The 71,499-nt window shown below is 45.3% G+C and overlaps 2 protein-coding genes across 2 annotated transcripts in view; both read left to right on the forward strand.

The window, feature by feature from the left end:
• Nucleotides 1-5,671: 5,671 nt before the first annotated feature.
• Nucleotides 5,672-40,244, forward strand: LMAN1 (lectin, mannose binding 1). Its single transcript, XM_056849067.1, has 14 exons — nt 5,672-5,882; nt 12,642-12,796; nt 12,881-12,988; nt 15,499-15,560; nt 18,134-18,233; nt 20,069-20,192; nt 20,730-20,788; nt 23,259-23,391; nt 24,731-24,924; nt 25,046-25,116; nt 31,734-31,887; nt 32,798-32,919; nt 36,031-36,059; nt 40,015-40,244. Exons 1-14 carry the CDS (start codon nt 5,681-5,683, stop codon nt 40,242-40,244), a joined length of 1,743 nt encoding a protein of 580 aa, XP_056705045.1. The 5' UTR covers nt 5,672-5,680.
• Nucleotides 40,245-50,246: 10,002 nt separating this feature from the next.
• The window catches only part of CPLX4 (complexin 4), a 21,444-nt gene continuing 191 nt past the window's right edge, over nt 50,247-71,499 (forward strand). Inside the window, exons 1-3 of the mRNA XM_056848807.1 lie at nt 50,247-50,413; nt 55,389-55,476; nt 71,432-71,499. The exon at nt 71,432-71,499 is cut by the window's right edge and continues 191 nt beyond it. Coding sequence (XP_056704785.1) covers nt 50,247-50,413; nt 55,389-55,476; nt 71,432-71,499 — 323 coding nt within the window. The remainder of the gene's footprint in view (nt 50,414-55,388; nt 55,477-71,431) is intronic.

Here is a 71,499-nt window from a genome sequence, read left to right on the forward strand (position 1 = left end):
TATCTCCCTGCAGATTTAAACTGCAGGCTTATGCCGGACATAAACTGATGTAATATGGAATCGAGCACTAGAGGGAGCAAAACATGTGCAGAAGGGGAAACTGGCAGAGGCTCTTATAAATTAACATACTTTAATAAAGGCAAGCCCTGACCTGAATCGCTCAGGCTAGCCTGATCTCATAAGATCTCAGATATCTTCCTTTTCAACTGAATCCAGGGTGTAGAATAAAGTCAACTGAAATACAAACGTCTTTCCCAACAATGACATGACAGCAGAGAATGTGGTGGTTACTTGGGCAGGCAAACCTCCTGGGGAAGACTATTCCATCATAGTGGGGCTGCAACTGAAAAGACCCTGCCCAAGTAACCACCACATTCGTTCAGCCGGTAGGGGCACCCAGAGCAAGGCCTGTGATGCATATCTTAAGGCAGGGATGGGGAACCTCAGGCCCGGGGGCCGTATGCGGCCCCCAAGAACATTTTTTGTGGCCCTCGGGAGCTCTCGGGCCCTGCCGCGGAGGCGTGGTGCAGGGTGGCCCTCCCTGAGGGTGTACCTGGGGCCACGGCTTGCAGGGGTGCTGCAGCACCCTTTGGACCTCCTCTTGCCGACTGACGGCTGTTGGTCGGTGAAAGGAGGGGGAGGGATGCTTCCCCCAAGGTTGCCCCCTATAGCCGCAGAGTGCAGGAACGCCGGGGCACACTGTAAGCCCCTCTCGCTGCCTGTCGGCGGTTGAGCAGCGAGGGGGGGGGAAAGAGGCTCCCGGCTCCCGGCAGCAGAGCATGCGCGCAGGAGCCGATTGGGCTTCGGGGGGGTCCTTTTGTGGACTCGGGCGGGAGGGCATGGAGCCTGGGGCCAGGTCATGTGGGGCCGGCGTGTGTGTGTGTGGGGGGGAAGGCTTTTCTCTCTCCTTCTCTTTCGGTCTCTTTCTTTGTCTGTCTCCCTCCGTCCTTTTCTTTCTCCCCCTCTTTCCATTTCTTTCTCCCTCTCTCCCTTTTTCTCTTTCTCTGTTTTCCTTCCTTCCTCCCTTGCCGATCGACCACGTGCTGCGCCCCCCTGGCGCCTCGTTTGCTCGGGCCCACCGCTGGCTGCCCTCCCACCTGGAAGGGGGGAGGACCGGGGGAGCGGGGGCACCCTCCAGGCCTTCTCTGCATGGCCTCCCCTGGGGTTGCCAACCTCCAGGTGGTGGCCGGAAACCTGGCAACCCTAGCCTCTCTCCCCCCAACAGGAGATCTACACCTGGAATGGCCCCTGAATGATGTTATAAATGTGCAAATGGCCCTTGGCAGGAAAAAGGTTCCCCACCCCTGTCTTAAGGAATGAGTCAGGCTGTTTTGGAAAACAGACAAGGTACAAATCATAGGACATTTATGCATAGGAGGTTTTGCCTTGGATTTGCCGCTGTCTAGATGCACATTTTCCCCGTCCAAATTCTCAAAACTCAACAATAAGCCCCCATGCAGAGTTTTGAGAATTCGGATGGGGAAAATGTGCATCTAGAGAGTGGCAAATCCAAGGCAAAACGTCCCATGCATAAATGGCAATAGGCAATATGCTGCACAGTACATGGGGAATTTTAATGAACACCACACAGGAATTTCTTTAGGAATTTTAATGGCCATCACCAGATGGACAGTAAAGAGATCCCTGGGTTGGCCGTTGTTCCTTGGGAACTGCAGTTCAGGATAACTGAAGTCACGTATCATGATCTCCAACCAAAGGTTCAACATCGATTTGCTTCACCTTCTCCGGTTCCATTGTGTGCAAAGGCTGTTTCTACATTTCCCCAGGAATCATATAGGAAAAGCATGTGGTGTATAATAAACACCAAGACAAAGTAGGAGGCTGTTGTCCTCGAGCTCGTCAAATTACATTTCTGGGTCTTCTTTTTTGTTGTCCGACAGAAGGCAGCCCTTGATTAAAACCAATGCGATCGGGATTAAACAATTCCTGAAAGAAAGTCTGGGATTTATTTGCTAGAATCTGAGCCAGCAGCCAGTTGACCTTCAGGCTTGGAACAGGGAGGTTTTGTTTCTTGGGATGGTTCCCATTTTTAGACAAAATCTAAATTTCATATCAGATAATGGAAGTAAGAGAGCGCTGTGGCTGAGTTTCTGATACAGTACCTGAAGGTATGAAATGCTTAGAGTCATTTGCTTCTGGATCCAAAGATCTCTGTTTGTTCAGATGATAACCAGGGTTGATCAAACTTTTCTTGAATTATTATTCCGAATACAAAGGAAAATATTTATCCCCCCCCCCAAATAAAGCTTGATCTAGACATGCAGCAGGAAGAGGTGGGAAGGAAGAGACAAAGTCCTGAGATGGTTGAATAGACTGCACCAACTTGACCTATGATTGACATAGGTCGCGGATTGTGTGACCAATATACTTTTGTATTTGTATTTGAAATCATAGTAACTGTCATTGTACAGCAAAAAAAACTTTTTGTTTAAAGTGTGTGAGCGTTGTGCTGATTTCCTATTTCTTCAGCCTCCAGGTATTAGCTGGAGATCTCCTGCTATTACAACTGATCTACAGCCGACAGAGGTCAGTTGGACTCTATGGCATCGAAGTCCCTCCTCTCCCCAAACCCTGCCCTCCTCAGGCTCCACTCCCAAACATCTCCAGGTATTTCCCAACCCAGAGCTGGCAACCTTACCGAGGATGAGAAGGGGAGAGATTTTTGCTTGGGAATAAACCCCCACCAAACTCAGGGCTGAACTGTATTTCTGTGGGGCCAAGTTTGACAAGAGTGTCAGAGTAACAGAAGAAATAGGAAATTTCCTCAATTCTACACACTCCTGTAAAATCACACACACACAAAGAATGACACAGCATCGCGGAAGTGAAGACCCATCACCACATACAAAGTTAACTAACAATTATTGACCTATTTATTTAATTAGATTTCTACTCTGCTCTCTTCCCAGCAAAGCCGGGCTCAGAGCAGCTAAGTCACTGGAGAAATCCAATAGCACATATTAAAATTTTGATATGATACAATACAGATTAAAATCAATAAAATTTAAACAATCCAACAATAAACAGAGTAACTATTATTACATTGGGAGCTTTCCATAGATTTTGAGTCAGTTTAAACTGCAACCTTCTATAACGGATTCTTACTAAATCAGATTCTGAGGGGGAAGTGATTAACCATTGCCACTAATTTTGGCTATGCCTCTATCGTACAAAGTGCTTAAATTATGGTGCTACCATCCCCAGCTATCACCCACAACAAAAGCGCTCCACGAATCTGAAATGAGCGACGTGACAGATGCTGGCCGCTTGTAAAGGTGCGGGGCGGGGGGTCACCACACCTAAAAAAGGATATTGCAGAACTTGAGAAGGTGCAGAAAAGAGCAACCAAAATGATCAGGGGACTCCAGCAACTGCCCTATGAGTTGTGGTTAAAACACTTAGGGCTGTTTAGCGTGGAAAGAAGGCAGTTATGGGGAGGCATGATAAGAGGTCTATAAAATTATGCATGGAGAGAGTGGACAGGGAGAAGCTTTTCTCCCTCTCTCATAATACTAGAACGTGGGGTCATCTGCTGAAGCTGAAGAGTGAGATTCAAAACAGATCAAAGGAAGTATTTCTTCACACAACGCATAGTTAAATTGTGGAACTCCCCGCCGCAGGATGTGGTGATGGCTGCCAACTTGGAAGGCTTTAAGAGGGGGGTGGGCACTGTTATGTATGCAGCGGGAAGCTGGAACCATGTTGAGCTTGGAGTTTCTCCAGGCTCCCGGGCATATGTGTTCTCATTGGCTCAGGGGTTGCAGCCGCCCAATCACAGACATGGGGCGGCGTGGCCCCGGGCAGCCGAGCGGGCATATAAGTGGGGGTTTGTTGCACAGTTCTCCAGTTCTGTTCTTGTTCACCTAATAAAGCACTTGCTGTTGGAACTCTGTCTCCAGGTCTCATGTATCACCCACTGATACATAATAGACACGTTCATGGAGGACGGGGCTATCTATGGCTACTAGTCAAAATGGATACTAGTCATGGCGCATACCTATTGCAGAGGTTCCCAAACTGTGCTCCGTGGAGCACTTGGTGCTCCATGAAACATCTCCATGAGGAGACTGGAAAGAAAAATACTACTGTCATTTGGTTCAGTGTGTAGGCGTTAGGTGAAAATTAGTGCTCCATGACGAATTTCTCTCCTGACAATCTTCTAATGTGATTTATGCCATCACATGCCAGCAATGCCCTTCCACAATCTACATCGGACAAACAGGTCAGTCTCTTAGACAAAGATTTAAAGGACATAAGTCTGACATCAGAAACCACAATATTCAAAAACCAGTGGGAGAACATTTCAACCTTCCAGGACATTCTGTTGCAGATTTAAGAGTAGCAGTTCTCTTACAAAGGAATTTCAAAGGGAGATTGGAAAGAGAAACTGCTGAATTACAGTGGATATTCAAACTAAAGTCAATGCATTGACCTGGGCTAAATAAAGACCTTGCATTCATGGCTCATGACCAATGCTGATTTCTCCACCCCCATCTCTCCCCTGGACATCATAGACTCTTCTGCATACCACACCTAATCCCATCACGCCTGCTATTCACATTTACATACTGTTAATATTTACATACTAATGCTTGTCTGAATTCACTCTCCTCTACTTAAAGACAGATGGATTCACATTCTAACTGTATCTGAAGAAGTGAGCTGTGGCTCACGAAAGCTCATACCCTGCCAGAAAATATTTTTGTTAATCTTTTTTTTTTTTTTGAAAATTTGTATTGGTTTTTATAATATAAATTTTCCATGTTAACAAACAACAATGAAAGTAATATGAAAATCTAAATCATAACTAATGTTGTTATAATTATTTAAGTACTTAATAAAAAAAAATATAGGAAAATTTTTTGACTTCCCCATCACCTCCGTCCGCCTCTTAATAAAGAATTCTATCCCATCGTGATCCGATCTGATCTGAATTGTTCTTATATCTCAATTAAGTTTCATTTACAATAATCTGTTAATATAATTAATTACACTTCTTTATGTTAATAGTGTCACCAAGATCAAATTAAAAGGTACTCTTCCATTTTCCCCAGTCCTAATTCAGTATTAGTCTTTAAGGTGCTACTGGACTCTTGCCCTTTCCTCCTGACAGGTGCTCTATGACTCAAAAAGTTTGGGAACCTCTGCTCTCCAAGGACCAGAGGAACATGCCTATTATATTAGGTGCTGTGGAACAAAGGCAGGACGGGGCCGCTGCAGTTGTCTTGTTTGTTTGTTTGTTTGTTTATTTATTTACAGCTTTTGCCAGGACATGTCCTGTTTGTGAGCTTCCCAGAGGTGCTTGGTTGGCCACTGTGGGGACAGACAGCTGACCATAACAGACTCGCCCAGCAGGGCCTTTCTTATGTTCTTACGGACAGTCGCCCGCCGCTTTTATAGGCGCGCGGAGTGTGGGGGGGTGGAGGCTGTGGGCGGGGCCTCCGCAGAAATAACCGTTGCGCGCTTCCCCCCTCCCATCCCACGACCGTTGCCTCAGCCCCGTGGGGAGGGGGCGGGGACAGCCGGGCCACGCCCCCTCCCCGCCTAACCGCCACGCTCTTTGCCCTTTGCCCGCGAGGCCGGCCCCTCCTCCCCGCCCTCTCGGCCAATCAGGGAGCGCCCTGTTGGCCGAGCCGGGCGGCGCGCAGCGCAGTCCAAGATGGCGGCGGTCTCGGTGCTGAAGGGGAGCCTGCTGGTGCTCTTCTGCCTAGGCAGCCGCTTGCTTCACGCCGCAGGCGCCACCGGCCAAGCGGGAAAGGGGCCTCCGGCGCCCCACCGGCGGTTCGAGTACAAATACAGTTTCAAGGGGCCGCACTTGGTGCAGGCGGACGGGTCGGTGCCTTTCTGGGTGCACACGGGCAGTAAGTACTGAGGCAGCAAGGTAGACTTCCTCTGAATGTGGAGGATCCACTTAAGTATTTGGGCCTAGTAGTTTGTGATAATCTTTTCCCCTTTCTGTAAATGTACTGTAAATGTATTGAGATAGCAAGGGAAGTCTGTTGCTGGGCAGGATAACTGTGTGTGAAGGCAGGGGGTGAAATGTCATGCTGAAGTGTCAGAGTGAACGATCAACAAGGATAGGAGAAACTGGATGAAACGGCAACTGTACTGAGTCGCCTTTCTGCCTGTAATACAATCAGATATGCATAACTTGTTGATGCGTCGTCATAACTTGAATTTGGATAAATATCTCTTCCCCAGTATAATCTTCCCCAGTATAATTTCTGCCCATTAGGGCCTCTGACTCAGCAGCTGCAAAAAAACTGTTTTCTTCATAACGATCTTGGGTCTCTCTCCCCCCCCCCCAACCCCCAGTTTTGTCACATCAGTACCCACAGGTGGGGAGGGAGCTGTGGACCTTTGGCTCGCTCTGAAAAGATGGAGTACAGCGGCAGAGCCCATTAGGCTGTGGCGAGACTGGCCCGCGAGCATGTGCCGAGTGCAGCGCGCTCGCCGTCGAGGCCACTGCGCGCCTGGCATTAGGGACTGAGCTTTGCAGGTCAGCGGGGTGTTTGCTCCCCTTGCCACTGACAATGTCGCCTTGGGGTCCCTATCGCTTAGTAAAAAAGGCATTATGTCAGTCACAGAGGCATTGGGAAATATAGTGCGATCGAAGTTCCTCGTAAAAGCGGCATTCCAAAAGGGCATGGGCTAATGAGTCAATGGAGCCAGAAGAGCAAGGGCAGATCCTGTCTGAGTATGGTATATTCAGAATTCTGCCCTGCGTTACCATAGAAGGGTTAGCATTCAATCTAGCCAAGCAAAAAGCTCTACAGAGACGAGGAGTTGTCAAATAATATGTATAGGCAGGCAGACCATGTGGAGGGGCTGCTTGGCATGCAGAAGGTCCCAGGTTCAATCCCCAGCATCTCCAGCTAAAGGCAAGTAGGTGATGTGGAAAGTCCCCTCCCTGCCTGAGACCCTGGAGAGCCGCTGCCCGTCTGAGTTGACAATACTGACTTTGATGAACCAAGGGTCTGGTTCAGTATAAGGCAGCTTCATGTATTCATGTGACTGCCTTCAGAAATGAGCCATGACAGCCTGGTAGAGGAAGGTTTTGGTGGGTAGAGAAGTGAGAATATCTGACGTGGGGCCAATTTCCTGGCTTCCTTTTCTAATAAGAGACTGTCACATAAGTTCTCCTTCAGTTGGATAAGTGTCTGTAGGAATCCTCCCCAGTATCTTGGTATTTGCGCCTTCGCGCTGCTACTGCGTTAAGTACCCAGTAATTTCAATTTGCGATTGAAAACCACACGGGTGGACAATGGAAATGAGGATGATATTTCTGTAAAAAGCGTAGGCCATGCAAACCTGAAGTCAGCTATTCTATGGCAGAGAGAAGGTGGCAGCTCACAGAAGTGGTCTGGGTTGGGGCATGGCCTCATGGGCACAGACACCTTTGCATTCTCTGGTGTGTGGGATGGTGACAGTGAGCCTGGAGCCCTGTCATACCTTAGACAGTCTTAACCCAACTAATCACTTTGAAGATCTGCCTCTTCATCTTTGAGGGAATGGCCTTATAAATGTAAGACCCTTGTGCCATTACAGTTTCAGCTGCTGTCATTTTATATAATGCCACCATTGCTTGAAGTGATCTATACGGGTGACTCAGCAGCTGCATGGAGAAATTTGAGTTTGAAGATAGCAGAATAGTTTTATAAATTGTTCAGCGTTCCCCAACTACCCCTTTTTCCTTATGGAGATGATACTTAAAAGATCCTGTCCATTATACATGGGGGAGCACATTTTATTTATCTGACCTTCTGTTATACTAGAACATGACATCCACACCCATTGCTGCATATAGACACAGGTACTCATTCTAAATTTTGACGTACCTCAGAGTGCAAAAACCTTACATATGCATCTTCAGTTCAGCAGGTGCATTATCTTTTTTGCATTTTGTAATACCAAACAAAGCACTGGTAACAACATAACTGTGGACTTATAAAGTTATAAGCCTTTCTGTAGGAGCGGTCAGACAGGATGTGTATCTTCTCTAGTGATTTAGCTTAAGTAGTGGGTATGTTTCAGCATGTTTCCACAATCTTATAGATCTTAGAGGCTGTGACATTGGTTTATATTGCCTTCTGATACAGAGCTGTTACAGAGCTGTTTGCTGCTGTTCATCAGTGTTGTGTTGCTTTTCCGAGATAGGTGATTAGTGGCCTCTTGCTTTACCAAGAAGTAAAACACACCATATGGTGAGTGGGTAAGCTGCAAAGGTACCCCAATACCAGGTTAATTCTTCAAATGCCTTCTGACAAGCTAGCTGCTCTCTGTTGGTCTTGTTGGTTTAGGGAAGCCCACCCACGCTCTTTAAACCATTCTGTCATGCACATGTCAAGATATCTAAAGTCTTCAGGATTTTCTCATCCTTTTTCACTGGATATTTTATGGCCACTGAGGATTTTAATGCACGTGGGTGATAGTGACTGTGGTAGAAGAGGATGCTTGTAGTTCCGTATGTACTTGCATAGAATACAGGTGTGATTTGCTGCCTTATCAAAGTTACGAGCCAATTGTAGGGCTGAGATGTTTCTGGAAAATTGATTTTAGTGATTTTATAACATTCCTTGATTTTCTGTAGGTAATGTATCTTATAGTTAAAGGTCAGGTATTGGACTTGTGCACAATTGTTTTAACTTGAAGCCTAAAGTATGGCTTGAATGTACAAATATGTTTCTTCAACATAACGTGTGAACTTTATTTTGGGCTGAAGTTACCTGTGCCATTTATCTAGCTACATAGTTCTCACAGAACTGCTTGCATTCTTAGTCAAATTACACTGTTGAAGTATAGGTAAAAAAGGTAAAGGTCACCTGTGCAAGCACCTGGTCATTCCTGACCCATGGGGTGACTTCACATCCTGACTTTTACTAGGCAGACTTTGTTTACGGGGTGGTTTGCCATTGCCTTCCGCAGTCATCTTCCCTTTACCCCCAGCAAGCTAGGAACTCATTTTACCGACCTTGGAAGGATGAGTCAACCTTGAGCCGGCTACCTGAAACCAACTTCCGTTGGGATCGAACTCAGGTCATGAGTAGAGCTTGGACTGCAGTACTGCAGTTTACCACTCTGCGCCATGGGGCTCTTTCTTTTCTTTGAAGTATAGTGGAACTATTATTATCCTTATGATGATGTGTCACTACTCACAGAGGCAGTCTTATAGTACTTTCCATCTTGCCTACCAGCATCCCCTCCCCTTGCTTAAAATCCTGCCAAATGGTTTTCAAAAACCTGCTGGGTATTCTGACTTTATTTTGGTCCTAAATGTATCTTGGCGCTATGGAGTTTGATTTTTTTTTTGAGGTGCCCCAACAGGTGTTTGCAACTTCTCTGGTGCTGTGCTGACAGTTCCATCATTGGTTAAACTTGTGTTTGAATCATGAAGCAAGCAAGTAACACCTAATATTAAGTCAAATGAGGACTATGCAAAAGCTCAGGTTTAATACGGTGAGATTGAAAACCAGGCTAGGGGAAATAATAGAAAAAATATTAGAAACAACAATAGAAATAATTATGTTCTTTTTTTTAAAGAATGAACATAGTATTTCAGTTCATACCAGCTTCTTAGTATTATAGTGTATCACCGGGTACTGACTTCACTGGTGGAAAACAAAATGAGGGTTGAGAGTAAAAGAAAGAGTTTCTTAATATGAACATTTATTATAACGAAAGTGCATGATGTCCCTACAGTGACTGACAGTGACTGACACAGGGGGTGTTGCTCAGTGGTAGAGCTTTTACTTGGTATGCAGAAGGTCCCAGGTTCAATCCCCGGGTTCTCCAGTGAAAGGGACTAGGCGATGTGAAAAAGACCTTGGAGAGCCACTGCCAGTCTGAGTAGACAATACTGACTTTGATGGACCAAGGGTCTGATTCAGTGTAAGGCAACCTCATGTACTCATGTGACATTTGGCTTTATGACGGTTGTGCTTATTTACCATGTGAAGCTTTTTAGTATCTGCTGTCGGATGATGGCCTAGTTCAGAAAGTGCACTTTCTCTACTACATGTGGGGATCTGGCACACTGGGTTCTGCTTGCATTAGGTATGGCCTGTGTGTGTGTATTTGCTGGGATCATCCTGAGACTCCTGGATGTGTCTTCTGGGTACAAAGAGTCATCAGAAATGAATCTGCTGTGAAAGGGTGGTCCTATACATTCTCGCTTAAGGGCGATGATGAAGAAGAGTTGGTTTTTATATGCTGGCTTTCTCTACCACTTAAGGAAGAATCAAACCTGCTTAAAATCACCTTCCATTCCCCTCCCCACAACAAACACCCTGCGGGGTAGATGGGACTGAGAGAGCACTAAGAGAGCTGTGACTAGCCCAAGGTCACACAGCTGGCTTCATGTGGAGGGGTGGGGAAACTAACCCGGTTCACCAGATTAGCGTCCGCCACTCATGTGGAGGAGTGGGGAATCAAACCCAGTTCTCCAAATGAGCCCTCTGGCAGAGTGCTGGGCTGTGTCATGATGTGCCAGTGAGATGTAGTGGTTAAGAGTGTCAGACTAGGATCTAGGAGACCCAGGTTTGGATCCCCACTTGTGCCACGGAAACTCGCTGGGTGACTTTGGGGCGGTCACACTCTCTCAGCATAACCTACCTCACAGGGTTGTTGCGGGGGTAAAATGGAGGCGAGGAGAGTGATATAAGCTGCTTTGGGTACCCATTAGAGAGAAAAGTGGGGTATATGTTAATTGCATAAATATAATTGTACTTAATTCAGCCCGTGAACAATTTTCTTTGACTGTAGGAGCCAGCCCAAAAATGTAGGCGCCAAACTCACTTTTTACCCCTCGAGGGTTTGTGTTGTGATTTCTATATTTTCTAATTATTGCTATCACAAACCCTAATCTTAAGCTCTTGACAAGTGCTATAGTATATAAATAAATACAGGTAACCTTAGTTGTTGTCACCACAACAAAAAGCTAACCTCTAACCCGAAACCAAACTTCCCTCCAGTTTCTCATTATTTATTTTCATTACAACTTGTGAAAGTTCCACTTAATTGAACATCAGAGACACCATAGAAGTAGTTAATCTACCACCATTGAATGGGGTGGGGTAAAGTTAACCTATAACATGAACATGACATGAGCTTCATGTATGTACATTTTTGTCATGCAACCAGTTTTTTTTAATGTGAAATGATAATAACATTTGTACTTCTGCTGAGGATCACAGAGAGGGCTGCACTGCTGAACATAATAGGTGCCACAATAAAAATTTCTAGCTGCCATAGCAACCTGGCACCTAGGATTTGTTGAACCTTTACTTAACTGATGTTAATAATACTGGGACAGAGGGGCTTATGAGAATGTAAGCAATCTCTTTATTAAAAAAAAAAAAACAAGACACCATTTTACAGAAGTAGAACTTCATTTTGGGTTTTCTGCTTTGTGCATCAGGTGGTAGATGTCCGTGGTTTGTGGCCAGAGTTACCCCTATCTGTGGACGAACTTGTAATACCCTTTCTGCTGCCACATCAAAAGTTTTATTATGTTGCATTTTTTTTTAAAAAAAAATATGCCTTTGTATGCCTAATGAGCTCCAGATCAAATGTTGAGGCTGGAATTGTATCCTGTGTGCATGTAAGAAAGAGTGAGGTGTGCAGAAAAAGTATTGCCACAAGTTCTCTTCAGATTGTGGTGGCTCATAGGGAATCCTCCCATCTCTTAAGAAGAAGAACAGTTGGTTTTTATATGCTGACTTTCTCTACCACTTAAGGAAGAATCAAACCGGCTTACAATCTCCTTCCTTTCCCCTCCCCACAACAGACACCCTGTGAGGTAGGTGGGGCTGAGAGGGCTGTGACTAGCCCAAGGTCACCCAGCTGGCTTCGTGTGTAGGAGTGGGGAAACAAATCCAGTTCACCAGATTAGCCTTCGCCACTCATGTGGAGGAGTGGGGAATCAAACCCAGTTCTCCAGATCAGAGTCCACCGCTCTTAACCACTACAGTTTGTAACATGAGACGAATCCATAAAAATGGCAACCATTGTTTAGAGAAGACGCAGATGCATACAATCATCACTCTTTTCAAAGCATTCCTGCGAATATCACTGCTCGTTGTATTCAGCGCTGCATGTGGGAGATATGTGCCTTCTACTGACAGAGTTTGTGGCGGGTTATCTAAATATGGTTGTATCTCCTAGGTATATGCCTCTTCACTGCTGGGGGTCTCAGCTAAGCAGACAATTGGAGCCTGCTGTAGTTTAAAGCGGCAAATAGGGCTAATGTACTTTGAAATAATGATGATTAAATACTTACCCTTTCTCCCCGCGCTGCAGCACTGTCTTTATCCCCCACTGCTGATCTATGAAATGTTGCCTCCTTCGTTCTGCTTAGATACTCACTGAGTGATCATTATTTCTCAGCCTGGCCCACTTCACAGGGATGGTTGTGGGGACATAAAGGGTGTGTCTGTGGCATTCAGTTCACCATTCTGTTCTTCTTATAGTAAGGACAGGATTGAAGATGTAGTAACTTATTCCAAACATTTTTGGAAGAATCAGTTCAGCAAATGCAGAGATGGCTGCGTTTGCAGCATTGCATGAATTCCTATGGAAATAATAACATTTTAAAATAATAAGTTACTAATGTTCCTTTCTAGATGCCATACCCAGTGCAGATCAGATAAGGATAACTCCGTCATTGAAAAGCCAAAAGGGATCAGTATGGACAAAAAACAAATCTATATTTGAACACTGGGAGATCGACGTGACCTTCCGAGTGACGGGCAGGGGACGGATAGGAGCCGACGGACTGGTACGTTGAACTGTTCCCTTCGCAAACAAATCCATTGTATGAAACTGAGTACCTTAAATCTGGTGTTTGAATTTCTCTGAACAGGCAATCTGGTTTACCGAAGGGCAAGGTTTAGAAGGTCCTGTTTTTGGAGCAGCTGATAACTGGAATGGTATCGGCATCTTCTTTGACTCCTTCGACAACGATGCAAAGGTTAGTGGAAAGCCTTGCAGGAGGTTTATACCAGGCAAAATGTTAGGAAGTGTGAGCTGCTCTGTTTTGTCAGAGTCCTTATAAAGTGAGCAGCATCTGGTACGGGCACACAAGTTGAAACACGCATGTTTTATGGCTGGTTCCTGTGCCCGTTTTCTCAGAAGTCCCACTGAGTTCAAGGTTTCAGATATTATTCCTATGTAAATGTATTTAATTGAATTTGCTGATCTGCAGATCGCACGTAAATCTTCTCTCAAGTGAATGTACAAATAGGCTATCACATTACCGTAGTATGTGAGTAGCCCTAGCTCAGTGGTAGAGCATCTGCTTGGCATGCAGATGGTCCCTAGTTCAATCCCCAGCATCTCCAGTTAAAAGCATCAGATGACATGAAAGACCTCTGCCTGAGACCCAGGAGAGCCGCTGCTGGTCTGAGTAGACAACACTGACTTTGATGGACCAAGAGCCTGATTCAGTATAGGGCAACTTCATGCGTTCATGTGCTCCTGCAGCTTGGAACATCTGCATCAGTGCAGAAGCTCAAAAGATTAAATTGTAAGAGGTGCACAGATTCTTAAAGATCTCTTACCTCTTACATTGGTATTCCATCCCATGTATTAGGGTGGTAGAATTTTGAAAAATAGAAAATGGGATTTTTGTTTGTAAGGTCAGTAAATCATCTTGTCTGTTGCATCTCAAAAATTAGCCTGTACTTTGAAAAGGGTGCTTTTTCAGTACCATGAGAGGTACACACTGTCATGGACTAGGATTCAGTGGTTAATGTGCAGTTTTGGTCTGTGCATAACTGCCACCATCTGCAACACCTGATGGATTGTATGATGGGTTGTATGCAAATGTGAAGTTGGCTTCCAGCCCAAGTGTTGTAACTTAAGAGCCAGCGTGGCGTAGTGGTTAAGAGCGGCGGACTCTAATCTGGAGAACCTGGTTTGATTCCCCACTCCTCCACATGAAACTAGTCACAGTTCTCTTATAGCTCTCTCAGCCCCACCTATCTCACAGGGTGTCTGTTGTGGGGAGAGGAAGGGAAGGAGATTAAGCCGGTTTGAGACTCCTTAAAGGTAGAGACAATTGGTGTATACAAACCAACTCCCCCTCCCCTTCTCCTTTGTACATGAAAGAGGATGCTGTCGTGAATTTCCCACTTTGCTCAAGTCATACAAATGTTGGGAGATGTGCATGTACCTTGCGCTGCTGTAGCTGCTTCCATGTTGCATTGTGGCTGATGGTGGTGATGGCAGAAATTGTTTTAATCATTTAAACATTTTCATGCCGCTTTTCCACCCAAGCAGGGTCCCCAAGGCGGTGGACATAAAACAAATCATAACGTTTGAACAATTAAAGGGTACATTTAAAATTGTAAAACAGTTCAGGTGGTAAAACACACCAAGGAACAACCCCAGAATCAGGAAGGAGGGCTAGTGATCATTATTGGGGATATGCCACACGAAACAAAAGAAGTCTTCCCCTGCTGGTGGAACACACCGATAGAGGATGACAGACAGATCTCCCTAGGGAGGGCTCTGAAGTTTTGATGCCCGTGGGATGACGTCACATCCCGATGTTTACTAGGCAGACTGTGTTTACAGGGTGGTTTGCCATTGCGTTTCCCAGTCGTCTGCACTTTACCCCCAGCAATCTGGGTACTCATTTGACCGACTTCGGAAGGAGGGAAGGCTGAGTCAACCTTGAGCCAGCTACCTGAAACCAACTTCCGTCGGGATCGAACTCAGGTCGTGAGCAGAGCTTGGACTGCAGTACTGCAGATTACCACTCTGCGCCACGGGGCTCCCATGTGCTCAGGGGCCCCCTTAATATGGCTGCTGCCATCAAGTGTGCTACATAGCACAAAACCGTTTTGCAGGAATTCTCTCTCCTCCCCCCCCCCCAATCCAGTTTATAGATAGTGGTGTTGACGAAGTCCTTGGCTTTGATTTCTCTAGCTGTGTTTAAGCCCTTTAGTTTGTTCATGTCGTATTTCCGAACAATGCCTTTCATTGTAATCTGCTTACTGGCTAAGAATGAACCACTAAATGCTTCAGCTCAGTGTTTTATTATCTGATAAGGCATGGAAAAACTGCATTAAATGTTAATTAGTGATTGAATTATGATTGATGCAAGACTTTTTAGACTGGGTATTTTTAAGTAATAGTTTCTCGTGCAGTTGGACTGTTGCCTGGTGATATCATCTTGATAGGTAACTTACACATGAACCTACCATATGCTGTTGACATATCAGACTCAGTATTATCTACTCAGACTGGCCACAGCACTCCAGGATTTCAGGCAGAGGTCTTTCACATAACCTACTATCTGATCATTTTAACTGGAGATGGCAGGAGTTGAACCTATGACCTTCTGCATACAAAACAGGTGCTGAGCCACTGAGCCGCAACCTCTCCCTTTCTCAATATCTCAAGCTTGTACAGTTCTGTGTTAACGTTATCTTTGAATTTGAGTGTGTTCTTTCCTGTATTTGCATTTTCCTGCAGAAAAACAATCCGGCAATAGTTATTGTTGGCAACAACGGCAAACTGCATTATGACCATCAAAAGTAAGTTTAGTGTTGGTTGGATCTCTGTTGATTGTGGAAACTAGTTGGAAGAATTTGTCTACTAGGAGGGAATAGTTTTAAGAATCCTTCCTTTGGATTGTTTTTTTTTTTAAACCCACCTCATCCCAGAGTCTTCAAGTATATTAGAATTAATTTAAACACAACCAAAACAAAAGTTCAAAAGTAGACACTGGAAGCCAGCCTCTACCCCATCCGTTTTGTTCTCCTCCATCTGTCAGAAAAGTGAATTCTAAACTGGAAAGACTTGAGAACATAAGAAAGGCCTTGCTGGATCGGACCAAGGCCCATCAAGTCCAGCAGTCTGTTCACACAGTGGCCAACCAGGTGCCTCTAGGAAGCCCACAAACAAGATGACTGCAGCAGCATTGTCCTGCCTGTGTTCCACAGCACCTAATATAATAGGCATGCTCCTCTGATAGAGAATAGTTATGCATCATAACTAGTATTCATTTTGACTAGTAGCCATGACTAGTAGCCCTCTCCTCCATGAACATGTCCAATCCCATCTTAAAGCCTTCCAAGTTGGCAGTCATCACCACATCCTGGGGCAGGGAGTTCTACAATTTAACTCTGTGTTGTGTGAAGAAATACTTTCTTTTATCTGTTTTGAATCTCTCACCCTCCAGCTTCAGCAGGTGATCCCATGTTCTGGTATTATGAAAGAGGGAGAAAAGCTTCTCCCTGTCCACTCTCTCCATAGCATGCATAATTTTATAGACCTCTATCATGTCTCCCCTCAGCCGCCTTCTTTCCAAGCTAAATAGCCCTCAGCGTTTCAACCGCTTCTCATAGGGCAGTTGCTCCAGTCCCCTGCTCATTTTGGTTGCTCTTTTCTGCACCTTCTTCCTCCTTTTCGCTTCACTAAACAGCTGAGGGCTTCTCACTGAAAACCAGGCTGGTGCCCCTTGCCATGCTCTGACTTTGTTTGCAGTAAAGATTGCAATTCAGATAGTACAAAAAAGTAAAACTTTGGGCCTCTTGCCACCTACACTCCCTCCCCTGAGGTTAGTGCGTTAGTTCCAGTGTGGCTAAGCATAAGCACTTGTTCCTTACAATTGGGAATGCTTGTTTGCTCTCGGGAGCACATTCTTCGTGTGCCTTAATGGTGATATAGCACAGCGACTTTCAAGTTGTCTCACTTCAGGGAACCCTTGGTCATGAACATTTAAATGTCAGTCATGGAAACATGGGGTTTAGAGGTGAGGGGGAAAGTAGAGCATAAAGTAAGAGAGCAGGTTGTGGGAATGTTCCAAGGGGGTCATAGGTAGTGTTGGCCAGCGTGGTATAGGGGTTAAGAGTGGCAGACTCTAATCTGGTGAACCAAGTTTTATTCCTCACTCCTCCACATAAGCAGCGGACTCTAAATCTGGAGAACCAGGTTTGATTCCCCACTCCTCCACATGGAGGAGGGGTTGGTTTTTATAGGCCAACTTTCTCTACCACTTAAGGAAGAATCAAACCGGCTTACAATCTGAATTGAACAATGCATCTTTGCTAATGGTTCTGGTGAACCTTTCTGTTATGGGAATGAGCCCTTTGAGTCTTCTGGCTTGCACTCTTCCTTCACAGGTGGTTTGCATATTGAAGACTTAATGGTTCCCTTACATACCATTGTTTGTTGTGATGTCAGAGCTGGAGGAAACGACTAACTGTGGCTTGCTTTCTTGCCTAAAAATAAAGGTTAAACTGTGGTTTGGAATCTGGTCTTAGAGGGCAAGCCAAAGTTTGTTGCCTCTTAATCAGAAGGTAAAAGCAAGATCCTTGGGTTTTCCCTTTCCAATGTGCTCTCTTGTGCTCAAGGGTCCACATCTCCCAGAAACACTACTTAGGCGAGACTGGAAGTAGCCATATGAAGGAGCAAATAGCAAGAAGAAGAGTTGGTTTTTATATGCTGACTTTCTCTACCACTTAAGGGAGACTCAAACCGGCTTACAATCACTGTCCCCCTCCCCACAACAGACACCCTGTGAGGTTGGTGAGGCTGAGAGAGCTCTGAGAGAGCTGTGACTAGCCCAAGGTCACCCAGCTGGCTTCATGTGGAGGAGTGGGGAAATCAACCCCCTTCGCCAGATTAGCGTCCGCCGCTCATGTGGAGGAGTGGGGAATCAAACTCGGTTCTCCAGATTAGAGTCCACTACTCCTGCTCCAAACCACTGCTCTTAACCATTTTACCACGCTAGCTGCTGTCTTTCCACAGAAGAACCCCTGTTAGCAGGGTTCTTTGGAACACATTTTGAAAATGGTTGGTCTAGTGTGGGATGCTCACTGATTCTCCCTAGCCAAAGTTTGAAAAGCCACTTTGGGTCCTGGTCCAGAGGCTTTTTCCTATGGCACATTTTTCTCTTTTTAGAGGAAAGATTTACTGTTAATGGACTTCAGTTAGGTTTTCTCTAAGTGTTTCAGTTTCTGAATAAACCGCTTGCCCTTTTTTGTTTATGCCTTTAAAATCTCTTCAGCTGTTCTTTCTGCTATGTTTTTTTTAAAAAAATCTAAGCCAAGCAACTTTTCCTTTCCGGGCTTTTCAAGCTGGTGTTTGTTCTGTCTCTTTTCAGCGATGGTTCCACGCAAGCGCTGGCCTCGTGTCAGAGAGACTTTCGTAACAAGCCTTACCCTGTCCGAGCAAAGATCATATACTACCAAAAGAACTTGCACGTAAGCTCTCTGAGTTCTTGGGCTCCCCTGCGCGTGTGTGTATTTAACCTTAGAATCTCTCTGACTGTGCAGGCTTTCTGGTGACTTCAATTTTTGACCGTTGGGAAAGGAGAGATAAGGCTGAGTGAGATAAGACCTGTGCAGATACCAGGTGGGGCTAGTCACTTTTGTCTAGTATGCTTTCAATTTGTGCACTCATTGTGGTGGTCTGTTAACAGGTCTAGGGTTGCCAAACTCCAGGTACTTGCTGGAGATCTCCTGCTAACTACAACTGATCTCCAGCCGAGAGAGATCAGTTCACCTGGAAAGAATGGCCGCTTTGGCAATTGGACTCCGTGGCATTGAAGTCTCTCCCCTCCCCAAACTCCACCCTCCTCAGGCTTCGCCCCAAAAACCTCCCGCCGGTGGTGAAGAGGGACCTGGCAACCCTATGCACGCCCCGCTCACATAACACAAACACACACACCCAAAGCTAGGCAGAGATGACCAGGGGGTGGGTGATTGCGCAACACTGAAAGACTTTACAAATTAGCCGTGTTTGGTTGGATCGGTACCGTGCAACTTCAGATGCATCCCATTCCTTCATTCAGTGTGGGCGAACCATTGATTAGAATCGTAGACTTGGAAGGGACTACCAGGGTCATCTAGTCCAACCCCCTGCACAATGCAGGAATTTCACAACTACCACACCCCCAGTGACCCCTACTCCATGCCCAAAAGATGGCCAAGGTGTCCTCCCTGTTATCATCTGCCTAAGGTAATAGAATCAGCATTGCTGACATAGCCATCTAGCCTCTGCTTAAAAACCTCCAGGGAAGGAGCACTTACCACCTCCCGAGGAAGCCTGTTCCACTGAGGAACCGCTCTAACTGTAAGAAAATTCTTCCTAATGTCTAGATGGAAACTCTTTTGATTTAATTTTAACCTGTTGTTTCTGGTCCGACCTTCTGGGGCAACAGAAAACAGCTCGGCACCCTCCTCTATATGACAGCCGTTCAAGTACTTGAAGATGGTTATCATAACACCTCTCAGTCTTCTCCTCTTCAGGCTAAACATACCCAGCTCCTTCAACCTTTCCTCATAGGGCTTGGTCTCCAGACCCCTCACCATCTTTGTTGCCCTCCTCTGGACACGTTCCAGCTTGACTACGTCTTTCTGAAATTGTGGTGCCCAAAACTGAACACAATACTCTAGGTGAGGTCTAACCAGAGCAGAGTAAAGTGATACCATCACTTTGCGTGATCTGGACACTATACTTCTGTTGATACAGACCAAGATCGCATTTGGCTTTTTAGCTACCGCGTCACACTACTGACTCATGTTCAGTGTTTGGTCTACTAAGACCCCAAGGTCCTTTTCGCACTCACTGCTGCTGAGACAAGTCTCTCCCATCCTATAATTATTTAGTTTATTTAGATTATTTAGTTTTATTTATTTCCTTTTAAGATGGAGATTTGGAATCTGAGGTGGTGCAGCTTGCTCATGAGCGCTCAATAGATGTGGCCCCTGTTGTGTGTTAAATGACAACTTCATCACAATTTGCAAAGTGTACTTGCCGTACCAGTTCCATGGAATTTTAATATGTGGCATTTCTTGAGGGTGGGCATTAGAGGGCTATGTGTACGTGTCCGCGCACACACAGCCCTCTCTCAAGAGAGAGGTTGGTATGGTCTAGCATCTCTGTTTCAAGGAGGCCGAGTGGCAGGGATAGGAGAAGAACTTCACTTGAAACCTTTGACGCCGCCTCCCGTTAGAGTAGACAGCATGAGGCTTGGTGGGCCAGTAGCCCTGATTCGGTATAAGGCCGCTTCATGTGTTCCTGTCTCTCTCTTCAGGTATCGATAAACAATGGTTTCACTCCAGACAAAGAAGACTATGAATTTTGTGCCAAAGTTGAAAACATGGTGTTACCATCTCAGGGATACTTTGGGATTTCTGCAGCAACCGGTGGTCTTGCGGGTCAGTTCTCACTATTTCACTTGTACCTCCCTGTGTTTTTGTGTTGGGTTTTTGTCAGTTTTTTTTTTTCTTTTGAGCAAACTAAGCTTATGTCAACTAAAAAAATTGGGGTGGGGGGGCAAACTCCATAAGTAGCATCCATTACTGGTGCTAAGCAGTTCCATTCTTGGAAGGCTGCAGCAAGAAGGAGTTAAGTGGACACGGGGAACGAGTTCAGTTGTTGCCTTCAAGGGCTTTCCTTTCATTTGGCCAATGATCTGTCTTTAAAATACATGCACTCATGGTCACTAATTGGGCCAGGTTTCGTGCCCACAAGTATTGTTTTTGCCTTTGCTGAATTCACAATTGCGATGGGGGAAATAACCAGCGTTAATCTGCAGTGTTTGGCGCTGCGCTTCTCACTGCCCCAAGAAATGACATCTTCGGGCAGGCCAGGTGATAGAAAGCCTAGCTTCTGCATTAACAAAAATTCTGTTATGCCAGGACGCCTCTCATGAATAACTTTATGTGTTTGGGATTTTTTTTTTCCTCCCCCAGATGACCACGATGTCTTGTCTTTCCTGACTTTCCAGTTGACAGAGCCTGGCAAAGTAGTGGTAGGCATCCTTTGACAGTGAAATATCTTGCTTGTGGGTGATCCTAGGATGTGTCTTGGAAACAAAGGTTTTCCCTATTCCCATTACCTGATAAAGCTACTCCTGCAGAACAAAGGGCGTTCTCCAGGGTCTACAAAAAGGTGTTGTGTAATTTACAACTGGAGGAATCTTTTTAAGAGAGGCTGGATCCTGAAACAATCTCTCTAGTTCTGTTTAGTAGGCTTTGTTTGTTTTGATTTCTGGGTGTTATTCTGGTGTTGTGGTTAGAGCGTGGTGTAGTGGTTAGGAGCAGTGGACTCTAATCTGGAGAACCAGGTTGGTTTCCACTCTCCTCCCCATTAACCCTGCTTGGTGACCTTGGGCCAGTCACAGTTCTCTCCAAGCTCTCTCAACTCCACCTACCTCACAAGGAGTCTGTGGGGGGGAAGGGAAGATGGGTGTAACCATTTTGAGACTCCTTAAAGATAGAGAAAATCGGCATATAAAAAACCAACTCTTCTTCGAGAGAGAGCAATGCTCAGTCCAGTTAAGAAGAGTATATTTAGTGCTAAGTTGCATGTCCTAGTTAAAAGGCAAGCTATTTATTTAAGATAGTTATACCCTGCCTCATTGCAATTTATACATTTGCATTATATATTTATCCCTAAGACAGCTTCCAGCAAGACTTTTAAAAACATGAAATAAGCAGTGTAACAAACGCCGGAGGGTGGGCTCTGTGGCTTTATACCCTGCTAAGGTCGCTTCCCTCCCCAAACCTCACCTTCCCAAGGTTTCACCCCCAAATCTCCAGGAATTTCCCAATCTGGAGCTGGCAACCCTAAACAGAGAATGCAACGGGGAAAGGAGAGGATCTTTGGGGGCTGTCAGGAAAGGGAAAGAAGAAATAATGGGGGAAGGGGAAATGAAACGCCGCCTGCAAGTCCTTGTGGGTTACCACTTGTTTTTCTTTAATAAGGATGGGCACACACAAGGTGGCCCCTGTCCAATGACCTTAGTGGCTGTGCATGTTCTTATGGGAGGAGATAGTTGGTGGGGGGGAGGTAGTTGTGAATTTCCTGCATTGTGCAGGGGGTTGGACTTGATGACCCTGGTGGTCCCCACCAACTCTATGATTCTATGAGATGGTCTTTTTTAAATGCCACGTTAATGAATTTCAGGTGAATACCGCCCATCCCCTATCACAAATTAAGGGAGAGCAGCCCATGATTTTTTTTAGAGGACCATCTTTGCTGATGTTACTTGCCTCACGCATTTAGGAATATTTCGAGTTGCAAATGGTACGGCTGGTGGCCAATCCCCATTTTGAAACTTTAGCTGCTCCTTCACCCCACCCCACTCCCCCAAAAATGTCTTGGGAATTTTGCAAAACGCTTCCTTAAGCCCAGAAGCTTCAGTGCATACACAGTATTCGCATAGTTAATATTAATAGTGCCTTCCTAGCACTGATATGGCAATTGGCCTGAATTGTTTGGTACAGAACATAATAATGTGGCCATCTTTAGGTGGTGGTGGTGGTTTATAGTCAGCATGGTTGAATGGTAGTAGAAGTGGGTATTTTCCATTTGTTTGTGGGAATGTGTGTGTTTTTTAACTCGTTATTATAAAATAAACTTAAAATAAAAACAAACAAAAAATCCAACAACAGTAGGTTAAACATCGTACAGTTGAGATATGTTTCAATACTTGGTTCCAATATATGTTCCAATATTATACATCAGTATTTTTTACAGAAATAATACCATTTGTTGTATTCGTTTAGCAGAACTTAATAAATGCAAATCATACGATAGTTTCGTGGCCATCGTTTACTTCGTGATGCCCCCTTTCCCACATATTCTAGAAAAGGCAGCCATCTCTTCAAAAAGTTTGTAGAGTAAGATAAGTTATTTGCTACTTTGAGTTGTGAAGATATTTTATCTAAAATTAAAAGGTTCCACACAGTGTTTTTAACGGAGTGGTGACTAATCCACGCTTGTGTATTAACATATGAGGACCAGCCTGACCCCAGAATAACAACAGACTAAAGACTGATTATTCCACAGCATTTTTAAAGAAAAAAAATAGTTCTGCGGACCTTTCTGGCAATTAGGTGCTGGGGCGGGAGTATAGTCCTCATGCCAAGAATCCTTGGCAGAAACATTTGATGATGCTTCCTGTACATTATCCAGGCTGTGTAACCGTGGTCTTGGTATTTTCTTTCCTGACGTTTCGCCAGCAGCTGTGGCAGGCATCTTCAGAGGAGTAACACTGAAGGACAGTGTCTCTGAGAGACTCTGTCCTTCAGTGTTACTCCTCTGAAGATGCCTGCCACAGCTGCTGGCGAAAAGTCAGGAAAGAAAATACCAAGACCACGGTTACACAGCCCGGATAACCTACAAGAACCAATGAACTCTGACCGTGAAAGCCTTCGACAGTATTTGATGATGCCCTCTTAACCAATTTTTCCCTCTTAAAACCTTTGTTTTTATAGCCTCCTGCTGACACAGAAATTCCCGAAAAGGACAAAGAAAAATATCAAGAAGAGTTTGAGCATTTCCAGCAAGAGCTCGACAAAAAGAAAGAGGAGTTCCAAAAGGACCACCCCGATGTGGAAGGGCAGACAGGTAGGTAGCAATGTGACCAAGTAGAAGAGGCATGTTGTAGTGGCCAAGTAGAAGAGCCAGCGTGGTGCAGTGGTTAAGAGCGGTGGTTTGGAACGGTGGACTCTGATCTGGAGAACCAGGTTTGATTCCCCACTCCTCCACATGAGCGGCGGAGGCTAATCTGGTGAACTGGGTTGGTTTCCACACTCCTACATAAGAAGCCAGCTGGGTGACCTTGGGCTAGTCACAGCTCTCTCAGCCACACCTACCTCACAGGGTGTCTGTTTTGGGGAGGGGAAGGGATGGTGATTTTAAGCTGGTTTGATTCTCCCTTAACTGGTAGAGAAATTTGGCATATAAACACCAACTCTTCTTCTATGTGAATCTGCTTGTCCTTTGAAGCATGAAAACCTTGATACGATCTGAATTGAACAATGCATCTTTGCTAATGGTTCTGGTGAACCTTTCTGTTATGGGAATGAGCCCTTTGAGTCTTCTGGCTTGCACTCTTCCTTCACAGGTGGTTTGCATATTGAAGACTTAATGGTTCCCTTACATACCATTGTTTGTTGTGATGTCAGAGCTGGAGGAAACGACTAACTGTGGCTTGCTTTCTTGCCTAAAAATAAAGGTTAAACTGTGGTTTGGAATCTGGTCTTAGAGGGCAAGCCAAAGTTTGTTGCCTCTTAATCAGAAGGTAAAAGCAAGATCCTTGGGTTTTCCCTTTCCAATGTGCTCTCTTGTGCTCAAGGGTCCACATCTCCCAGAAACACTACTTAGGCGAGACTGGAAGTAGCCATATGAAGGAGCAAATAGCAAGAAGAAGAGTTGGTTTTTATATGCTGACTTTCTCTACCACTTAAGGGAGACTCAAACCGGCTTACAATCACTGTCCCCCTCCCCACAACAGACACCCTGTGAGGTACGTGGGGCCGAGAGAGCTCTAACAGAGCTGTGACTTGCCCAAGGTCACCCAGCTGGCTTCATGTGTAGGAGTGGGGAAACAAATCCAGTTCACCAGATTAGCTTCCGCCGCTCATGTGGAGGGGTGGGGAATCAAACCTGGTCTCCAGATCAGACTCCACCGCTCCAAACCACTACACCATGCTGGCTCTGCGAACAGAGTATTATTCATGATTCTTTAGATGCACTCTGGTAGGTGGTGAGTGTGCCGCTGTGAGTATTTGAAGCCTTAATCTTGGATGCATTGTCTATTTATTGAATTATTGCTCTTATATTTTGTGATGGTTGTGTTACATTATCGTAAACAACTTTGAGCATGTGCTAGAAAAGTGGGATATTAAATATTTTCAAATTTGAAGCGGCTAAAATACCTTTTTTTGGAAATTCCTTCTTCTAGCGGATGATTTCTTTGAGTCAGTGGGTGACCGTGAACTGAGGCAAATATTCGAGGGCCAGAACCGAATTCATCTTGAAATAAAGCAGCTCAACAGGCAACTGGATATGATTCTGGATGAGCAGAGGAGATACGTCTCTGCGGTGACAGAGGAAATTTCAAAAAGAGGAGCTGGGGTCCCAGGCCAGCAAGGGCAGGTAGCTTAAGGGTTCTCCGTTGGTGAACGTGTCACAGATGCCCCAGTTCTGTACTTTACTGTTTTTGGAATCACCATTATCCTTTGTGTGACTTCTTCCTCCTGTTCCCTCCTCTTCCAAGGCCTCACTTCAGGGATTTGACACGGTTGTAAAAACTCAAGAGGAGGTTCTGAGGCAAGTCGGTGAAATAAGGTGAGCAAACGGAGGGTGTCACAGCCCGCTTCAGTTCTGGCAGAGGCGCCATTTTGTTTGAGGCGAATGTTAACTGTAAGCAGGGAAACTCCAAGAGACTGGCTTTGGGTTTCTTTGTATTGCCCATCAGCGTGAGTGGCATGTAGTTTCGGTGGGTTTAAAAAGGGGGCATTGAACAAGTTTTGTGCAGGATGGGATATCCCTGGCTGTTTGCTGTGATAGCTGACATGATCTCCAGGTCCAAAGGCAGAATGCCTTTGATTGTCAAATGCTGGGGAGCAGGCAGCAGGTGAAGGGGGTCCATAAAAACATATCTCAGCCGCCGTGGAACCATTGGAATAGGCATAGAGCTACATACACACCTAGCATAAGTTGTTGAATAATAAATTCTTCCCTTGTATAGAATGAAAATTCTTTTCACTGTTTGAAGGTCCTTAAATACCTAGCAAGGTTGGGATCTTTGTGAAACAGTTCCAAAATGGGATGTGCCTCAACATTGATAGTTCAAGGACAGCTCCTTCAGGGTATATAAGTAGGTCAGCTTTTACAGAGTAAAGATTAGAATTGTTGCCCTTGTTTCTCGGGGACATCTTTAACTTTAATATTCTTGTCCAGTCTTTATACTTGACAAGTAAATTAGATTTCCTTATTAACATCAGAAGCCTGCCCTTTTGGTGACTGCTTATTACAAATGCCTTCGCATAACATCATCTTAATATTTTCAGCGGGAGATTAAAGAATGTCTTGTAATGGATAAAAAAGAATAACACGATCATCCTTCTGCCGTCTTGGTCATCCTTCGAGGAAAAAGACTTATTGTCCATGTAATTTTTGTGTCCAGACTTGCGCATTTCCTAAGCACTTGATTAGAAAAGATTTCTGGTTTATGTAGACAATAGAAGAAATCATTCTGCTCCCCCCCCACCATTTTTATGGTAGTATTGGTTGATGGAGGCACTCTTTCGTCAGAGCTCTTGATCCTGAAAACTTGCTTCTCTTTGCCTTGAAGTTTCTATATTTCAAAGATTCATGATTGATTGATCCAAAGAACTGATTTTCTTGCCAGTTGAAGTCGTTAGTCTTTATTTTTTCTCTTTCCTGAATCTTATACACTTCTGGCTGTAAATATTTATCATCGTTGGAAGAAAACTGTGAGATAGTAGAGGCCAAGAAAGTTTCAGCCTACACTCATTGGATTTTTATAGCTCATCGGGGTTTAAATTTTGTTTTCCCGTATCCCAAACTCCACGCTTGCATCCCCTAAAGAGTTCCAAAATGGTTCCAGATGCAATTCTAGCGATTCGCCAAAAGAATGCAAAAAAACACCTCTTTATCTGCTACCCAGACAGAGATATGAGTAGGTTTTATTTAAGGTGAATTTTTCATTATGTATAGTCCGCCTTCCCTTTTGAGGCTCTAGACGGGTGACTTAGCGTGATGCAATGCATTCTGACACCATGAGACATCCAACAGCAGTGAAACACCGACTAGGTTCACAAAGATTCGAAACAATGTGGGAAAGTATCAGACATGACGTCATTAACGGAGGGGGTGGGGGGAAATGGAATTACTGAAGTAGGAAGTAATGCAAGTAAGAGAATTAAATTAGAGCTGTGTGGGGCCCTGATTCAGGTTGTGGCCTTACAAGGACGGAGAGTTGAACCCTACTATCCCTCCATGATTTTGCTAACAAACACACATACCTGTGCTATTATAGTTCTAATAACAGTACAGGGAGGACCTGGGCTTGATTGGCGAAGCCGTGCTGGCATGGAAAGGTTAAAAAAAAAACCTCTTTCTTCCCTGATGAGGCCCAGTCTGAAACAGGAATCTGCAAGGCTGTAGTTGAACTTTAAAAGGCACTGGGAGATGTGTGATATCGATCTAGTTTGATCCTGCAGGTGAATCAGACGAAATCTCCCATGACATTGGGTGAAACGTGTTCTGAACCTCTTAAACTATATTGTCTGTTAACTGAGAAAGCGATAATGCGAGCAACCTTTGGCAGTAGCTCATTTAAAACAGAGGAATTCTCCTCATTGGAATGTGGAACATACCTTTTTGTTTTTGATGTTAGAACAGCGAGATACTCAAAACACGTATATTGATAATGCTAACTGGACTACAGCAGGGGTCCCTAACCCTTTTAAGCCTACTACAGGTACCTTTGGAATTCATAGAATCATAGAGTGGGAAGGGTCCATACAGGCCATCTAGTCCAACCCCCTGCTCAATGCAGGATCAGCCTAAAGCATCCCTGACAAGTGTTCGTCCAACCGCTGCTTGAAGACTGCCAACGAGGGGGAGCTCACCACCTCTGACATAGCGAGGTGGGCGCAGCCACAAAATGGCTGCCGCAGGAGGCAGAGCCGGCTACAAAATGACTGTTGTGGCTTAACTTCAGTCACAGTGAAGATCCTTGTGCTGTGGTAAACGCTGCTGCTAAAAGCAACATTTCCCCCCCAAAAATCTGCACAGCCAATGAGAAATTTTGCTGGGCAAAAGCCCTACCTGGCCCCCACCCATTTCCCAAAAACACTTGGCAAGCGCCAGGAAAGGTGTTATTGGGGCCCATGGGCACCACGTTGGGGACTCCTGGACTAGAGAGACCCACAGCTGGAAATATTTGAAGCTTAGTTTTATATAAGGAGTATATAATTCACTCCAATTAATTTGGTTATCTTGCCGGTTCTTTTGATTTGTAATATCATTCACAGTATGAGCTAGAGACAATTGTGCTAATCATGGTTATAAGCCACTGATGAAGGCTTTGTGCTGAAACACATTTGGCATTCTGTTTTGTTGTATTTTGCAGTTAATGTGATCTCACTGTATGTGTACAATTGTTTCCTGTTTTTGACTTGTTTGTATGTTAAATTATTGACGTTATGTTTTGTGCACATAATTGAAATTGTTCATTTGCATATTGCATCGAACTACTTTTTTTTCTGTTTCTTTGTGCTCTCAACCTTTTTTGGTTTGCCCTGTCTTTTTTGGTTGGGTATTTTTTCCCTTTTGTGTGTGTGTGTGTGTGTGGGGAAAAGAAGGCTAAGCCAAGAGTCGCAGTTTCAAGTAAATGAAAATCTGGTTCAAGACACAAATTTTGGTTATTCTGTTAACACCGAGATGGGATTATCATTCATATGATGATATCCAGCAGTAAGCATTAATCCTCTTTGCAACTGGAAAGAAGCATCACAGTAGGGAAAATGTATATAAACATATTGATTAAGAACCATCCCGGCTACCTTATCCAATCAGTTTAGATGTCTAATCAGGGTTTCATCTTCTGCATTTTTATGGCTTTAATTTGTTTTCTGTACGAGCCGAAATGCCTGGATAATGCTACATATTGCATTGATGCATGCAGGAAATGAATTTGTCCTATAAAAGGTAATCTGGACCCTCATCCCTAAATCTTTGCTTATCCTTAAAGCTTTTTCTTTATTTCTTACATGAGGGCATTGTACAGTTCTGTTTGCCTTTTTTGAAATAGAAATTTCGCTTCCTTGGGAATTATGATATTATTGAAAGCTTTGGGAGACTTAGATCAAAACAGCATCGGAAACCAAGCTGTGACTTGGCCAAGAAGTCCTTTCTTTACACATAGCTGGTCTTTTCTACATTTGCATTGCAACATGTTGCATTCAACGTGCACTATTTTTAAAGCCCATAAAATAATTTTGAGAGCTGGGGCTTGGGAGTACCAAGCGTTGGGGGAAAGAAGCCAGTTCCAATAGGAAAATGAAGATAAATGCACCTGACTGGTTATGATTTGGAAAGTACTTAAAGCCATGATGATCAATCTTAATATGTGTCATTAAAGTGAGCTGCCCTTTACAGTGATCAGAAGATAAAGATGTCTCAGAGTATGCTTAGAAGACACAATTCAGCAGCCTTGCTGAAGTTGAACTAATCTGGATAGTGATGTAAAGGCCTGAAAAAAATGAGGGAGGGGCATATTTTCCCCAATGGAAAACGTGGGAAATTTGGGGGAGCACTGGAGAATAAATTCTCACATGAAATAGCTTTTCTTTTGGAATGAGGTTCAACTCTAGGTATCATAAAACGTTCTGCAAATCTGCAGTGCTAGGTAATTTCTGTGTGTACTGTCCACTAATACAAAATGCTTCCAAAGATGTGTTTGTTTAAATGAGAATAGTTGGGGCAAGAGTATGCTATAATGTGTTTGATAACAAATTATGAAAGACGTCAGTGGTGTAAAGTTTTAACTCGATATCCAGATGTGCTGGTAATCTCCTTGTGACTATGGTTCTGTCCAGACTATATGTTTCCTTTCGTTCACTACCTGCTGTTTTTTGAATGCTGTCAAGTTGCAGCCAACCTATGGCAACCCCATGGGGTTTTCAAGGCAAGAGAGGTTCAGAGGTGGTTTGCCATTGCCTGCCTCTGCATAGCAACCCTGGACTTCCTTGGTGGCCTCCCCATCCAAGTACTAACCGGGGCCGGCTTAGCTTCCGAGATCTGACAAGATGGGGCTAGCCTGGGCCATCTAGGTCAGTGCCATTTGAGAGGGGTGTGTGTGTGTGTGTTAAGTGCCATCAAGTCGCTTCCGACTCATGGCGACCCTATGAATGAAAGTCCTCCAAAATGTCCTATCTTTGACAGCCTTGCTCAGATCTTGCAAATTGAAGGCTGTGGCTTCCTTTATTGAGTCAATCCATCTCTTGTTGGGTCTTCCTCTTTTCCTGCTGCCATCATCTGAGGGGTATCTTGGATTTTTTTTTCCTTCCTACATGTGCTTAGTTAAGTCGAAATCTAGCAGTTTGCAGCTCTCTCAGCTATTTGGTATGTTTACAAGTTGGGCTTGCAGAAAGCAAAGGCATTTATGCTTTTAAATTTCATAAATATAACAAGTAGTACAATTGTATGCGTTAAGTTATAAATGATGCATTTTATATTAAGGCATTAAAATTAGTTTAGGTATGATAGCAAAGTAGGTATAGCAATTATTCCCTACTCAAAAAAGAGGGGGAAATTGTCCCGTCCCCCCCGTGGCTTCAAAACGTTTAGAAATTTTACATTTCTGAGTCTCATTGGGGCCATTAATGAACATATGAAGCTGCCTTATACCGAATCAGACCCTTGGTCCATCAAAGTCAGTATTGTCTACTCAGATCGGCAGCGACTCTGCAAGGTAGAGGTCTTTCACATCACCTACTTGCCTAAGTCCGTTTAACTGCATGCCAAGCAGATCTCTACCACTGAGCCACAGCCCCGCCCCAATGATGCCCTGAGTTGCCTGATGGTAGAAAGGTGGGGTGTAAATGTAATGGAGATGACAGGACCTGCCCCTGGCAGCTGAGAATCTGAATTGGAGCATGTGCTTAGGAGCTGGAGGTAGTTGCTAGGTGGGTCTGCAGTCTACTTTCATGCCTATCCCAGTGTTTTCTTGATGGAGGAGGATGGCCGCTACAGTCAAACTCCACCCCCAGGCAGCCCAACACAAGGCTTTGTGCCTTGGGTCAGTGCTGGTCAGTACAAGAGGCTTGTTTGGGAGGGGCTGTGGCTCAGTGGAAGAGCATCTGCTTGGCTCGCAGAAGGTCCCAGGTTCAGTCCCCGGCATTTCCAGTTAAAGGGACTAGGCAAGTAGGTGATGTGAAAGATCTCGGCCTGAGACCCTGGAGAGCCGCTGTGTCAGACTCCGGGGCTCGACTGCATGCCCTCGCTGACACTCTGCCAGATCTGAGTAGACAATACTGACTTTGATGGACCAAGGGTCTGATTCAGTATAAGGCAGCTTCATGTGTTCCTCCCTTTCTGCACCAGGCAAGTTTTGACTGGGGGATGGGGATCATCTTGAGTCACATTGAGGTCTAAACAGCCAGCAGCATTTGTCAGCCTGTTCCCACAAGAAACACAACCAAGCAAAGGGCTTCTTTGGTCCTTCTTCCCCAGTCTTTGGCCACGTTCTCCACTTATGCTGCGCCGTGGCTCAGTGGTAAGGCATCCGCTTGGCATTCAGGAGGTCCCAGGTTCAGTTCCCGGCATCTCCAGTTTAAAAGGTCCAGGCAGCAAGTGATGTGAAATGCCTCAGCCTGAGACCATGGAGAGCCGCTGCCAGTCTAAGTAGACAGGACTGACCTTGATGGACCAGTGGTCTGGTTCCATATAAGGCAGCTTCATGTGTACGCTTCTCAGCTGTTCTCCCCCATTTGCTGCATTGCAGGGATGAAGAGATATGGGTGTATGAGGGGGGAATTCTGGTAGAGCATCAGTTGTTGTGCTAGAATAGGGAAGGAGAAGACTTCTTTGTCATGGGGCTCTGCTCTTCCCTCTTTCTCATCGCATTGGGCTTTTTGACTTCAAGTCACATCTGACGTAGGGTGACCCCAAACGGGGTTTTTAAGGCCATTGCCTGCCTCCGTGTCACGACCCTGCTATTTCTCAGAGGTCTCCCATCCAAATACTTGCCAGGGTAGACCCCACTTAGGTTCTGTAATCTGACAACGTCAGGCTAGCCTTCTACTTAGCTAGTAAAAGAAGCGCTGTCAAGGAATGGTTAGTGTCTTGGAACCATAGCGAGAAGCTTCTAATCTTGCCTCAGGGAGGCTTAGAATGGAAGTGATTGAGAACGTCCTTTTGTCTCTTTCCAGAAACTCCATGGGAGAGACATTGAGGCTAGTCAGCGGTGTTCAGCATCCTGGCTCTGCTGGTGCGATCTATGAAACAACCCAGCACTTCAATGACATCAAAGAGCATCTCCACGTAGTGAAGAGGGACATCGAGCATCTAGTCCAGAGAAACCTGGTACTTGGGGATCTTTGTTAACGCGGCGCAGTTCACTTACTTGGATCCACACCCTGCCACTAAAAGCCCAAGTATATGTGATGGGGTCATCGGTCACATCCACCATAGAATCAGAGTTGGAAGGGACCACCAGGGTCATCTAGTCCAACCCCCTGCACAGTGCAGGAAATTCACAACTTCCTCTCCCCCCCCCACCCCCAGTGACCCCTACTCCATGCCCAGAAGATGGCCAAGATGCCCTCCCTCTCATGAACTGCCTATGGTCATAGAATCAGCATTGCTGACAGATGGCCAACTAGCCTCTGCTTAAAAGTCTCTAGGGAAGGAGCGCTTACCACCTCCCGAGGAAGCCTGTTCCACTGAGGAACCACTCCTTTAGAAAATTCTTCCTAATGTCTAGACAGAACAGGCTTTCTGCCACACCTAACCTTGCCGAAGTCTTTGACGTGTCAGTGAGAAGGATTAACAGAGGCTTACGGCATCCCAGGTGTCCGTCAAATGGCCGCAAGGCTCTGAAGACCTCTCCTGGGGCAGGCCTGGCTCAAGTCATTTTGATGTTTGATTCAGGAAGTGCCAGTGGCAACCCTGGCAAGAAAAGCCCGAGTTAGTTAACACTGAAGCGTAAGACATCTGGCTTCCAAAGCAGTTCCTTAAGAGCACATACTGAATGTATCCAGTTCATCTTCGTGGCCTCCTTAAAGTCCCACATGGGAACTGCGCATGTTCAGGCCCCTGGCTGGCATGCGCAGTTTCCATGTGTGCCTGCAAGGAGGGCCACTCGATGAACCACAGTTACAGGTGAGCAAAACTGTTTTCCAGCGTAAAAAGAGCACCTGTATGCAAATGAGCACTTAGGTATAACTTGATTATCACTTTCAGCAGTTGCTGAGCGTTCCCTCTTGCTTTCCAGCCGCCAAATGAAAAGCCGAAATGTCCGGAGATGCCTCCGTTTCCATCGTGTTTAGCGACAACTCACTTCTTCATATTTGTAGCAGTCCAAACAGTGCTATTTGTTGGCTACCTCATGTACAGGTAAGTTGCTGTTTGAGCTCGACTCAGAACAAACCGTTTGTGACAGTGTGCTTCAGTAGAACCGACTAGTTTGGCTAGTGAAATGGCCCTTTCGAGGAGGACAGCCGTCGCTGCGGGGGTCCTAATGGCTCCTTAACCACTACCAGCGTGGTGTGGTGGTTAGGAGTGGTGGACTCTAATCTGGAGAACCGGGTTTGATTCCCCATTCCTCCACGTGAGCAGTAGACTCTAATCTGGTGATGAACTGGGTTGTATTCCCCACTACACATGAGCGGTGGAGGCTATATCTGGTGAACTGGGTTGGTTTCCCCACTCCTACACCTGAAGCTAGCTGGGTGTCCTTGGGCTACTCACAGCTCCCTTAGAGCTCTCTCAGCCCCACTTACCTCACAGGGTGTCTGTTGTGGGGAAGGGAAGGTGATTGTAACCCGGTTTGATTCTTAAGTGGTAGAGAAGGTCAGCATATGAAAACCAACTCTTCTTCTTCCTTGGCCTCTGAGCTAGTTGATAAAGTAGTGAACCAGTCAAGAAATAGAGGATTGGTGTTGTGGTTTTTTGCCCTTGTCAGTTCAGGGGTGTCCACGGTCCACAGCAGAGCACCTTTGTGCTCAATGGCTTATGCATTTTCCTTCCTGAAAATAGTTCCTCCACTGCAAAATCATGGCCCAGTCCTGTTTTTTTATCTCTCAGATCCAGAGAAAGCAGATGGTGTCTGTGTGTGTGTGTGGGGGGGGGGGTGGGGGGGGCAGAGCTTCATATGAGGAAAGCAGCAGATGAAAGATTAAGCACTGCTTTCACAAAAGGTACTTTGCAACGGGGGCATTGCTCTACCATATGCAGCTGCCATGTAATATGTGATCCAGCCCTTAGAACGGGTGTCAAGCATAAGACCCAGGGGCCGGATCCAGCCCCTCGAGAGCTCTTATCCGGGCACGTGAGCCAGCCGAGGCAGCCACCCCTCCCACTCTCGATCTGGGCTGGCGAGGCATGGCCCGGCCTGACCAAGTGACATTTGTGTCATATCCAGCCCTCGTAGACATGAACGCATGAAGCTGCCTTATACTGAATCAGGCCCGTGGTCCATCAAAGTCAGTATTGTCTACTCAGACTGGCAATGGCTCTCCAGGGTCTCACATCATCTACTGGCCTAGTCCCTTTAACTAGAGATGCTGGGGATTGAACCTGGGACCTTCTGCATGCAAAGCAGATGCTCTTCCACTGAGCCACAGCCCCAACCCAACTGAGTTCAGCACCCCTGCCTTGGAAGCTTACCATCCTGGGCCCTAAAAATAATTGTCAGCTTAGGTAATCCTCGCTCATGTTGAGTTATTGTTTTAAAAGATGGTCCGCGGCTTTCCCAGTCTTTCTCCAAGTCTTTGCCTTACTGGCCCCTGCCGTCCTACGCAGGTGAGAGCCAGGAAGCAACAGATCAGTGTGTTGACCTTCGCAAGTGCTTGGAGCATCTCTAGAGTTCGGCATCGCATTCCAGAAGCCCATGTTCCTGGTTTTAAAACTCCATGATTAAAAAAAATAAAATAAACAGAATAATTTGTACATGGGGCTCAGTCTAAGTGAAGCCTGGTTGGTAGATCCTAAAGTTGGAGTCAGCGCTACTTGGGGTCAGCGCTGTTTGGATTTAGTAGTTTCCAGATGAAGCATCATTTTTGCCCTTGATCTGAAAGGTGTGGTTCTGCCTTCAAACAAGCAAGAGGCCGTCTCCTTTCAATCTGAATTGATGTGTTTTTTTTATCTTTTTGTACGGTGTTTAGGAGTCAGCAAGAAGCAGCAGCTAAGAAGTTCTTTTGATGACCAGTAATACGGGCAGAGCAGTTCATGAGTTGCGAATAAGGGAAAACCTGCTTCAATATTGAAAATTATTGAGTTCTGGCTGAAATACACTGAATTCCGGATATAAAATATTGTGAAATTGACTGGCTGGAACGAAACCTAGGTGAGCTCTGCCCTTCTTTGGTTTCCGGCAGAAGCTGGAATATGTTCCTTTAACATGCTGTCAAGACATTTTCCAGGTTAGAGAACCAGGACAGAAAGGTCCTTGATTTATTTTATTGTTTTGGTCTGTGGAGGATCTTGTCACGAAAGATTACATATCAGAATTTTTTTTTGTGGGGTGGTGGGGGGAAGACATTCAAACTGTATTTCCCTGCATTTCCCTTCTGTTATTATGGAAAGAGGGTTGTTTAAAAAGGTAATTTAATACGTTGCAAGCCTGACCTTAAAATAAATGTGACCAGCAAAGGCATTTAATGAAGACATCTCCGGAACAACATATTTTGTGGACCAACATCTTGGGAATTTTTCTTTTTGTGAATGCAGGAGGAGAGAACATGTTCAGCAAAGAAGCATTTGTCCCTCTTTTGAGCATGTTTTGGTATACTACTTTGTACGCTGAGTAGACTTTTGTAAAAAATGTTCTTTAATCTCTCTTCAGCGAAGAGATCTAAACGTGCATGACGTTAAAATTCATCCGGCTTGATAGCATACAATCTAGTGGTCGTACTAAGTCACTGATTATTGTTGCAAACCATACAGATGTGGCAGTGAGCCCTTCAGAGTGGCAGAGCTGTCCCCAAAACATGGAATATGTTTGGCCAGGAACATAATGTGTATTACCTTAACGGCATTCCTACAGACTGTACCGTTATTAACTCTCCAGCTCTTACTGAATGGTTTTGTGTATAATCCACTCTTGTATTGTACGTGAATTTCCACTTGGAGTAATAGTATCATGTAAGTGTTTTGTTTGGGGTGTGGGCAGGTGGGGTGAAGCAGATTCCCCAACTCAACACGTCAAATTGATTTGCCTTGGTTGACATCTCAAAACTTGTCTTCCTGTTGTCTTCAAGTCCCATCTTTAAACACCCACAAAATTGTAACTTGATTAGAGGATGCTGCGTGCTTAATTCTTAAATGGAAGAATCAAAGATTAGCAGAATAACGAACTGTTTGGAGGATATCAAAAGGTGACTGCAGTCTGACTCCATTCAGTGTTACGTACCTTGTGAGCACCCTTGACCCCAACGATTTGAAAGAACAGAACTATGCAACGCTTAATCTGCTTTTCAAATGGAATCGTGCATCTCTCCTTTCCAGACAGCACCCGTTGCATTACGCGCTGGATTGTACGTGATAAAACTTTCTCAGTGATGTCGAGTCTGTTTACAGCTCTGCTAAAAGAAGCGGCCGCTCCAAACTAACCCTTTGTCTAAAAAGAACTCCCTACCACACACACACACACACACACAAACACACACAAAGTCACAAATAAAAACGAATGACAGCATCCTTCAGATCGACCCAAACAGCCCAATTCTGCAGTGCCACAGATTGCTTAAAAGTCCACACCAGCAAGTATTCTTATAGGTGCCTTGGACTAAAACAAATGCTAAAAGTTACTGTAGTTTTTTTTGGTTGTTTATTTTAAAAGGTATTTTCTTCTTTAAGGAATTGTTTGTGTTTTCCAACTTTCACCGTTTTGGCTACCGACCACCAGCGCCAAAGAGGAGCCCAACTTCTGTAACATAAGGATAATTTTCAGTGCATTTTTTTATGCTGAAAGGACTTCTTCTTTTGGGGAGATGTTTCTTTTGGAATATACTGGAGTGGATGGGATGACGAAACTCCCATTTAGAAAATCCTCTATATTTGGTTTCTCCGTAATGTGAATCTTTCCCAGCTGTGCCGCATTAAAACTGGAGAATTAAAATATTGAAGCAACTAGTGGTATTGTATCTTGTGTTCTGGAGGGTTAAAGCCAGGATTTTGAAGGCATCCTGCAGGCGGGAAAAATGTGCTGGGCATGGTCTCTAGGAAGCCTGTGGAAATTTGGCCTTTAAAAAATAAATCACAGGAGTGGACAAAATACAAAAAGGACCCATTGCAAATAGATGTATTCCTTCTTCTTTGCCAAGATTTGACCAGTATAGCCCCACTTGAGGTCTTCTGAGGGGCTAAGTGAGGTCCAAGGTGTTGTTCTGGGTAGACCCAGGTATACTTCTGTGGATTCTGGCCAAATAGACTTTTCATAGTCGGTCTCCAAAAGGCTGTTTGCTAATTGTTCCTATCCCATCTTCCTCTGCCTGCAGGATGTGTTCGCAAGTTACAATCCTAGTACAAGGCAACTTGCCTCAGCGTTGCATTGATCACTGTTGGACATGTTAAGGGTAGTCGGGAAAGCTTAAAACAGACAAGGGCTGAATGACTCGGCTGTATGGTTTGTGCAAGCCCTTTCTGGTTCTGTTGTCATTTTGTGGAAACACAATTGAAAGAGAATTTAATTGTACCATCAACTCCTGTAATGCTTTTTTTAAAAAAGAAGCTGTCCTGTTATCTCAAAATTCAAATAGTTGACAAGATGAGAATCTTATTTGAATAAATGCACATGTTTTAGTACGCTGTGTTGAAATTTGTAAGTCAGCAAAGGTACACAGATGGGACGAGGAAGCAAGGTCTCCGGCATTCTTTATACATTGCATGAGGTTGTGTGTCAAGTTATAGATAGAAACTAGAAGATCCTTAAGGCTTTCTTCTATGTACTTCCTTTTACATGTTTTCTTTACGATTCTGATGTTCCCTCAGTATTAACTTGGTTCTACAAAACTGCCTTATGCCGGACCATAGGAACATAAGAAAAGCCATGCTGGATCAGACCAAGGTCCATCAAGTCCAGCAGTCTGTTCACACAGAGGCCAACCAGGTGCTTCTAGGAAGCCACAAACAAGACGACTGCAGCAGCACCATCCTGTCTGTGTTCCACAGCACCTAATTTATTAGGCATGCTCCTCTGATACTAGAGAGAATAGGTATGCATCATGACGTATCCATTTTGAATAGTAGCCATGAATAGCCCTATCCTCCATGAACATGTCCACTCCCCTCTTAAAGCCTTCCAAGTTGGCAGCCATCACCACGTCCTCGGGCAGGGAGTTCCACAATTTAACTGCGTTGTGTGAAAAAATACTTCCGTTTGTCTGTTTTGAATCTCTTACCCTCCAGCTTCAGCAGATGACCCCGTGTTCTAATATTATGAGAGAGAAAAGCTTCTCCCTGTCCACGCTTTCCATACCATGCATCATTTTATAGACCTCTATCCTGTCTCCCCTTAACCGCCTTCTTTCCAAGCTAAACAGCCCTAAGCATTTCAACCGCTCCTCATAGGGCAGTTAATGTAGCCCCCTGATCGTTTTGGTCACTCTTTTCTGCACCTTCTCAAGATCTGCAATATCCTTTTTTAGGTGTGGTGACCAGAAATGTACACAGGATTCCAAGTGTGGTCTCACCATAGGTCTAGCTGGCCCAGTGTCTGGGCCACAGCATTGTTAGATCACTGGTCCAGATGAAGTGTGGTGGGTCAGCTTGGGTCTTTCCTAGCTCTGCTACTTAAGACCTTTAAATGGAGAGGATAGAGATGGGATCTGAGACCCGCAGGCTCAGTATGTGCTCTGCCACTTGGCAATTCCCTTCCATCAAACTTAGCATCTGATTGTAGCTGCATCCAGTATAGCAGGATTTCCTGTGCTTCCTCACCCCTACATTTCCTACCACTGAAGGATGCTTCATCATTTATTTGTATGCAAACGATCCTGTGCGTGTCTGCTGTGGAATCTTTGCTCCCCGTAGATTTTTGAGGTATGGGTAGGACACACATTTGTGCTAGGCCTGTTGGACTTTGAAGATGCTTCAGAGGACAGTCAATTTCTGGAAATGACTTGGTGTCTCACAGCCTGTTCCTCAAGAGTTGAGTGAAGCAATTTCAATGGGCTTAGACTGGAGTAACTCTCCTTAGGAATGCACTGTTAGTCATCGACCCCTTTATTAAATATGCAAGGAAATGTATTAGATATATTAGGCAATTTTTAAAAAGAAAATAGCTATATAGGCTGAGGCCTGATCTGCTTACTTTTCTATGAAGCAAAACTTTTTTTAATGTGTCTGCATGTTTAATCCAAAATGCCATCCTGTTTTCTAAAGGAAAGTCCCTGGCTACTGATTAACAAGTGATAATCTTGGATTACAGAACATCTTGTACTTCTTTTTGAGGAGGGTGTACTTTAATTAGAAAGGTAAGGTGGATTAAGGGATTAGCTACGAATGACTCCTCCCATATGTCCAAAGAAATGGTGGCTCTGTTGAGACACCCATTCACATGGGAATCATCTCGAAGGCTGCTAAATCTATACCCAATAATTGACCTACGTTCTTTGTGGTAGCCCACAAACAGGGTTAACAGTGTTATGTCCCTGCCCCAAGAAGATTCCAAGTTACAATGCAAATGCTCAGAAATCCCTGTTAGTAATGCACTGACTCTTAGTCAAATCATGCATGCGCACCCCTTTTAAAGCACAGATTGAAAGCAGCTTCCAGTGTAAGCCGTTCTAACAAAATCAACTGTTGTCTGGCCATGGAGAACTTCCAACTGGATGTTGTGGTTATTGTTTTTTGTACAGCTCCTGTTTACGTATCACTCATTTCCAGCATGCACATGTCTTTTGTATCTTCAAAATATTTGTGTCTTGTCTTCTTGAAATATTTCCTTCCACAGTGTACCGAAATCAGTGTACCAAAATCATAGTCTGAATCCAGCAAGGGTCAGCCTGCGGCCATCCCACAAAGAGGTACTGGGACCCACCTTGCATGTTGATTCATGTTGAAATCAGCCTGTGTTGCTTGGCTAAGAATTGGCCCTTGGAAATCACTAACTTGGTCACATTGGATTATATTTCTGGACTGAGACCAAGGGCATTCTCCAACTGAGCTCGGAGGACATCTTATCAGCGGGTTTTATCGTCCTATGCTCAGGGAGGCAGGAGTTAAATTCTTCACTTCTCTCTCTCTGGGCTAGGTGCGCCCCCTGCTATCCAGTTTTTCCTCCTGCCTTAGAAGGAGCAGCAGGCTTTTGGGCAAGCTCTACAGCTAGCTTATTTTTCTATTATTTCCTTCTACCATCTATTCTTTCTCTACATTTGTTGTCAGCTAACATCCCCCGTTTGTTTTCTACTTCTCTTTTCCCCCCACTTCTCAACCTTTGAGGTTTGTGGTGTGAATTCTCCTCCTCCCCCCCCCTTCTCCTCGCTCAAGCCCTGAGGGGAATGGCAGACAGTAAGAAGGAGAGTATTGAAGAGCTCATGTCCGGGGACGAAGAGCAGGTCTCTGGACTTCTGTCCCCCCGGCGGACGCAGGGGATATCTTCTAAACGCCACGGGGAGAGCGGGCGGTCTAAACCCAGCTCGGACGCAGCGGCGGCAAGCAAAAAGAGAGGCGCCGAGGAGGGCATGAAAAACGGCGCGAAGAAGGCGCGTGAAGAGTAAATGGCCGCCGCAACTCCCCGTTCGGCCCAAGGGGGCAACGAGGGTGAGTCGGATCCCGGCGCTTCAGGATCCTGCCGGAAAGAGGATGCATCGGTCGAGGCAGCAGCCGGGTCCGGTAACGTAACAACCCCTCCGTTCCCCTGGCCAGTGGGAGGTACGGGCAATCGGGCCTTGATAGACCTTATGAGACAAGCTCTTAGGGAGGAATTCGCCCAGGCCGGGGAGTCCTCTTTTAGGGAGGTCGCCAGCTCCAGAGCCTCTTCCCCCGGGACATCGGTCTCCGTACGCCGCAAACGTAAAAGCCAAAGCGGCCCCAAGGTCACTAGCCATGCCAGGTCTTCCAGGGCAGCTAGGCAGCCTTCCCCCCCGTCCAGTAAGCCCAGCCCTTCCCCACCATCTTCTGACGAAAGTGAGAGGGAGGAAGGCGAATTCTCTTCAGGAGAAGGAGAAGAGGGGGGGAGGAATCTACTTCCCAGGAACAGCAGTCTCGCCTCTTTGCTGGGGAAGACTACCAGACCCTTCTTTCCAAGGTTATGGCCACCCTGGATTTGTATGAGGATGAACAAAATGAGGCAACTAAAAGTAAAGCCAAATTCAGAGGCAAAAAGGAATTTTTTACCAGGCTGAGAAGCCAATCACGCTCTGTCCCATTCCCTGAGTACTTCGAGGATTTGGTGAGGGCAGAGTGGGAAAGACTCTGTCAGGTAGACAATTCCCCACCACCATCAAGAAGCTCTACTCTTTAGAGTCCAGGGGGGAGAAATTACTTCAAGTCCCCCTAGTGGAAGCTCCAGTATCAGATTTGCATTCCACAGGCCTGGTTTCCCAAGACGGGTCGGGTAATATAAGAGACCGCCTAGATAGGAAGGCAGACTACGCTGCTAGAAAAGCACACGAGGCCTCCGCAACCTCTATCCAAGCCTCAGCTACTGCAGCCCTAGTCTCACGTGCTTGTATTATGTGGTCAAGAAAACTAATTGATTTAGTCCCACAGGACAACAGGAGAGTCTTGGATGGCCTGAATTGGGTCCTCAAGGCGGTGACCTTCCTGGCTGACGCCACCCTGGATTCAGTTACATTGTCTGCCAGAGCCCTAGCAGCAACCGCAGTCACCCGGCGCGCTCTGTGGCTCCGCCCCTGGTCAGCGGACAACGGTTCCAAATCTATTCTACTGGGCTACCCATTCGAGGGCGACCGTCTCTTCGGAACCAAACTGGACGGTATCCTTATCGAGACAAAAGACAAGAAGAAGGCTCTTCCCAAGTACCTTAAGAGGGAAAGCAAACCCTCGTACTCGTCCTACCGGCCCTTTCGGTCCTCCCACACCCTGTCCCGGCCCAGGGCTGACAACAAAAGGGGAGGCTGGTCTTCAGGAAGAGGATTCTTCCGCAGAGGCTCCAGATTCGGAAAGTCATCTCAATTCAACCAGAACCAAGACAAACCAGCCAGATTCAGTGACAAACCAGGGAAGCAATGACTACGCTCAGCTTCCGGTGGGCGGGAGGCTACAACACTTTCTCCAGTTCTGGGAACCTACCCGTCCAGACGCTTGGGTAACAAGCATCATTCGCAACGGTTACAGATTAGAATTCCGCAAGACTCCCCCAGACAGCTTCCTCGTCTCGCATCCCGCTTTCAAACAGGAAAAGCATGCCCGAACAATGGCCGCAATAGAACACCTGCTAAACATAAAAGCCATTGAGTCTGTTCCACCAGCAGAGCTGTACGCAGGGGTATACTCCTATTTTTTCACAGTACCCAAGCGCAACGGCGACTGGCGTTCAATCCTGGACCTGAAGCATGTGAACAGGTACATTCGCCTCAGACGCTTCAGGATGGAGACTCTGCACTCGATCGTCGATGCCTTATGCCCACAATCCTTCCTCACCTCCATGGACCTGACGGAAGCGTATATGCATATCCTAATCCACCCTCTGGATCGCAAATTTCTACGGTTCTCCTACAACACTCTTCACTACCAGTTCCGGGCCCTCCCCTTCGGTCTGTCCTCAGCTCCGAGGGTCTTCACGAAGGTCCTGGTGACTCTAGTGGCCCATCTGCGGGAGCAAGGGATACATGTCTTTCCTTATCTGGACGACATCCTGGTGATGGCTCCATCGAACCAACTGTCCAGACAACACACAAACAAGGTGCTTTCCGTTCTGGAACGTCATGGCTTCCTGGTGAACAGGGGCAAGAGCAAACTCGTTCCCACGCAGTCTCTACGACATCTAGGGGTGATCATAGACACGGCACGAAGCATGATTTTCCTCCCAAAGGACAAGATTGCCAAAATAACGTCCTCGACCAAGAAGGTGATCTCCTCCAGGTCCACCGGCCTCTCTTTTCTGGCCATGTTGCAGGGTCTAATGGTATTGTGCATCGGCTTAGTCCCGTGGGCTCGCTTTCATATGAGAAGACTACAGTGGTTCTTGAAACCCTATCAGGCACAGATCGCACTGAAAAAGAATCCACTCATTCCTATTCCATCTCCTCTCAAAATCAACTTGAAATGGTGGACCAAACACCACAACCTAGCCAAGGGTCAGACCTATATTCAGACAACGACCGTACAACTCTTCACGGATGCCAGCTTAGAGGGGTGGGGAGCCACCCTCCTACATCACATGGCTCAAGGTCAGTGGACAGCCTCAGAAAAACGCCTACACATCAACAGGCTGGAACTGCGAGCGATCCGGAACTCCCTCATCCGTTTTCAACCTCTGGTTCGAAATCAACATGTCCTTATTCGAACCGACAATGTGGCGGCGAAGGCTCATCTGAACAAGGAGGGAGGATCCCGCTCCTCCTCCCTTCATTCAGAAGCGGAGAGCATCCTGACATGGGCAGAGGCCCATCTTGCCTCTCTACGGGTGGAACATGTCAAAGGGGTACTAAACACCCAAGCGGATTGGTTGAGCCGCCAACAGATAGACGAAGGGGAGTGGTCGCTGAAGAAGGAAGTCTTTCTGCTAATATCAAGAAAGTTTGGCACCCCCATCATGGACTTGTTCGCGGCTCCCGACAATCATCAAACCCCGAGATTCTTCACGAGGTTCGACCACCCGACAGCGGAGGGGGTAGATGCACTGGAATCACCTTGGCCTCCAGGTCTCTTATTTGCCTTCCCCCCTCTCCCGATCATACCGAGAGTACTTCGGAAGATCAGACAAGAGAGGGCACATGTCATCGTCATTGCCCCGCATTGGCCCCGAAGGCCGTGGTTTCCAACACTGAGAGAACTTTCACAACGGAACCCCTGGCCACTTCCATCAATTCCGGACCTTCTACATCAGGGTCCCCTCGTACACCCAGACCCAACCTGGCTGCAACTGACCGCCTGGAACTTGAAAGGAAGCGGTTACTAGACCTGGGATACTCTGCAGAGGTAGTCTCCACTATGCAAGCTGCCAGAAGACAGTCGACCAACCGGATTTATAACTTCTCATGGAGAGCTTTCGTGTGGTGGTGTACCCGCAAGCATCTGAACCCAATATCCATCACTACAGTGAATCTGTTAGAATTCCTTCAAGACGGAGTAGCCAAGAACCTGAAGGCTTCCACACTGCGAAGACAGGTGGCAGCCATAGCCACCATGATTCCACACTTGGAGGGACACGCTACAGGCAGACACCCTCATCATTTCCTTCCTAAAGGGTGTGTCGGCTATCTCCCCTCCAGTTTGCCACAGGTTCCCCACATGGCACCTCAATGTGGTCTTGCAAGCACTCACGAAGCATCCTTTCGAGCCCTTGAGAGAGGTTCCACTTTCTCTTCTTAGAATGAAGGTGCTCTTTCTCACAGTGGTCACATCGGCCAGGAGAGTCTCCGAGCTGGGGGCTCTCTCCTCTAATCCGGGACTGTGTATTTTCCACGCGGACAAGGTGGTCCTTCGACCAGACCCGACCTTTGTCCCCAAAGTTAACTCCAGGTTCCATCTGCAACAAGAGATTAACTTACCTTCTTTTTGTCCTCGTCCTTCCCACCCTACGGAAAAACAATGGCACACCTTAGATTTGCGATGGGCTCTGCGTATCTATCTACGGCGGACCAAGGACATTAGTCGCTCAGATGCTCTATTCATTTCGGTATCTCCACCTAACAATGGCAGTAAAATGTCCAATTCAGCCATTAGCCGTTGCATCCGACAGTGCATACAGCTCAGCTATCAACACAGCGGCATTCCGGTCCCAGTTGGGATTACAGCGCACTCAGTCCGTAGTTCAGCTACCTCGGCTGCATTCAACAAGCAAGCGTCGGTCGAAGAGATCTGCAAGGCCGCCACCTGGTCTAGCCTATCTACCTTCACGCGTCACTACAGAATAGACTCCTTCTCGTCTTCGGATGCCGCCTTTGGCAGAAGGATTCTTCAACACGTAGTGACTGACGATTGACCCACCCGTGATGTCCAGCTTTTGAAGATCCCGCTGATAAGATGTCCTCCGAGCTCAGTTGGAGAATGGAACCTTGGCTTACCTGTGAGGGTTCCTTCTCTACTGAGGGAGGAGGACATCTTGCCCGCCCTGGGTGAAGATGAGGCAAGTACGAGTTGAAGAATGGGTGAAGATGAGGCAAGTACGAGTTGAAGAATGGGATCCGAATAAACTGAAATCAGACTTTCTACAAGTCATCCGAAATCGATCTTCAATCTGTTCCCCTTACGTTGTTCATGTTAACAGTTTTCATGTTATTAACGGTTCTGAGTTCTTTGTTCTTAATGTTACCTCTTGAGTGACTAGTTCAAGGTCTCCTTCGATTTATCCTGCTTGGGAAGTCGTCACACTGGATAGCAGGGGGCGCACCTAGCCCAGAAAGAGAGAAATGAAGAATTTAACTCCTGCCTCCCTGAGCATAGGACGATAAAACCCGCTGATAAGATGTCCTCCTCCCTCAGTAGAGAAGGAACCCTCACAGGTAAGCCAAGGTTCCATTCACTTATCCACAATTAATACAAATGCATGAAAAACTGTTTGACACATTTCTTGGTTATTCAAAACCTTTAATGGAATCCCATAATAGATTTTGAAGACCATTCATCCAGTGCCATCCTATGGTCTTCCAGCCAGTGGGTTTAGAAAGGGCAACTCTACATAGGATAACACCTAGGGTAACACCGTTGGCCTCTCAAGATCAGTGTTGTCTACTCTGATTGGCAGCAGCTGTCCAGAGACTCGGACAGAGGTCCTTCACATTGCTAACTACGAGATCCTTTCAACTAGAGATGTTGTGGATTGAACCTGGGGCCTTGGAGGTTAGATGCTCCCCCAGTGAGTAATGGCCTCACCCCACATTTTTCTTCAAACAAAACCATCCAATTCCTTTCCCTGCCTCATGGATCCAGCCCACCAAAACAAACCCAACCAAACATTTGTCCAACTGTTTTCAGAGTTGGGTTTTATATGCCTATTTTCTCTACCTTTTTAAGGAGTCTCAAACCAGCTTGCAATCTCCCTCCCTTCCTCTCCCCACAACAGAAACCTTGTGAGGTTGAGAGAGCTCGAAGAGAACTGTGACTGGGCCAAGGTCACCCAGCAGGCTCCATGTGAAGGGGAGGGGAAACCCGGTTCTCCAGATTAGAGTTCGTAGCCCTTAACCACTACACCATGCTGGCTCTCAACCTGTTCCAATGCCCTAGATAGTAACGATTCTGCTGACTTACAGTCAACTCATCTACTGTGACCACACATGAACACATGAAGCTGCCTTATACTGAATCAGACCCTTGGTCCATCAAAGTCAGTATGTCTACTCAGACCAGCAGCAGCTCTCCAGGGTCTCAGGCAGAAGTCTTTCACACCACCTACTTGCCTAGTCCCTTAACTGGAGATGCCGGGGATTGAACCTGGGACCTTCTGCATGCCAAGCAGATGCTCTACCACTGAGCTACGGCCCTTCTCCACTGAGCTACCAGTACGACAAATTTCTCTTTGTAATAGTTGTTGCTGCTGCTGTTCATTCTATTTATTTATAGCCTGGTATCCCACCTGGCTTCCTTCGTGGAACTCAAGATGGCTTATGTAGGAGGCCCAGGATGTCCTCTGATCTAGGCACTGACCAGATATGCATATCCTCAGCAAGGTTCCCATGTATTGTGTGCCTTTTAAAAATATCCCAGGAAACTCAGGAAGTTGTCCTGGCAGTTTCCAACCATTTTGGTATGGTGACCCACAAGTCCAAATTTACCCATCCAGGGCTGGCCCAATTCTTTTCGGCACCCTAGGCAAACTATGCCCTTGGCACTCATCTAGAGAGCCAGTGTGGTGAGTGGTTGAGAGCGGCGGGCTCTAATCTGGAGAACCAGGTTCGATTCCCCACTCCTCCACATGAAGCCCGCTGGGTGCCCTTGATCCAGTCACATTCTCTCCAAACTCAGCCCCACCTACCTCACAAGGTTCTGGTTCTGTATCATCTATACCTTGCCCCTGAACATCTCAGCATCCAAATGGATGTCCCTTCTGTTCCTTAACATTATAAGACTCCTCACAATGGAGGACAACAGCATAACAGCTGCAATCCTAGACACTTTCCTGGGAGTAAGCCCCACTGAATGAAATAAGACTAACTTTTGAGTAGACTTGCTTAGCCTTGCTCTCTTAAACTACACCACCATCTAAGGCAATAATTCATCGATAGTGGAAAGTGCCTTTGAGTCACAGCCAACCTATGGTGACCTTGTAGGGTTTTCAGGGCAAGAGACGTTCAGAAGTAGTTTGCCATTGCCTGCCAGAGCCCTGGACCTCCTCAGTGGTCTCCCATCCATATACTAACCAGGGCCCATCCTGCTTAGCTTCCAAAATCTTGGGATTGTCTGGGCCATCCAGGTCAGGGCAAAAATTCGTTGTGTGTGTGTGTTAAGTGCCGTCAAGTCGCTTCCAACTCATGGCGACCCTATGAATGAAAGTCCTCCAAAATGTCCTATCTTTGACAGCCTTATTCAGATCTTGCAAATTGAAGGCTGTGGCTTCCTTTATTGAGTCAATCCATCTCTTTTTGGGTCTTCCTCTTTTCCTGCTGCCCTCAACTTTTCCTAGCATGACTGTCTTTTCCAGTGACTCTTGTCGTCTCATGACGTGACCAAAATATGACAGCCTCAGTTTAGTCATTTTAGCTTCTAGGGTCAGTTCAGGCTTGATTTGACCTATAACCCACTGATTTGTTTTTTTTGGCGATCCAGGGTATCCGTAACACTCTCCTCCAACACCACATTTCAAAGGAATCTATTTTCTTCCTATCAGCTTTCGTCACTGTCCAGCTTTCACACCCATCCATAGTAATAGGGAATACGATGGCATGAATTCGTTAGCGTAACAGAAATAATATGAAGCTCTCTTACGAGGAATTTAGGCCGTAAGTCCCTCTAGTTTAGCATTGGCTCCTCTGAGTGGCAACCATTTTCCTTCGCTCTGTTAATCAGAGATGCCAGGGAGTGAACCTTATGCCTCCAAACGTACTCTTTGTTACTGACTCACGAGCTCTAAAGCACAAGCATGTAGCTAAAATAAGATATGAAAAGTGCTAGAGTTATCTTGCCAGGCCAGTCAATATTATCCCCATTCTGCAGGTTAGAAACAGGACCCAAGAATGACAAAACCATATACTTGCAAGAGATAAGCTGACTGCAACAATTTCCTTCCTCTAGTATGATCAGCTGACTTCTAAAACCTATGAATATGCTTAGAAGGATCTCTTGGTTGCCATGTCTCTCTTCTGGTTGTGCAGTGCTCTGCAAACAAATTTTATGTTGCAGTGAAGGGCAGATAGGAGGATGACAAAAACTCCCCAAAGGCCTTTTATGCAGGGCCTGTTTCTGCTGGATCTGCTGCTCTCTAACTGCATGGTATATGCAGTTGAATTCTCAAGACACTATGCACTGGGGCTCCCCCTCCCCAAGAAATTCCAGGAGTACATTGTGATCCATTATGCATCCCCAGCAAAAATGTGGAGCTTGAACCACTTGGGAGTTCCTCCCTGGAAAATGTTGCCTTGTAATTGGCTGTAGTGTAATTTAAAAAAAAATACATCACTGGCCCCCAGCAACCCCAGGGCAGGATCCTTTCATTTGATCTGAACCAAGTGGCCATTTTACAGCCAAAGCAGAGAAGGGGCTGGACAACCCACCCAACCAATTTGTTTCTGGTTATCCAACCCATCTAAAACAATATAGTCAAGTTAACAATTGTAATAACAGCATCAGGAGTAACCAGATAAAATCCTTCGGCAACCTTTAACAGGGTAAAATTTACGGGCTGGATCATGCCATACATTTTTGTAAGTGAAAGGGATTTATGTTAGTGGAATGGGCCTCCCGTTCCCTCCACGTGTGTGTAAAGGGCCATCAAGTCACAACTGACTTATGGTGACCCCGTAGGATTTTTGAAGCAAAAGACTAACAGAGATGGTTTGCCATTGCCTACCTCTGCATAGCAACCCTGGACTTCCTTGATGGTCTCCCCTCCAAGTACTAACCAGGGGCAAACCTGCTTAGCAGCCAAGACCTTACAAGATCGGGCCAGCCTGGGCTATCCAGGACAGGGCACTTCTTTCATGGCAGCCCAGAATGATCAGGGAAATGCTACTTGTACAGGGGATCTCCCAGGAACAGTATGAGGGAGGATTAGAGTTCTGAAGTGGAAGGAGAAAATTGGTGAAAATCGCTCCCACTAAAATAATGGAAATGTACCGCAGCATTCAAGCCATTATTTCTTACAGGGAAAATTCCTGTCTTCATGATAGCAAAAGTATATATGGAGGGAAGACCTCTGAAGCTTCATTTGTATCTCTGTATACTTTGCGACACAGGCGCACATTGTACTATCCCACCCCCTTCAAGATGAGGGCCAGGCTACCCAATGGAAGTGTGGAGGCTACATCTGCCATTCACCTCTATTGCATTTTTCCCTGGAGGAACTGAATGGCCATCCATTCACTTCAGTGGAAGAACTGAATGAGGGCTAAAGTGCCAGGGCGAGAGGGCTGTTCCTTGTCCTTCATGACTTCAGCTGCCAAGCGAGAATTCTTCCTCTTCATCAATATAGCTAAGCTCTGAGATTCGTCTCTTAGTCACTGTGACCAATGTTTGGGGCAGGCTGGTGTATCAAGTAGAGATTAGAGCTTTGTTTCTGGATGAGTTTGGCATAATGCTTAGGGTTGCCAACCTCCAGGTAGTAGCTGGAGATCTCCCGCTGGCGATCTCCCGCTATTACAACTGATCTCCAGCTGATAGAGATCAGTTTGCCTGGAGAAAATGACCGCTTTGTCGATTGGTCTCTGTGGCATTGAAGTCCCTCCCCAAACCCCACCCTCCTCAGGCTCCACCCCAAAAATCACCAGGTATTTTCCAACCCAGAACTGGCAACCCTAATAATGCTCCACTTGCCAGTCACAAAACTTTTAGAAGTCTGTCAGAGAAGGCCCAAATGAAATCCAGCACCCAGTGGGGTAAAATAACATGAACAGACAAAAGGACTGGTTCCCATCTAATTAAAAAAAAATCCCATGCCCCTCCCCCCAACACATCCCACCACAAATCTCTGTTGATCACATCCATTCGACATGATTTGCCGGGTTCCACGAGGCTCATGTAATCAACTGGGTCCTACCATGTGCATTTTAGTAATTTGATCCGCTAGAGGGACATCCTTTCTGCTTGAAGATCTCAAAATGAAGGAAATTTTTTAGCCTTATTGCAATGACAAATGTGATTTTATAAAAAAAAAAGAAAATTGGCTTAAAGTATTAATATAAAAAATAGGTAGCTGTGTAATGATTTTTTTTCTCCGAGTAATCTGAACCATCTGCCTCTGGATACTAAGGAGTTCACTGCCTTAATCCAGATTATGGTTGACAACCTGTTTATGGCATACAGTTTTTCACTTGCTCTAGACCTTTCAAGATCTGCCTGGGCTATAGAAATTCCATTTGCCGCCTAGATTATTCTTTTCGTTAGGGTTTGCTTGTCTGTACTCGGCTTGTTTTTCCACATTTTTTGAGGCACAGAAGAAAATGGCTTTCATAGTGAAAAGTATGATAAGCAGCCAAGTGAAAAACTTGGGACTTGGTGGTGGGTCTGAAGAAAAAAAGGAAGAAGCAGCCCCTACCGATCCTGCTGCAGCCGCTGGGATGACTCGAGAGGAATACGAAGAATATCAAAAGCAGTTGATAGAGGAGAAGTAAGTACACATTTCCATGTTCTTCTCATGAGACTAGCTCATAATAGTTTCCAGGGTAGCAAGACCATAGGGAATATGCAAGATCCACCTCTTTGCTAATTGCTCTCTGGATTTTTCATGGCTGGACTTCCAAAGTCAATGGCTTGAAGATTTATAGAATGTGGTGTAGTGGTTTGAATGTTGGGCTAGGATCTGGGAAGCGCCAGTTCAAATCCCCAATCTTATAAAAGCTTGCTGGGTGACCTTGAGCTAGTCACACGCCTTCGGCCTAACCTACCTCAGGGTTATTATGAGGATAACATGGAGGAGAGGAGAATTATGTAAGCCACGTTGGGTCCCCTTTAGGAGAGAGCTGCAATATAAATGAAGTAAATAAATAATATCACATTTCTATCTCCTTTAGTCAGATTCCTGGGGGGGGGGGGACAGGAAAGGAACATCTGGGATATATACCGGATATGTTGTCCAAAACAATAGCTCCACAAATATTAATATATTTGCTATTTCATATTCCCCTCACTGTCCCCTCAATCCTAACTTGTCCTGCAATCCTAAACCGAGTAATACCCTTCTCAGCCCATTGACTCCAATGGATTTAGAGGAATGTAACTATCTAGGATTTCCCTCCTAATCGAAAAGGTTCCTCTTTTGTGTGCATTGGTTGGGCAGTTCCTTTTAGTTTTATTTCAGTAACTGTGTTTTTATTCTTCTAAAACATGCAAATGGTGAACACTGTGGTTATGTGAGTATTCCTCTGAAAATCCCGAGAAAGTGTGCTTAAAACATTTGTGAAATCCGTTTCATTACAATTAGGCAAAAATAGGAAGTGCAGTGTACTAGAATTCTCTCACTCTAAAGGACAGTCAACTGATTAGAGATAAATGAAAATGTTTTTATTTGTCCTAATTGTTCCCCCTATCTTTTACTCTTCAAAATGTTTAAAAGGAAGTAAGGAGAAAGGGTTCGCTAAGCATAATACATGCATGTATGTGTGTTTATTGCAGAATATTTGTATCACTCATATCAGTAATCCACTTGCAGGATTTCTAAGCAAAATAAACGGTTTCAATTGTATAAGCATTAAAGCCGACCACAATTATAACAACGGCAACAACTGAAATTTCAAATCTCCGGTGCATCATTTCACTAATGATCAATTACATAATGGTTGTCTAAATCCTCCACATCTAAGATGATTATGGGTGAAAGGTTAATTACATATGGAATTTAAGGTGGAACAGAGCTATATTTAGAAGTGTTTCTGCCATGCGGCTCTCTAAAACATATGGAATCTTAAATGCGACAAATCCTGCAGTCTATACTTCTTTGGGTTTTATTCACGTAAGGAATCAAGCATCTAGAAAACAGACAAACAAAAAATTAAACTCCTCCCCCTCGAAAATCTGGGAACCAGATTGAACAAGGATACCCGTCAGTAATGGTTTTCAGCCAAGCTGCATTAAATGCTCAGTTGCCTATCTTAGAAGAGAGAATGACACTCTTTTACAGATCAATATTAAAATCTATACACGTGACAACGTATGGGGGAAGGGAGCAGCAATTGCATAAATGGGAGACTTCTTCATCAAGGGAATTTGATGTACCATCACCACCCCATCTCATATTTACTGCTGAACAGCCTGAGATTCACAGAGGTTGGAAGACTTGTCAAAGGTGACACAGTGAATCACTGGCTTGGACCGGATTAAACCCTGGGTGACCCTCGTGTTTTCCCATTAGCTAGAACTGTGTGATAACTGGGCTCTCCCTCTCATTTGGTCATTTGCACACCTCTGTAATTGACAGGTTGGCGGCTTTGCCAACGAGAGAGACAGCCCTCAAATAACACATGGGCCAATACTACTGACGTAAGTTGGTTGTGGAAGCGATAACACCATTTTACATCTTCGAGTGAAAACGCCCGTGTTGATTCCCTCATTGTGGGTCAATCTAGGTGCCCCAGTTCACCGGAATTAATGAACTACTAGACCTCGGAAGAATTATGAGACCACAAACATGGTTCCCTATTTTTCAACACATACACCCTCAAACCTCCAGCTTCATTAGAGGCAAATGGAAATTCCCTTATTCACCTTGGCAAGGAGCAGGGTCATGAGGTTGTATTATGGGATAGCATTGTGCTGGGGGATTACTGCTCCAAGAAAGATGCTCAACAGCTAGACTTAGGGGAGGGGCTGTGGCTTAGCGGTAGAGCATCTGCTTGGCATGCAAAAGGTCCCAGGTTCAATCCCTGGCATCCCCAGTTAAAGGGACTAGGCAAGTAGGTGATGTGAAAGACCTCTGTCTACCTAAGACCCTGGAGAGCCACTGCTGGTCTGAGTAGACAATACTGACCTTGATGGACCAAGGGTCTGATTCAGTATAAAGCAGCTTCATGTGCTCATGTGTGTTCAAGTGCTGCAGAATCAAGCGCAAGAATCCCACTATAATAAAATAAGCTATACCACTTCAGACTGCTGGTGGACAATCATATTTTTGAATGCTCCATTAGGTTAAAAGTAATCAACTCTCAAACGGGTTGGAAAACCCACACATTGGGAAGAAAGGATCTTACTCAGCCCTCTTTACCTTGTGCTTATTTTCTACACACACAAAGCTTTTTAAAGGAGAGACCAAGACAAGCATTCAAAATGTGATCCCTCCACTGAAGCCTGAAGAGGTTCAGTCCACTCAACTGTCACAGGACTCTACCACTTTATGCTGGTCCATGGGAAGATCCAGGTGCCTCCTCCTCCCTGCCGCCCCTATAAAAGCTACAGCTGGAGGATTTGGGATCGCTCTGTTCGATGTCAGGGCAGCTGGCCAGATCCCATTACCTGAAGAATTAGTGGGAGATCGGCCATTTTTGTGAGCAATCCAGACTTGATTATGGGCTCAGTTGCCAAGGGAGAAGGGGTTGAAGAAAAGCAGAGGGTTGAATGTCCCTCAATAGTCCCTTCATCTTGATCCACAGGTTTCGGGTGCAGAAGGATATCCTCTGCCATTTACAGAGCTCTCTGCACAATCATCTGCCAGGCAGATGGATGGAGCAGTGGCTAGATTCACACATTACAGAATACAAAGATTGTATCTGGGATCCCCACACTGGGTAACAGTCAGACACGATTTGCAGGTTTTATTCCATTCCTGTGTATGAAGAGCCTGATTTGGACCCAGGACCACATAACTAGGGTTGTATTTTCAGCAGAAAAGAGAGCAGGAAGTTCAGAGGAGCTAAACTCTGCTCTCTGCTTTGCCTTAATTTGCTTTACCCTGTATAAGTATTTTTCTTCCAGCTTGGCTCATTTTTGGTACTTAAACTGGGTTGGGAGCAGAGCTGGATTTATGCACAAGCTAAGTAAAGACTCAGATTATGAGTCTTCTTAAAAACTTTAAAAAATGCTGAGAATGACTAAATCACAATGTTTGGGTAATATTGTTGGGCCTCTTAGATCTGACATCGTTTTGGGTTTCAGAGTGTCCTAATCTGGCCCTGAGTGGGATGAAAATCCTTCAAAACATGGAAAGTAAAAAAGGGGAGGAAAAGCAGGGTTTAGCCCCCTTTGCCTGCCTGCTCCGTTTTAGGTGAAAAATAGACCCCTACTTTTTGGTACATAAATAAATAAAAAAATGTGTAGAACTCCCTATTATGTTGAGTTTGGCCCAGAAAGAGAGTAATTTGCTAAAGGCAGCGATGCCACCTGCCATTTGAAGGGGTGCAGTATGTTCCGCCACCTCAGAACTCTGCTGTCTGAGATAAATTTGCCTCATGTGAAATTCAAGGCTGGGCAGGGATTTGAACCCAAGTCTCCTCACCGTGGCGCAGAGTGGTAAGCTGCAGTACTGCAGTCAAAAGCTCTGCTCTCGACCTGAGTTCGATCCCGACGGAAGCCGGTTTCAGGTAGCCGGCTCAAGGTTGACTCAGCCTTCCATCCTTCCAAGGTTGATAAAAGAGTACCCATCTTGCTGGGGGGTAAAAGGGAGATGTCTGGGGAAGGCACTGGCAAACCACCCCCTAAACAAAGTCTGCCTAGTAAATGTCGGGATGTGACATCACCCCATGGGTCAGGAATGACCCGGTGCTTGCACAGGGGACCTTTACCTTTACTCCCACCTCAGACCTTCACAAAACACAGATTGATACTTCAAATTGCAGTTGCATTTTGCTGTGTCTGAACGAAAAAGAGGGTCAACATAACCTTGCAAACTTGTCATGGATACTTATCAGAGGCCCATGGCCTATCACAGCTGTCCAGCATATGTCTACTGTGAGCTTTGGAGGGTTTGGAGACACATATCTAACCATTTACTTGCATATGTAGTAAAGCTAATCTCATAATGTGTGATTTGACCCCCTTCTCCCATATACATTTGCCAGCGTGGTACAGAGGCTGGAGCACTGAACCTGAATCTATGAGATTCAGGTTCAAATCCCTGCTCTGCCATAGGTATTTTATGCATGGCTGTTTCCCTCACAGTCACCCCTCCGATGACTTCAGGTCATAGGGTTGATTATGCATGCCATTTCTGACCGTCCATGTGCTTTGCCCAGGGTTTCAGGGACTTGTTTTATCACAAATTCGAAAAACCCGGGGAAATGCAGGGGGAGAGCGAGGTGACCTCTGATGGTCAGAAACGGCATGCATAACCAACGCAAAGACCCAAAGTCATTGGTGGGGTGACGGCGAGTGAAACCGCCATGCATAAAAGACCATAGAAGCTTGCTGGATAAGCTTTGGCCAGTCACCCTCTCTCAGCTTAAACTACCTCACAGGGTTGTTGTTGTGAGAGTAAAGTAGAAGAGAAGGGAAAATGGTATTGTAAAATACTTTGGGACCTCTATTTGGGAAGAAGAGCTGGGTATATAAATACGTTGAAATAAATAAACCACTCTGCTTCTCAGGCTGTCGGGCACAATACAGAACATGATGAACGAAAAATATTCAATTATGAAACATTTCATTTCTGCTTTCAGAATGGAGAGAGACGCCGCATTCACACAAAAAAAGGCAGGGAGAGCCGTTGTGAGGGTTCACTTGAGAGAAAAGTACCGGCTACCCAAGGTAAGGTCAAACATTATAATGATTATATGTTTTGCCATTTATCATTTGCCCCTCGTCTCGAATTGCAGAAGTTTTATTTAAACTGGTGCCTTGCTGCACATTTAAAGACTAACAATACTTTATTTCAGCATACGTTTTCCCCTACTTCCTCAGCTGTTAAGAAGTTTTTTATATCAAACTGGACTTGTAACCAAAGAAGAAAGGGAACAGTGGAAAAAAAACCCACAATATTTTTAAAATGTTGAATATAAAACTAAATAACTAGATGTTTTATTGAATTCTTTTGATTTTATATCTCACATTAGCCCATGGGCTCCAAGGTTTTCCAAATGCAAACCTTTCTGTCCCCAGAAAGGTCATAGTCTTTTTTTTCTTGTTAAAGATGTTATTTTTGTAAATAAGAGAGAAAAAAGACACACAAAAAAGAAACATAGAACAACAACATAATACAGTTTCATCAAAAGAAAATTAAAATATACATATAATAAACAATAAATGGCAATAACAACAATAATGAACAGTAACGTCACCCCACAGGTCAGTAATAACCTGGTGCTTGCACAGGGGAGTACCTTGAACTTTTAAATGTTGATATAACAATATACATTGAGTGGTAATAATCACAATAATAAATCTAAGTATAAATTTCTGAAAATAATTTCCAGATATTGAAGAAGAGTTGTTTTTCTCTCCCACTTAAGGAAAAATCAAACCGGCTTGCAATCTCCTTCCCTTCCCCTCCTCACAACAGATACCCTGTGAGGTAGGTGGGGCTGAGAGAGCTGTGACTAGCCCAAGGTCACCCAGCTGGCTTCAGGCATAGGAGTGGGGAAACAAATCCAGTTCACCAGATTAGCCTCCGCCGCTCATGTGGAGGAGTGGGGAATCAAGCCCGGTTCTCCAGATCAGAGTCCGCCGTATATAGAACTGCTAGTCATTCAAATGCTTTTCTCTATTAAACACCTTTTAATACAAGATTTTAAAAATCTAAGAATAGTACACGACACATGTCAATTCAGCTTTTCTCCCTCTTCCGCTACCCATTTCGTGAGAAGAAAGCTCACAGTCGTAATACATAGTTTATGAGATAAAAGAAGCTACGTAATTGAAAGCTGAGAACTGGAAAAGGGAACACTGAAGCTACCTTGAAATCGGATGTACTTAAAAAAAATTTTTTGGGGAACAAAGCTTAAAGCTTCGTATATATTTAAATAACTTTGTATGGCCAGGCCAGCACTTTGTATGACAGGACGTTTCAGCTGACTGCCATGACAGAGTTAAATCTTGCTTATTACAGGGCACAGAGCTGGACTTCGATTCTAAGTACAGAAGGAGAGAGGGGGTTACTTTCCATCTCTATCTGGGACTCTGCCTAGCAGTTCCAAGGCCCTGATCAAGCTGGAAATTACATGTTATGTTTAATTTCCCCACAATGCAATAAGGGGGTGGGGGTGATTTAATGGAGAAGACTAGTTTGGGAAGAGAGGGGCTCTTGAACCTTTCCCCTCATACCTAGGAGGGGAGTGACTTCAATGCCATAGAGTCCAATTGCCAAAGCAGCCATTTCCTCCAGGGGAACTGATTTCTATCACCTGGAGATAGGGTTGCCAGGTCCCTCTTCGCCAACAGCGGGAGGTTTTGGGGGCAGAGCCTGAGGAGGGCAGGGTTTGGGGAGGGAAAGGACTTCAATGCCATAGAGCCCAATTTCCAAAGCGGTCATTTTCTCCAGGGGAACTGATCTCTATCAGCTGGAGATCAGTTGTGATAGCAAGAGATCGCCAGCTAGTACCTGGATGTTGGCAACTATAGGTTGCCCCCACAGGCAAACTCAAGGGGAGAGGGAATCTTGCTTGTCTGTCCCCTCCTCCAGTCCATCTGCCTGCCATTTCACCCCCGCCAAGTCTCTGTCCTCTTCCCCTCTGCTCCACAGAGAGCAGTAGGGAGGGCTTTCGCAGTGGCGATTCCTGCCCTCTCCTTCTACATGGTTCAAGTGCTGGTGGCTCCCCCTCCTCTGAAGTCACCCACACAGCAAAGAGGACGGATGCTGCCGAGTGAGGGTGACATGTTGTTTGCCCTTGCACAGACTTGCAGGGAGGCATCTCATTTCCCCCCTTCCTCAATCTCGCCTTCCTCCTGGCAGCCCCTATAGCCTCTACCCTTTTAACATAAGAGCATAAGAAAGGTCATGCTGGATCAGACCAAGGCCCATCAAGTCCAGCAGTCTGCTCATACAGTGGCCAACCAGGTGCCTCTAGGAAGCCACCAAGCAAGATGACTGTGGCAGCATTGTCCTGCCTGTGTTCCTTAGCACCTAATATATTCGGCATGCTCCTCTGATCCTGGAGAGAATAGGTATGCATCATGACTAGTATCCATTTTGACTAGTAGCCATGAATAGCCCTCTCCTCCATGAACATGTCCACTCCCCTCTTAAAGCCTTCCAAGTTGGCAGCCATCAACACATCTTCCTACCTTCTCTCCTTCCCACCTACCACCTTCTCAACCTACCTTTCTCTGCCCCCCTTTCTTCAGATTTCCCACCTCCTTCCTCCTGGCAGCCTCTCCCTGGGAAAGCTCTGTGTGCTGGCTTCCAGGCTGGGCCCAGTTGCATAGTGGGGGAACCCACGAGGACTTGAAGAGGACATTTCCCTTTCTCCCCTTTCCCACACTATTTCCTCCTTCCCTTCTCCTAGCAACCCCATATCCTTACCTTTCCCTGCTTCCTTCTCTCTTTCCCAACCACAACCAACCTACCTTTCATCTGCCGTCCATCTTGAGCTATATTCATTATTTACTTCATTTATACCATGCCTCTCTCCTCAGTGGGGACCCAAAGCAGCTTATATCATTCTCCTCATCTCCATTTTATCCTCATAACAAACCTGTTAGATAAGTTAGGCTGAGAATTTCAAATGGCCCCAAATCACTCAGCGAGCTTACAAAGCAGAGTGGTGATTCAACCTTGAGTCTCCCAGATCCTAGTCTGAAACTCTAACCACTATACCCACACTGGCTTTTATGGGGTGGCTGCTGTTGAACAGTAGCAAGCAGCCATTCCTGAGTAAGTCATGCCAATCAGGTGGTAGTGAGTCAGTTGGTCCCAGGCCTGGCCTCAACGAGTTCTCTCTCAAAGGCCAAAACAGCCCTGCAAAACAGCCCTTCCCCCTGCCTTTTACTGTAAGCAACCCAGGCTTGAAGGCTGAAAATACTGTTGTGGTTGTCTAGCAATGGCTCCTGAGGGCATTCCTTTTTTTAAACCTATGGACACTGCTTCTATTATTTTGGAGGGTTAAACCCCCCCCCCCATGTAATTTAATTTCTGTTTTTTTGGCAAACCGAAAAATATTGGTCTTGTAGAAAGATTGGTCTTCTTTGTTCATGTCTCCAGTCTCTGGATTTAAGTATCCACAGATTTGGTCATGCTCAGTGTTAGATATATTGATGATGAACAGCACATAAATAAATGTGAGGATTAATTTGTAGTTAGGCTGTCAGCAAGATGAGTGAAGCAGGAACACCTGCTTGGTCATTCTAGGATTCTACTTAGCATGAGCCAGGGACATTTAAAGAAACGCTTAGCCTCCTCACCTTAAGTACTAGCTGCTTTTGAGGCCCAGGTTGAATATCCAAAGCTTCCTTCCTGAGGGTGAGAGGCAACGGGAACACACAGGTTTCCTCTGGCAAAGATCTGAGTTCATGAAACATCAGCAGGCACTTCCCAGGACTTTTGCAGCAGCATGGCTAATCTGATGACAGGTGAGCAGAACAGGAATTAACTGAGAGCCAGCATGGTGTAGTGGTTAAGAGCAGAGGTTTGGAGCGGTGGACTCTAATCTGGAGAACTGGGTTTGATTCCCCTCTCCTCCACATGAGCGGCAGAGGCTAATCTAGTGAACTGGATTTGTTTCCCCACTCCTACACAGAAAGCCAGCTGGGTGACTCTGGGCAAGTCACAGCTCTCTTAGAGCTCTCTCAGCCCCACCTACTTCACAGGGTGTCTGTTGTGGGGTGGGGAAGGGAAGGTGATTGTAAGCTGGTTTGAGTCTCCCTTAAGTGGCAGAAAACCAACTCTTCTTCTTCTTCTTCTTCTTTGTCTTCTTCGTCTTCTTCTTGTTGTTGTCATCTCAGGTTCAATTCCTGGCATCTCCAATTAAAATGATCAGGTAGCTGGTGCTGGGAAAGCCCTTTCTTTGGCAGAACCACTGTCAATCAGAGCAGACAATTATGACCTTAATAGACCAGTGGCCTGACCCCGTCAAAGGAGGCTTCATGTGTATATAAAAAGCACCAGAGTTAACAATTCTACATCAGTACACATCTTGTGGCCTTATTTTGCACTTGGGCAAACAGGGAAATATGCACAGCTCTGTTTGCAGATAAAAACGTTGTGTCCATTTATACCCCTTGTTTCCTGCAGTCATGACTAATGAGATCAAGTCCAAACGCAACTGAAAGACACGCTGACTCCAATAAACAGCAAATGAAGCTTTTATAATCAGTACAGTTATGCCTGTAAGATAAATCTCAGTAGTTAGCTACTGAAATCCCCCACAACCATTTTCTTTCTTTTTTCTTTTAAACCAAGTTAGGTATTTAACTGAAGTGATTGCCACGTGACGCATTCGGAAGTTTCTCTGCAGCCCTATAGATTCTGTATAAATTAAGCTGCCGTAATGAAATTATCAATCCACAGGGAGTTCAACACATAGGAAAAGGTCCTCGAGTAACCAATTATGTCACCCCCAGGGAACTTCATTCATAATTGCTTCGGGTCAGAGTCCCTGAGGCTGTGGAACAGCAAGGGAAAAAGAGTTAACCTTAGGTCTATGGGCAAGCACCTTATTAAGATTTAACTTAAAGAAAAGTTGAGGGGGAAATCTTCCCAGGAGCTGTCCAGTCTTATAATGTCCACTTTGTCAAAAAACAATTCTGGTTTAGGAACAGTTTTTTCCTCAAAGCATGGGGAGGGGTTGTGTTAAACCTTTGGCAGCCAAAAATGTACAATCGATCAATCGATTGATCGATTGATAGATAGAAGAATGTTCTTATGTTCTTAAGAAGAATTGTTTTTTATATGCCAATTTTCTCTACCTTTTAAGAGAATCAAACCGGCTTACAATCACCTTCCCTTCCCCTCCCTACAACAGACACCCTGTGAGGTAGGTGGGGCTGAGAGAGTGTGACTAGTCCAAGAGTCACCCAGCTGGCTTAGTGTGTAGGAGTGGGGAAACAAATCCAGTTCACCAGATTAGCCTCTGCCACTCATGTGGAGGAGTGGGGAATCAAACCCTGTTCTCCAGATTGGAGTCCACCACTCCAAACCACCACTCTTAACCACTACACCACACTGGCTCTCCATAATGAAAAAGTAAGATGCCCAACACAGGCTGGGAGGAGCTGTCTGTTGAAGAAAAGCTCGCCAGAACTGATTGGACCCAGTTCTAAAACAGAAGCTCCAGTTGTTCAGTTAACAGAATAAAAAGCCTACTGCAGGAGATTAGTACACAAGCTGCATTATAAATCCACTCTCTGAGTACTCCTTATGTTCATAAATGTAACGCAGGCTGCCCGCAGGCATCACAATTAACCATAGTTGATTTAAATTGCACGTTGCGCAATGGTTCAGATGTCATGCGACAGTTGGTTAGTAAAAGGAGAGAGAGAGAGAGTGAGAAGGCGCCCAGGTGGCATGAGGGATGCAGGTAGAGAGGGAAAGAAGTCATGTCAGCAGGATAGAGGGAGCATACCCTTGTACAAATCTGTGGTGCGACCACACATGGAATACTGTGTACTGGTCACCACACCTAAAAAAAAGATATTGCAGAGCTTGAGAAGGTGTAGAAAAAAGCAACCAAAATGATAGGGAGGCTAGAGCAACTGCCCTATGAGGAGCGGTTAAAGCGCTTAGGGCTGTTTAGCTTGGAAGGAAGGCGGCTGAGGGGAGACATGATAGAGGTCTATAAAATTATGCATGCTGTGGAGAGAGTGGACAGGGAGAAGCTTTTCTCCCTCTCTCATAATGCTAAAACGCAGGTCATCTGCTGAAGCTGGAGAGTAAGAGATTCAAAACAGATCAAAGGAAGTATTTCTTGTGGAACTCCCTGCCCCAGGGGGTGGTGATGGCTGCCAACCTGGAAGGCTTTAAGAGGGGAGTGGACATGTTCATGGAGGAGAGGGGTATTCATGGCTACTAGTAAAAATGGATTCTAGTCATGATGCATACCTATTCTCTCCCGTATCAGAGGAGCATGCCGAATATATTAGGTGCTGTGGAACACAGACAGGATAATGCTGCTGCAGTTGTCTTGGTTATGGGCTTCCTAAAGGCACCTGTATGAACAGACTGCTGGACTTGATGGGCCTTGGTCTGATCCAGCATGGCTTTTCTTATGTTCTTATGTAATGGCATCATATCAAGCATCAACCCAGCAACTGATCCCAGCTCCTTGGCAAAAAGATTTGACACAAAGTTGAGGAAGAAACATCTGGGATGGTCTAAACAGAGTGCTGCCTGGTTAAAATAGGTCCCAGAAGATGTCCTTAAGATTTTAGCAGCTAAGAGGCCCCGTGTTTTTGGTGCAAGGCTTAAAGCTCCAGCGTATTTGGGGCAGACTGATATGACAAAACACGTCCTTAATGAACCTTAATCCTATTAATGGGATTGTCAGTGCAGATTTGTCATTGAAAAGATGTTTTCATCCATGAGCCCTATAGTGGCTCGTTCACAGGTCAAACTGCTTCACTGGAACTCAATGCTGCATCAAAGGCCATGAGGGTCACATGCGATTTGATAGAGACAGGGACTCACTCAGCCTCATAGCTGAGCATGTCCACATGGCTGGTTGGTAGAGAGGATGCTGGGGCATCCAATCTGCCTCCTGCCACTACAGTTCATGTGGACTTATGGCTTCAACTTCTCTGGACCCTCTTTGTACTCAGCCCTTCACATTGCAGTCAGTATTTACATCAGGGCCCTGCGGGATCTAAAAAAGTTCCGCAGGGCCTGCAAAATAGAATAATTCCACCAGGTCTACGACTGAGGGCAGCTGCAAGTTTTTGGCCTTAGGGTTGCCAACCTCCAGGTGGTATAGCAAACAAACAATTAGCGAGTGCTCAAAAATGTAGTTATACAATCACTAAAGCACTACTGGCAAGAAAAACACTCACACCAGCACACATATGCCAAGTGAATATATTCCAAGTAACAACAAAGCATTCCAAAATTGTAACACATGTGCAAATAGCAAGTTGCATTAGTTGTAAATGCCTATGTATCATTGATAACAAAAAAGTGCAAAGTTCGTAATTGCCAATATAATGGGCCTCCGGTATGTCCTCCCATTTCACAGCAGCTTCTTCAATATAGGCAATTCTATGAAATATTTTCATGGAACATATGTTCCATTCAACGGTGTATAACCTCCTCTATCAGTGGAGGTGACTCAGACTACCAGAGGTGACTCAGCAAGCCATCCACTTATACACCGTTGAATGGAACATATGTTCCATGAAAATATTTCATAGAATTGTCTATATTGAAGAAGCTGCTACGAAATGGGAGGACATACCGGAGGCCCATTATATTGGCAACTATGAACTTTGCACTTTTTTGCTATCAATGATACATAGGAATTTACAACTACTGCAACTTGCTATTTGCACATGTGTTACAATTTTGGAATGCTTTGTTGTTACTTGGAATATATTCACTTGGCATATGTGTGCTAGTGTGAGTGTTTTTCTTGCCAGTAGTGCTTTAGTGATTGTATAACCTCCAGGTGGTGGCTGGAGATTTCCTGCTATTACAACTGATCTCCAACCAATAGAGATCAGTTCACCTGGAGAAAATGGCTGCTTTGGCAATTAGACTCTATGGCACTGAGGTCTCTCCCCTCTCCAAACTCCACCCTCCTCCCTCTCCAGGGAGATTCATCTGTTGTCTTCTGCCCAGGATTTGTGAGGGCTGGCAATGAGGTCCTCTCTAATGGACAAAAAACGCATGCATAACTCCAAGGGACAAGCGAGACAGACGGGGGGCAAATGTGAGTGAAAGTACCCATGCATAAACAACCACTATGAGCCAAATCCAGATAGCCCCCAATGGACTGCTTTCCAGGTACTGTAACACCCAGACTCACTTAACTTCAGCAGGGTTCCAATATGGGCAGAAGAACTCCACCATTGTGCGTCATAGGCCCTTTAGCTGAACTTCGCTGTTCTTTGGAGGGGAAGGTGGTTGTGCTTGGAGCTGTCCATGGTCAGGTAGAGCCCCGGTGTACATGCACACCACTGTATGTACACACATTCAGCTCTCCTTCACATGCACACATCCCTTTAGGAGGGAGGGTGTAGATCAGGTAGGGGAAAGACATTCAGTTGACCTCACCTGGGGCAAAACCCTACCTGGTACAACAGGCTAGATGGAGTACTCAAGGCTGCAGGATTCCAGACCATTAAAATCCACCCTGCAATCCCTTCTTCTTACATGTCTGCAAGCTGGTTTTTGTTATTCAGTGGTGAGAAGGGGTCACTCTGCACATGATCAGAGGCAATCTTTTGTTATTCATTTGCACATTTCATAATTTCACGTTTTGAACATCTCAGTGTTCTATTGCCGTAGATACAAACATGTAGGTTTATTACATCAGTACAGGGAAATGTGCCTTCAGAGTTGGCAGAGGTATATCTTTTTGAAGACACTATTTCAAATATTCTTTGAAGAAGAAGAGCAGAAGAGTTGGTTTTTATACCTTCCTTTTCTCTACCATAAGGAGTCTCAAAGCGGCTTACAATCGCCTTCCCTTCCTCTCCCCACAACAGACACCTTTATGAAGTGGGTGTGGCTGAGAGAGCTCTAAGAGAACTGTGACTAGCCCAGTGTCACCCAGCAGCCTTCATGTGAAACAGTGGGGAAACCAACCTGGTTCTCCAGATGAGAGTCCGCTGCTCTTAACCGCTACACCACACTGACAGCCTAGGCACCAGAATTGGTTTGAATTCCTCACTGCTACCCTGAGTTATCCTTGTATTAAAAACCATTTTCCTCTATCAAACACTGGAGGACATGAGAGGCCAGACAATCTACAGAGGGAGGAAGGACCTAGAATGAACAGTGATATTTTCCCCTCAGTGGCTGGGCAGAGAATCAGATCAGGGACCACTGTTTTATCAATGTCATGTATACCTCACTTTTCCTCCAGCACGGAACCCAAAGAAGGTGTATTTATTTCTCAGATGGACTGCTTTCCAGATACTGTAACACCCAGACTCACTTAACTTAAGCAGGGATCCAATATCTGATGCCTTCCTTCCATAGCCTGCATCTCTGTCTCTCTTATTAGTGGTCGGAGAAAACTAGGATCTGGGCCTACTATTTACCTTTACAAAGAATATCCTTTACATGGATGCAATAGGACTTGGCTCCTCATTGAATGTCTATAATCGTCTACCTGCACTTTTCATGGCATTGAAAATATGCATGGTACTCTGGCATAGTGCCCACACTGCCACCTAGTGGTTTTGTGCTTAACAGTGCACTTAACAGTACTGATAGATCCCCTCCCCTCCTTTTCCTATAATTAAACTTCCTCAAAAGTATTTTTTTTAATTTCATTTTCAAGTTAAGAACTGATGGCTTCCAGTATTTATTTATTTCCTCCCTTCACCTTTATTTATTTCCTTCCTTCTTCCTACACCACCATGGTGTAGTGGTTAAGAGCAGTGGTTTGGAGCGGTGGACTCTGATCTGGAGAACCGGGTTTGATTCCCCACTCCTCCATATGAGCGGCGGAGGCTAATCTGGTGAACCAGGTTGGTTTCCCCACTCCTACGCACGAAGCCAGCTGGGTGACCTTGGGCAAGTCCCAGTTCTCTTAGAGCCCTCTCAGCCCCACCTTCCTCACAGGGTGTCTGTTGTGGGGAGGGGAAGGAAAGGTGATTGTAAGCCGGTTTGAGTCTCCCTTAAGCGGTAGAGAAAGTAGGCATATAAAACCAACTACTCTTCTTCTTCTTTAGTGGAGGAGTCATGGCTCAGTGGTAGAGCATCTGCTTGGCATGCAGAAGGTCCCAGTTTAACTCCCTGAGTTAACTCCCACCCCTAGGAACAACTTCTTTGGTGCCGGCACAAGCCCTTGTGCCAGGGAAATGCTGCCATGGCAGCAGTGCCAGCACCGATGCATGGCATTGCCGAGCAGCTCCCCAGCACCGGCATAAGTATCCCTGCACCGGCGTTAGTGCCAGTTATGCCGGAGCAAGTGGCACTGACTCCAGAGCAGGGGTCCTGCAGGCTCCAAACCCCATTCTGTCCCCCCACTTCTGGATTGCTCTGCCTGAGGGATAGATTCAGTATCAGGGAGCTTCATGTGCTCAATATGGCCTAGGAGCTAGCCAGGCTTCAGTGAGCGCTGCTAGCGCCTAGCTGCAAAAAACCCACCAGGACAGGGGTGCAGGAATTTTCTCTGTAAGCTAAATAGCCAGAGTACCCCCCCCCCTCCCTGATTGATCCAAGGCAGTTATTATTGTTATAACAGATTAGACTTGGATCTGCAAAGAGTCATCGAAGATTCTTTGCTCGATGTTACTGCACTATACACAAATGTTCCCTTAGACTCTGCACGTAACATCATTGCAAATAATTGCGTACAATCTTACAACCAGCCACTCACTTTCTTTTAGATCTGACAGACATAATTCTGGAGAATAACATCTTTAGATATGACCAAGATTTCTATGTACAAACAAAAGGGGTGGCAATGGGCGCCACTTGCACTCCAGCCATCGCAAATCTGTATATGGTCAACTTTGAAAAGAATTTCATATTCAATAATAACCCTTTCAAAAACAATATTCATTTGTATCGCTGTTTTGTGGATGACCTCCTGTTTTTGTTTACTTCCTCAGAATCCTATGTGGAATTTTTGAAATGGATTAATACATGCGATGACCACTTAGAATTCACTGGTACTTGTGATCCTAATCAAATTCAGTTTTTAGACCTGCAGCTTTTTGTTAACAATGACCGAAGTATAGCCTTTAAACCATTCAAAAAACCCATGGCCAGAAATTCGGGCTTGCACTACAATTCATACCACCCTCACCACCTTAAAAATAATTTGCCGTTTAGTCAGCTTATCCGTCTTAAACGTAACGCCACACAAACAAAAGTCTTTGAAATAGCTGCCAGTACCTTGAAATCTGACCTCATAGCAAGAGGCTATCCTACTAAAATTATCAGTGATGCAAAATTAAAAGCCAATCTTAGGGATCGCAACTCTGTTACAAAAAAATCATAATACCTCTACTAAGAATAGAATATTTTGCTCACTTACCTTCAGCCAGCATTCAGGTTCAGTTCAAAAATTAATTAATAAGCACTGGCACATACTCTCAAGTATTCCAGGCTGCTTAGAAACACCTGTATTTGGCTTACAGAGAAATACCTCTTTAAGAGATACCCTGATACACTCTGATATTTCTCCCAGACCACCGATACCCACTGCTATCGGGCATTACCCATGTGGCTCTTGCACGGTCTGTTCTCTCAGCCTGCCAGTAAAAGAATTTAGCTCTACAACATCTAACTTCAAGTTTAAACTCACTCATTTTTCTAACTGTTCTACCAGCAAACTCGTCTATGCAATTTCATGCAAATATAGGAAAATTTATGTAGGCAGCATGGTCCATCCGTTTAAGCTCCGTATCGGAGTACACAGGTCTAGAATACGGGCTCATGTACTTGATGCACCCTTAACTTCACATTTCATAGAAAATAAACACAATGAGAATGATCTCTGTTATTTTGTAGTATGGACATATAAAGGGAACCAATTTGATATTGACAATATTCAGACAATCCTTTTAAGGCAAGAAATGAGATTTATATATCTGTTCAAATCCTACAGTCCTTTTGGCTTAAATAATGAACTGGATTTATCAAGTTTTTTATAAGTTAACATGAATGCAAAAAATATATATTTTTTTGCAATAGATTACTCTCGCTTTAAGGAACTTTCCAGCTGTTCCTGATCTCAATTACATACTGACTCATGACACCATGATAGCAAGCAAGAAAGAAAAATATATATCCTACACCTGGCATTTAACAATCACATACAGCAACAAACAGATTAGCAGCCAGCCGGGCGCACTGAGAACCTGAACCACTGAATAATGTTATACCTTAATTGATTGCAAATAAGGTATGCTTGGTTCTTGTAGGTTATCCGGACTGTGGTATGCTTGTTTATAGGAACAACAATATATGTGAAGCTATTGGCTGAAGAAGCTGCCTTTGGTAGTGAAAGCACGATTGTTCATCCGGACAGCGTTTCCATTTTTTTCAATATGCTTCCTTCCATGTTCCCTTGAAGAAGTTGATGATTGAAACAAAATTTATAAAAGAAAAGAAAAAGTTATTAACTGAACTGAAATATAATTCATTTTGATACTATTGTAGCAAAGAGATTTAGCTACTTCGTTTCTCTGTCTTTATGTTTTGTATTGTCTTAGTTGTCACACTGTATAGAATTGTATAAATTTGGACACCACATGTTTGTAACAAGTATAATATAGCATTTTGATACATATTCACCACATGTTTGTAACAAGTATAATATAGCATTTTGATAAGCATTGAGAGCCTCATACTATTACTTTATACAGCCTAGCCCTATAGTATTGGTGTTTACCTTCTCTAGTTTCCAGGTGCTAGCTGGAGATCTCCTGCTGTTACAACTCATCTCCAGCCGATAGAGATCAGTTCCTCTGGAGAAAATGGCCGCTTTGGCAATTGGACTCTATGGCATTGAAGTCCCTCCCCTCCCCAAACCCCGCCCTCCTCAGGCTCTGCCCCAAAAACCTCCCCCTGGTGGCAAAGAGGGACCTGGCAACCCTATCTGTGAGGTAGGCTAGGCTGAGAGCGTGCGACGGGCCCAAAGTTCACCTGGCAAGCATCTAGGTCAGAGTGGGAATTTGAGCCTGGGTCTCTCAGATAATCCAACATGCAGTTATGTTTCTGGGGAAAACTTAGTTCAGAGATTTTCATGTTCTGCACCTGGATTTGGTAGATTAAGAAGAATTAGAACCTGCCTGTTACTTCTGCAGGGCATGTGGGGGCAGATCCCAGCCTGGATTCTCCCGACTACCGAGGTCATTTCTTTACTCTGGAAGGACTCCCACGATTAACTACGTCTTATGAGAATGTAACCTCATTTATGTAGTGTGAAAATGAGCTTCTATTGAGCAGGTGGCAAAACAATGTGTGTCAAATAAAACAGAAGGTTGCCTTGGCCCGGGTGCTTTAAAGAGCACCGTTTCAGACTCGGCACAATAAACGTGACCGGTTCTGCATGATTTTTATTGTTCGTTATTTTACCACTCCAACTGTAGTCTGGCAAATATGATGTAGTGGAAAAATGAATGGGCAGTAAAGGCTGACTTGCAATGAAAGGAGGTCAGAAAAAATGACTCATGGCGGTTCTGGCGGTTCTAATTGGGAGAGCAGGAGAGCTGGCAACTTGGGAAAGTTTAAGAGTAGCCATATTCTTAAATGGCCACTGATGCTTTACCACTGTTTTTTCACCCTGCAGCTTCTTTAACCCCCCCCCCCCCTTCACATGAACACATGAAGCTGCCTTATACTGGGAATCAGCTCCTTGGTCCATCAAAGTCAGTATTGTCTACTCTGACTAGCAGCAGCTCTCCAGGGTCTCAGGCAGAGGTCTTTCATATCACCTACTTGCCTGGTCCCTTTAACTGGAGATGCCGGGGATTGAATGTGGGACCTTCTGCATGCCAAGCAGATGCTCTGCCGCTGAGCCATGGCCCCTCCCTCAAAGCAAGGGCATTTCATTGGCGGTCACCCCTCCGACAGCTTCTGGTCTTTGTTTTGGTTATGCATGCCACTACTGACCGACAGAGGTCGCTTAGCTCTCCCCTTGCATTTCCCTGTGTTTTGCCTGCGTTTTCAAATTTGAGATAAAACAGGCCCTTGAAAACACGGGGAAACGCAGGGGGAGAGCGAGGTGACCTCTGATGGTTAGTAGCGGCATGTATAATCCAAACAAAGTCCCGAAGTTGTCGGAGGGGTGACGGCGAGTGAAACAGCCATGTGTAAAAGTCCTTGTGCCTTTCTGGCATGCAACTGGGAGCAACTCTGTCTCTAACAGCTCTAATGAAGGGGCTGAGGCTTAGCAGTTAGAGCATCGGCTTTGCGTGCAGAAGATCCTAGCTTCAGCCATGGCATCTGCACATTCCTAGATCTTGCACACATCAGGTATTCTTGAGCTGCTGCCTGGCAGAATAGACACGACAAAATGTGGTGGACCGATAGTCGGACTCGGTATAAGGCACCTTCCTATGTTAAATGGTCCCTTTCACATTATGAGGCTCGACAGCTTCATCTCATGGAAGGAACCTTATCAGAGCAATTTACTGAATTCAGATGCCATCTTGCTTGTCAAATCGATAGGGTTGCCAGGTCCCTCTTCTCCACCGGCGGGAAGGTTTTGGGGCAGAGCCTGAGGAGGGTGGGGTTTGGGGAGGGGAGGGACTTCAATGCCATAGAGTCCGATTGCCAAAGCAGCCATTTTCTCCAGGTGAACTGATCTCTGTCGGCTGGAGATCAGTTGTAATAGATGGAGATCTCTAGCCACCACCTGGAGGTTGGCAACCCTACAAATTGAACTCCCAAAGCAGAGCACAGAATAAAAACACAAAATACAATTTAAAAAGGAAACTACGTTTTAAAATGGATGGCTTATTCCTTGGGAGGTGGTAAGCTCTCTTTCCCTGGAGGTTTTTAAATAGAGGCTAGATAGTAATCTGTCAGCAATGCTGATTCTATGATTTTAGGCAGATCATGAGAGGGAGGGCATCTTGGGAATCTTCTGGGCATGGAGTAGGGGTCATTGGGGGTGTGGAGGAGGTAGTTGTGAAATTCCTGAATTGTGCAGGGGGTTGGACTAGATGACCCTGGTGGTCCCTTCCAACTCTATGATTCCTGTCTTCTCCCACCATTTTGCAAACGGCTGCCTTGCTACTTACTCATAACTACTTGCTACTTACTCTTCTCAACTGTGACTGTTGATGGAGTGTTTTTTTTAATATAACTGTTTGATTTCTGTTATCAGTTGACTTTATTTCTTTGAGGATAGATGTGTGTTATGTCTTAGCAGCTGTAGCTTGTTTCATGTTACGGTCACCAGATTGGGAAATTCTTAGAGATTTGGGGCAGAGCCTGGAGTCTGAGGAGGAGAAGGATCTTGGCAAGGATGTTATCCCATAGAGTCTATCCTCCAAAACTACCATTTTCTCCAGGGCAACTGGTCTTTGAAACCTGGAGAGCAGTTGTAATTGCAGGAGAACTCCAAGCCCCATCGGGAGGTTGGCAACCCTATTTCATGTTGATGTTTAGCAGTATGTCCCATTAGTGATACGGTACTCTCTTTCTGGGCAGACTAGATCCTTTGATACTGAAAGGGAAAGGGCAGAGGAGGGAGAAGAAAGAAGGATGGAGGAGGAAGTAAAGCAGGGGCTGTAAGAAGGACAGAGGAATGAAACCTTGGTGTTGTCTCCTTGATTATTTTAAAATAAAAGAAAGTAAGATATGTATGCCTCTAATGGGGCCATCCTACAAACACTTTGCTAGGAGTCAGCCCCACTGAACAGAACTGAGTAGGAGTCTCAGCAGACCTGTTTAGGAGGGTGGGCACTGTAAATAGCACAGGTCCTTTTCATAGTGAGCTAACCATTCCCACAGTGCAATTCTGTTAATGTTAAATCTGCAACGACTTAGCAGTTCTGTGCCGATCTGTGCAAAAGAAGAGCAGACAGGCAGATCTGCAAAATTTATGCCAATTGCAGAATTTGCTTTTTTTTGGTGCAGAATTCGGATCAAGCGGACAAAAACAATTTTAATGTGTCGTGCTTCTCTTTTCCTCCTCCTGTTCCTCCTCAGAGTGAAGTGGACGAAACCCAAATCCAGTTGGGCGGCGACGACGTTGACTTGCCAGACGACCTTCTGAA

This window comes from Euleptes europaea, chromosome 4 (assembly GCF_029931775.1).
Source record: "Euleptes europaea isolate rEulEur1 chromosome 4, rEulEur1.hap1, whole genome shotgun sequence".
In the NCBI taxonomy this organism is placed as follows: domain Eukaryota; kingdom Metazoa; phylum Chordata; class Lepidosauria; order Squamata; family Sphaerodactylidae; genus Euleptes; species Euleptes europaea.

Coding starts and splice junctions, on each gene's coding strand:
- LMAN1 (XM_056849067.1), top strand. CDS start 5,681: ATGGCGGCGGTCTCGGTGCTGAAGGGGAGCCTGCTGGTGCTCTTCTGC. Junction 20,789..23,258: donor CAGAGCCTGGCAAAGTAGTG/GTAGGCATCCTT, acceptor TTGTTTTTATAG/CCTCCTGCTGACACAGAAAT. Junction 32,920..36,030: donor GTTGGCTACCTCATGTACAG/GTAAGTTGCTGT, acceptor TCTCCTTTCCAG/ACAGCACCCGTTGCATTACG.